At 35.1% G+C, this 72,089-nt stretch overlaps 1 protein-coding gene and 2 long non-coding RNA genes across 4 annotated transcripts in view; 2 read left to right on the forward strand and 1 right to left on the reverse strand.

Moving 5' to 3' along the window:
- Positions 1–1,819: 1,819 nt before the first annotated feature.
- LOC127968817 (paired box protein Pax-2a-like) lies at positions 1,820–32,883 on the forward strand. 2 transcript variants are annotated; one of them, XM_052570177.1, is made up of 10 exons: positions 1,820–2,427; positions 3,712–3,877; positions 4,913–5,110; positions 7,973–8,052; positions 9,364–9,483; positions 17,655–17,830; positions 21,618–21,732; positions 25,664–25,765; positions 30,170–30,256; positions 31,001–32,883. In XM_052570177.1, the coding sequence occupies exons 1-10, from the start codon at positions 2,385–2,387 to the stop codon at positions 31,117–31,119; spliced, it is 1,206 nt and encodes a 401-aa protein (XP_052426137.1). In that variant the 5' UTR covers positions 1,820–2,384; the 3' UTR covers positions 31,120–32,883. The 2 variants fall into 2 exon arrangements, with proteins under 2 accessions (XP_052426137.1, XP_052426138.1); XM_052570178.1 differs by having other exon boundaries at positions 1,821–2,427; positions 30,982–32,883.
- Positions 32,884–63,581: 30,698 nt separating this feature from the next.
- LOC127968837 (uncharacterized) overlaps positions 63,582–72,089 on the reverse strand; it is an 8,707-nt gene continuing 199 nt past the window's right edge. Inside the window, exons 1-2 of the long non-coding RNA XR_008156146.1 lie at positions 72,016–72,089; positions 63,582–64,071 (exon numbers count right to left, since the gene is read on the reverse strand). The exon at positions 72,016–72,089 is cut by the window's right edge and continues 199 nt beyond it. This is a non-coding gene — a long non-coding RNA (uncharacterized LOC127968837). The remainder of the gene's footprint in view (positions 64,072–72,015) is intronic.
- Positions 68,428–72,089, forward strand: part of LOC127968836 (uncharacterized) — a 4,997-nt gene continuing 1,335 nt past the window's right edge. Inside the window, exons 1-2 of the long non-coding RNA XR_008156145.1 lie at positions 68,428–68,644; positions 71,556–72,089. The exon at positions 71,556–72,089 is cut by the window's right edge and continues 1,335 nt beyond it. This is a non-coding gene — a long non-coding RNA (uncharacterized LOC127968836). The remainder of the gene's footprint in view (positions 68,645–71,555) is intronic.

Here is a 72,089-nt window from a genome sequence, read left to right on the forward strand (position 1 = left end):
TAATGTGTGCATTAATTGGCTTTGTTTTGTTATGCTTTATTTCATTTATAGTAGATCCATTAATGATTATGTGTGATTCATTTTACTGCTGTTTGAATGTTTTTTTTTTTAAATAAATTTGCCGTACTGTATCTGAAACCCTGACGGACTCAAACACATAACGCCAAGTCCTGCTATGATTTAGTGTCTGCTCAAATTCAGTGTGAAATTTCTCCAAGGGTGACGAAAACACTAACACTTAATTTTAGAAGTCTACAAAAAAAAAAGAGCAAAAAACGCACAGAGCACAAGGGCAGGGGGGAAAGGCTGGGAGGGGGTCTCACACAGAGAGAAAAAAACCCTAGCTTTGGGGAAGGTGTGCAACGGAGGGTGAAATTAGAGCCCGCAGTGCTACATATTGTACCAGAAGCTCCTCCAAAAACACCAGGAGAAAGAAAAATCATCCTCTAACCTAACTAGGAGGCAGACTAGCCGACTTGCCCCCTGCGTCCCTCAGAGATCCGTCCAAAACATTTCCACTTTACTGCCGCTTTCTGCGGTCTTTATAGAGCCAGCGAGAAGGCTATTTGATTCTTTGTTTATAAAATATCAACATAAAATGACTAAACATAAAATACATTGTAAAAAAAAAAAAAAAACTGGCACGTTGTTAAATATTGCACGAGGTAATATTGTGTGCATTAATATTTTAAATAAATCATTTCCCATAAATTTCACTAAACCCTTCCAAATCTTTAAATTACATTTTGTAGTTAAATATTTTGAATTATTTATTTTGAATTATTTTTTTATATAATTTCGAATGACTCCCATCAAATCTGCAATTCAGTATTCGTTCATTTTATTTGGTTTCTCATTAAGAAAAGTGGTTTTATTGCAGGCACAACATCAAACACTGAACCAATAGTTTTTTTATTTGTTATTTATTTAAAAAAAAAATACATTTAAAAACATTTCAGGTGTGCCTATTCAGATTATATTCAGATTATTTGATAAAACTGCTAGGCATTTATTATAGGAATAATATAGCTACTGCAAAATATTTACAAATATATAATATTTACTTTTACCTAACACCTAAAAAAGACTGTAAATTAAGTAATAGTGTTAGAATTAGAACTAATACAGTAACAATACAGTGTTGCCTTGCAATGAAGATAATACAATAATATAGAACATCGTTTCAAAGCTGTTATGTTTTGTGTGTGTGTGCGTGCGTGCGTGTGCGCGCGTGCATGCGTGCGTGCGCGTGTATGTGCGTGTGCGTGGCTGTGTGTGTGTGTTTATTTTTTAGTTTCCGGAAGATTTTGGAGACGATATAGCGCCACCTACAGTCAGTATCTCTCAGTCTGACCGGATCCAGAACTGCTCACCGCAGAGAGGAGCGCAGCAAATCAGAACAAGATGGTGTTTAAATCAAACCATAATCACACCATCGACCTCTCCAGTAATGACATAAGAGCTGCGCTTTTCCAGCAAGGTATTTCGGAGGCCACAGCTGTGCGCTTTTATTCTGAGTGTTAATGTGAGATGGTTACTGAAGGTGAAGGTTAATTTAATACAAATGCTTATTTTACGCATTAAATTACATGCACGCTCGTTTGTTGAATTGATATGATTCATTAGAGACGCAAAAGAAAATAGCATTTCTGATTTGACAGAATGCATCGTAAGTCGTAAACTATTATATCACAAAGAAAATCAAATGATTTGCTCTCATCCTCACTCAGTTTCCACTAAACTGTCATTCACTCAGAGGCGTCCAGTTTCTCCCTCCCCTTTTGGAGTGACAGGCGGATGGAGCTTCATCTGAGCGAATCACAAGGTGCTGGAATCTACTGCCTTTGTCTGATGCATTCATCTGTAGTGGCGAAAGAGGGTCTGCGTAAAGGAGGGGGCTGAGGCTTCTACAAACCAACACGAGCGACCCAAGTCCTTCAGTCCCGGGCCGTGCGCGCGTGCGAACGCATCGTGTTGTTATTGAGGGAAAGCTGGGCACAGGAAAACCGCAGTCTCCGATGGTTCTGCTGTCTGTCATCCACGCGCAGAACCTAAACCCAGAAACCCCGCACCTGCTAACCAACACCACCGGGATATAAGAGATACTAACACACGGATGGATGGGACAAAAGCTGGAAAACTAGTTCTGGGGAAAGCATGCGTGCTGAAAACATTTAAGCATTTATTGCTTTGAGAGCACTTTGTTCTGACCTCGAACGCACGGTCATGTCTGACACCTGACAAATCCTGCGTCCATTTGCAACTTTCCGAAGTTCCCCTCTCCTCGGCTGGATTCACCGTGCATCGTTTCTTTCAGTTGCTCTGTGTGTAAGAAAGACGAGACGGCGACTTCAGTTGATTACCTGTCTTTTCTCTGTTATCCGATGGATATTCACTGTAAGGCAGACCCCTTCTCCGCCATGCACCGTGAGTTACACTGGAGTTTATCTGGAGAATGTCTTTCACGTTTGAGCCAATTAAGATCCTCTTTGAGACAGGAATTTATTAGGCTTCCGGATAGAAAGATCAAAATTAAACTGATCTTATAGAGCATTTAGGGGAAATAAGATAATAAATAAATAAATAAAACAGAAAACACTAAAGAACTAGGTTAATAATCGAGATAAATGTGCCTGCATGTGGTAGGTGGAGAAAATTAAAACGTGTTTTGTTTTTGCACTTTTTTTTTTTTTTTTTTTTTTTTTTGCATTTCTACTTATAAATAAAGAAAGTGAATGTAATTAATTAAAAACAATAATATTGATAATATTGGGAAATCCCACTTCAATTTTAAAGCATTAAATATTCGTGATTTTTCAAAGCAAGAACTGTTAAAATGAAAATATAACATAAGATTGCTGTATGGTTCTGAATCAGGCTTTGGATTTTTGATTGAATTAAAACAGAATATTCTAAGAAAAACAATAAGTTGAATAACAATATGTAACGTGATCAAACAATAATGTTTAGCAATTTGTATCTAGGGAATGAAAACATTAAATTAACGTGTAATTTAATTGCTCACCCTACGAGCACTGTATCGTTTAACGTACATCACTAGAAAACATATAGAGGAAAATATATATATATCATGTGCCATATAGATCATTTGTGAAACGCTTTAAAAATGGTATAGTCATTATATTTACGCAACTGTGTTACATCTACAATGGATTCAGCGATAATATATATATATATATATATATATATATATATATATATATATATATATATATATATATACGAATAAATATCCTATTAGTATATGCATTTCTTTTTGTATGATAAATATAAATGCATATGCATACAATAATATTGCAAATTTTTAAGATAGTATTTAAAATAAAATGTAGTAATAATAATAGTATTATAAATGAACTAATATAATATAATTTAATTGCATGTCTTCTCTGTGTATATGTGTAGCTGTATCTATAAACGTAAATAATGCAGATCGGTTTTGCAGAATTATTTATCATTAGGCTACATTTTTTTTTTGCTTCTATTTATTCAGTGACTTGATGTGAGTAGAGTCGGGGATTCATTAGCACAAAGTGCGTTGGTTTGCTATTAACCTTTCTTGCGTTCTCTAACTCGCGCGTGGCCGTACAGAACGCGTCTTGTGTTAATTGGGCGAACGTGAAGGACGTCACTGACGGCCTGTATGTAATGTTATGTTGTGGGTGTTTGTTGCTGTTGTCTCCTGTATAGGGCACGGGGGAGTGAACCAGCTGGGCGGGATGTTCGTGAACGGAAGGCCTTTACCTGACGTCGTGCGCCAGAGGATCGTGGAGCTCGCGCATCAAGGGGTCCGACCCTGTGACATCTCCAGACAGCTGAGGGTCAGCCACGGCTGCGTCAGCAAGATCCTGGGCAGGTGAGACCCTAACATCAAATTTACTTAAAGAAAAGCGCAGGGGCTTTGTTTGTGTCGTTTTTCACATTTTTTTTTAAACCTTCACTAACTTGCATTCGATTTTTTTTTTAATTAATATTAACGTAGTCTCCCGATGAGATCACAACACACTGGATGGATGTTAATTTTAATATAATTAGCAACTTAATGCAATAATTTAAATTTTGAGCACATGACGAACCATCCAACAGTCAAAGAAAATAAAATGATTTTTTTCTTCACTTTTTAACAGCGCAGAATTGAGAATCATGCAAGTTTGCGTTTTCCCCTTTGAAATCAACTAAACCAAATTAATAACTTGATAAAGATCCATGATTTTAATTTTATAAACGGGTTTCCATCTCAGATTATAACATTCCAAAAGTGCATTAAATGCCTTTTATTTTAGATATAAGGCAGATAAAAAGGACAATTGAATTAGTTTGGTCTGGGCTTATACGTGCTTAAAAATTAATTATTTGACGAATGATTTGAATGCTTAAAAATGACGAATTATTAAAATAAAACTAATATAGTAGGCTAGCTCAGGCTATTTCAACAAGGTCAAAGACTAGAAGTAGAAATGCTAATAAGCTTTTTCATTAATTGCCTGTCTATTTTATTAAATAGGCTATAATAAATAATGGATTTAATAATAAATCGATTAATTAATCCAAATATGTTTCGTTCGTAAATTGATTTTTTTTTTTTTTTTTTGCTTATTGTAGTTTGGTCATTCCAGTATAGAATTCCGTTTGAAATATATTTTTTTCCTCTCTCTCTCTTCATTTTAGATGAATAAGTGAGTAACTCAAACAGATGGGCTGTTTAATGTCCGGCTGCGCACAATTTTAAATTAGTATTCTAATCATATGATAATTTCCTACTAGTGCTGCAATGGGCTGTGTTAAGTAGCTTAGATAAAATATTTCCATGGCTTTGTTAGCACGCATCTGTTGTTTATTGTCGTTAGGTTTGGTCAAGTTATGAAAATCAGATTTGCACGTGCTTCTGCAGATATTATGAGACTGGGAGCATAAAGCCTGGAGTCATCGGAGGATCCAAACCTAAAGTGGCCACGCCGAAGGTGGTGGATAAAATAGCGGACTATAAACGGCAGAATCCCACCATGTTCGCCTGGGAGATCCGGGACAGGCTTCTGGCGGAGGGCATCTGTGATAACGACACGGTCCCCAGCGTCTCCTCCATTAACAGGTGAGGAAACCCAGTCACTCATCAATAACTGATGTGCCAGTGATTCAGTCTTCTGTTTGTGTCAGTAGCCTATAATTTTCGAGAGAGAACATCTTGGCGTTTCTAGCTTCCCTCAATAAATTTTTGTCAATCTTAGCCTCTATAAATCTGCAATATAGTTATTTGATAATAGTCTAGTTGTGTCACCTTGACTAATTTCTAATAGTGGCTTTTAACATTTTAGTTTGAATTAAACCGCAACTATTTGGAACGTAGCTATATATTTAAATGCTACATTTATTCATTTGACGCCCATCGATTTATTAGAAAATTGCAAATCTTTATAAAAAAACAAAACAAAAAACATAACACTGTAAACTTCAATCGAACTGTTCTTTTTTTTTTTTTTTAACCAGTCTGAACTTTGAAGGACACAAATGGAAATTATTTCCAAAACATTCATTTAAAATCACTTCTGAGTGATTTTTTTTCATTATAGTATTTATCATGCATTTTGGTGAATATTAGGCTGCCCTTTGTTGTGGAATAAAGCTCTGTTCTGTGGCTTTGTCGTTGGTCTTGCGGGTGAAATTCAATCCCCTGCTTCAAACTATCGCAACAATGACAGACTGAAGCTAAAGTCTCATCTGACCGAGTGAAAACCGATCAATGAACGGCGATCAGACCCGGTAAAAGAGACACAGAGCTGCTAGATTAGACTTTAAACCGCAATTCATCTGTTCCGTCTATTTGCTCATATAATCTATATTAAAAAAGAAGATTGGAGTTTTCATATTTCATCATTTTCAGTTTCCCTAAATTAACAAAATCAAATCTGGAGACTAACAGTATTGCTTATTTGTGTAGAAATGACTAGCTAGTCTAGAATCTCAATGCAAATAATTCACAAGGTTGTATTTTTAACATTTTCATTTTTGTTCCAACTGGAATGATGATCGATAATATACCACCAATTTTACAAATATGGGAAATCTGCAGTATGCATAATCCATAATCCAATATAATCCTATTTATATCATTAAAATGGTGGTTTAGGGTGGTGTGGTAGACTTGTGTGGGAAATCAAACCTGTAAAAAGAAGCAGTGAGGCGCTGAACTTTGGTTAAGATTCACTCTTCCATAAAACCAGACTCTGCATTACATTTTAATGAGTCGATGGTGAAGAATAGAGCGCCTCACACAACAGAAGAGAAGGCTGGGGAAAAAAATCATTTCATGCCTCATGGTCACCTAAAAAGAGCCATTTGAACGTCTTTTGACATGAACTTGTGTGATAAATGCAAAATGTACGTTAATGTAATTACCCAAACACTTAAACATCTCTAAAATCTAACTGAATTCAGTCTGGCTATTTTGAAACAGGAAGCAGGTCTTTGTTAATGAGGGGAATTAAAATATGAATGCAGGCAAAAGTGACTCCTTTTAAAGACTGTATTAGCAATAGCTTCTGATTTATTCCAGCTTCACATCTGTTAATAGTTAACAGTATACTTATGCATGAAGCAGTGTATACTTGCAGAGAAGAGTTTGCGGATGCATTTAGTTTTAAGAGAATCATGTGCACCTGCAACATCTTGTGCTTTATTCATTAAAGCAGTTGCATGAAAAAAAAAGCTCTAGTTGTGTGTGCAAACTGAGACTGGGCCTGTTGACAGTGAGAGGATGTTCAGACCCACAACACTTTTCTTGAACATACATTATTAAGTGTTACAGAGTTTCCATTGTACTAAAGTGTCTCCACAGCCAACAAGTGGCAGCACCGAAACCACCAGACTTATAAAAACCTCCTCAACGCCGCTCAATATTATTGACTCACGTGTAAAGCAATTTTAATATTTCTTCTGAGGATTTTCAGACACAACCCAGACATTAACTCACTCTTCCAAATGACTTATTCAATAACAGAAACATAGATTGTGGATAAAGTCTGCAGATTTATTCTCCCCGGGCCATGCGAGGGGGTCAAACTATGGTTTTAAAGAGAGAAATGAAATATAATATTGATATGTTGTCACTGCACGTCCTTTCCATTCTCTGTTTCTATGCCCCGAGGATACCTCCCTAAAGCTGATGTTTATATCCGCAGATATCAATATTAGCAGCACACTCATTTTAAAGGAAATAAATTCGCTCTTTGAAGAGTATCCGCAGTCTATTCTAAATATTTTTACAATCAATAATCTCCATGGGGCATGAAATGAAAAATACGGCACGTACAAAAAAGCATGGCTTTGCATGCCGCACAAACTCTTCGCATCCAGTGCATTTGTTTGCATGTGTCTGCTGAAACAGAAGCAATGCCGCTGGTGATGAACAGATCTAAAGTTTACAAATGAACGTGACAACGGACCTTTTTCCCAAAGTGCCGTTCAGATTAACAGAATCAAACGCTGGCGTAAGCTTGTACACCGCACTGAGCAACTATTGCTTTCCTGTCACATATAATTTATAGCTTGCCATTTGCATCCCGGTACCCATGTGGCTAATTCTGAACTTTTTATCCTAGAGTCTAGATCAATAGAACCTCATCCACGCTAGAACCCAGCCTGAGGCTCTCTTTAGGACCGACACACACACACACACACACACACACACGGAAGACGATTATCGAAGTGAATCGTTGTGATTTCATGCTTTGTTTGCAAGATCACTCAAAACAAAAGAGCTAGAGCTTTTTGCTATATCATACTTTAAAGGTACAGCGAGTTCTTCCTCGGCTAAACGGGAACTGAACGCTTGCGGTTATCCGTTTTGTCTGCTTGGAGATATATGAAGTAAATCTGAGATTACCAGAGAGAGACAGACGGACAAAGCGAGGCTCTGGAGCTCCATGCGAGTGAATGTACTGTATTTACTGTGCAGGATCATTCGGACGAAGGTTCAGCAACCGTTTCACCCCTCACCAGATGGGACGTCTCTTTCCACCCCAGGACACACTATAGGTAAGATCACATCATTAACTGCAGGGGCCATCGTTGGACCTTTGTGGAAAAGGTCATTCCTCCAAATCAAATTAAGGGCCAGAGCTTTCTGCTCGGAGCTGGATATTACCTGAATCTGGAGCAGATGACAGAAGATAAACCACAATCAGATGCTTTCCTACTGGGTCACAGTGGTTTAGTTCAAAAGTACAGATGCATTCTAACGTTTAATTCGTTTCACGGCCCTGCCTCATATTTGTTGAATGAAATACAATACTTTTTTCTTACTAATTTTGAGGAGCCGAGTATGTTTTGCTTGAGCACACTGACACTTTTCAAAATATGATGCATTTCTTAGCGTTTTTGCTTTGTACGGTGCCGAAGTCAGTTGTATAATCCTATAAACATCAGTAAATGTACTTCCTCTGAGCCAGATTACAACTATTTGTTTCATTCTTGGCCCATTTTCATACGTATTCTCAAAAGCATTTTGTGCCTAATCCATTTTTTCCACTTCTTTACCGATTGTAAATTAAATTTTTAATTTTGTATACTTTTTTTTTTTTTGAAATTCTTTTGTTATTGTAGTGCATTAATTTATATAACTTGAAACATTTTCATTGTTATTTTATGAAAAAAAAAAAAAAAAAACTATATGAGATGAAAGTTTTATTAACATTTTTGAAGTCTAAGCATCTTCAAGCTGGGTTTTATTAGAATTTTTGGTCACACTTTATTTTAGGGTCCAATTCTCACTATTAACTAACCATTAACTATGACTTTTGCTTCAATTAACCCTTTATTTGCTGCTTATTAATAGTTTATAAGGTAGTATTGGGTAGGATTATGGATGTCATGCATTATATGCACTTTATAAGCATTAATAAACAGCCAATATGTTAATAGTAGACATGCTAATAAGCAACTAGTTATTAGTGTGAATTGGACCCTATACTAAAGTGTTTTTTTATACAAGATTTTTAGATTTATACAAGATTATGCACATTTTAGGGTACTAATCAAATACAGGTACTTGATTATGTGACTTAAGATATTCTCAAATCTTTCTGGAGAATATATGATCATCTGCTTTTAGTCATGTAGCTCCAGTCCTGCTGTTATTATGCAAAAGAAAGTTTGTGTTAATTTGTGCTGATAGCGTAATTCGTAATAATGAGAATTAAAAATCCAAAACACTAGTGGTCTCAGACTTTTAAACCCTAAAGTATCTTTGTAAACCAGATCAAATGCAAGAGATAAGGGATTCTTCAGTGATGTTATGGGAAGAGTGTCCATCATCTGTTCTCTCTCGCTCTCTCTCGCTCTTTATAGTCCCCAGTACAGCATCTCCTCCAGTCTCCAGTTCCTCCAATGACCCTGTGGGCTCCTACTCAATCAACGGCATTCTGGGAATCCCTCGCTCCAATGGAGAAAAGAGGAAAAGAGATGCTGGTAAGTCCGCGGTTTCTCTCTCATTCACATTCTTTTGGAGGACACACAGAAAAATACTCCTGAAGCCATGCAGGGCTACAAACAAACCCATTCTTTAGTGCACAACAACAACTTTCATTGTTATTATTATTAAATGTTTGACCTCATAATTATTTACATTTGTAATTGAATTAATATTGTAAAGTTGTAGTATTTCTATTTTTATTTATCTGAGGACTCGCACTGTCCACTGTGCTTGTGTATTATGCATTCACAGTCAGTTTTCTGTTTAAATCTACTTCGTTTATTTTTGGCATATCATATTCGGAGCAGATTGCCCTTGAATGTGTAATGATTGGGTGCAGTATTTATCAAGTGTGTGACTCAGAGGGAGGCAAAGAGGGGTTTGATGTGGTGATGTGACCCCCACAGGAGCCCCCCGTTATTAATCTGCACTACAGTGATTAAGAGAGCTTCAGTAATTACATGTCAAGATGATGTAGCCAACTAACAAACTCAGTCAAACAAGAGCGACAGTCTTAAGAGGACATTTAGCTCAAGGACCTCTCTCTCTCTCTCTCTCTCTCTTTCTCTCTTCTTTTTTCAAAGAAAGGGATACTTTTTTTCAGCAAGGATGCATTAAATTCAATCAGAAATTCAATCAGAAGTGACAGTAAAGATGTTCATCATGTTAAAAAGGTCTCCATTTCAAATAAATGCTCTTATTTTGAATTATCTATTCATTAATGCATCATAAGCAGCACAACTATTCTCAACCGATAATAATAATAATGATTCTTGAGCAGCAAATAAGCATTTTTCAGTGTTTTAAGCATCAAATGATGCTGTAAATTCAGCTTTGCATCAAAGGAATAAATTACATTAAAAATAGAAAACAGTTATTTAAAAATATTTCACAATATTACTATTGTTACCGTATTTTTAATCAAATAAATGCAGCCTTGTTGAGCATAAAAGTCTTCTTTCAAAAAATATGTAAAAACCTGACAGACTCTCACCTTTTAAAATACTTTGTATATTAAGTCGCGATATAACTTAGTATTAATTCATATTTAGTATTAATCTAACTAATAATAACTAACATTAATAATACATTATATAAATGATTTAAAATATAGTAATATATACAGTTTTATACAACATTCGTTTACATATCTTAGACAAAAACTTTTAAATCCAAAAACTTGCAAATCCAGTGCAATATAGTTGCAATATAGTACCAGAAGGAGTGAAAGAAACAGTTACATGTTTTCCTGACTGATGATGTCACAGCTCAATATCTTTGCTGGCGAAGGGTTTTGTGAACATTGTACATTCAAATGACGTCATCAGTAGGGTTGTCATGATGATGTCATCTTTTTGTTGCTCTAGAGAGATTATGTATGGCATGATGCATGGCAACAGGTGATTAACTTAACAGCAAAGCAAAGATAGCAGCATGCATGTCGTGAGCCAACCATGCAACTGACATTTAAATACACAGAAAGAGTCATTCTTGTGATTAGAGCGTTGTGTTCGCAGTCGTTCGTGTTGCATTGGGTTCATAGGTTTTCTTGCTGTCAGACGCTGCAAGGGCACAGGGGTGACATCAGCGGCGGCAGGAATGATGGGAGACTTCAGACCTGCTTGTGTCTGTGTGCGTCTTTAAGATGATTGACTGTTTTGAGGGTTGTTCTCGGGACCAAATGATCCTCTTGATGCGTGGCCATTTTCTTGATTTAAGCGATGGGGATGAAGAGGTGGAGGAGAGAGAGAGGGGAGGAGGAGGACAGTGTATGTTATGTTTAACTTCACAAACGGTCATGTGATGCATGTGTGCAAACACACACACACAAACACACTCACACACACACACACTGCAGACACCTGAAATCAGAATAGGTGTACTTTATCATTACCAGATGAATCTGGAGCCACACACACACACACACACACACACACACACACACACACACACACACACACACACACACACACACACACACACACACACACACACACACAGAAACTCAGCTAAAGATGCTTTTAAAACAATGTCTTCCTTGCAGAAAAATATAGTAAATATACAATGTAAAATCCCATAATGCTGCATACTTAAAGTCAACATGCATTGTTGACAAAAAAAAACAAAAAAACATTTTAAATAAAATGCACAGTAAAAAAATAAGTGAATGATATTTTCAGTGAATACTTACACAGAAACAGCCAGTATCAGATTGCAAATAAATAAATAAATAAATATATATATATATATATATATATATATATATATATATATATATATATATATATATATATATATATATATATATATATATATATATATATATATATATATATATAATACCCTTTTCCTACATATTACATTATGGAAGTTGAATGTACAGTATTATTTTTTTTTTATATAATTTTCACTTAAAAATTGCTAGTAGTTTTCAATAATAATTACAAAGAAATAAACTTGAATTAAGTAACTCATTGAATTAAACATGACATTTTGAAGTAATAAAATCTTAAATAGTATTGTCGAGTAAACTCCAAAAATGTTTTATTTGCAACTTACTTTCATAATGTCATGAATTTTCCCGCTAGTTTTTATACTATGGAAGTAGAATATACAGTAATTTCCCCTCAGAAATAACTAGTGCATTGCTAGTATGCTACAAATAATAAGAAAGAAATGGGAAGTAACACTGAATTAAACGTGAAACTCTGAAGTAGAAAAACTGAACTAGTAAAACGTACACCAACAGTCTTTGTATTTGTTCACAACTTTGAAAAATGACAAAGAAATGCCACGTAACTCCTTAAATGTGAAAATTTTAAGTCGAAAGGCTGAAATAGTAAACATAGTCCTAACAGTCTTTTTCTAAATTATACTTATTTTTCTTCAGTGCATTTTACTACCATAATGTGATGTATATTATCAAATTAATCAGGAAAACTGGGAAGAAAGTCAATTTTGATTTCACTTTGCTTTGGACAGTGTCTTAAACCACCACACACACAAGATGCACTGAAAACAGCTATTTTCTGAGAAAACCACAGCGAGTTTTTAAACGCAGCGCTGTCAGATGCAATATAACAGATCATAGTGGTATTAGAAGTGTTTTTTGGTTCCCGGTTGTGGCGGCATGCCAAGAAAGGCCAAGAGCTCCCGCGGTTCTTACAGTAGGTTTGGAGTCAGCAGAGGCCTCAGACACAGGGCCATTACGAGCTGAGCAGAGAGATAATGTGCTGTGACACGCGTTATGTACACGGCGGAGCTGAGAGAGCAGTCCGCAGGGACACAGGTGTCACACCAGCCATTAATCTGACAGCACTACTGTATTACTGCAAATTAAAAGTAGCACGATACAGAAAGAGAGAGAGGGAGAGACAGCTCTGCTATCCGCACGGACCCTGGCTGTCTCAGCCGCGATGCTGCAAGTGACATTTAAGAGAATTTGCAATTCCGCCGAGAAAAGCTATTACGGCACAAATTAACATCTAACATCCACACATCCCAGCACCCCCCTCTACAGCTGTCTCATAAGAGCAGACCATTAAAAAGATGAGAGCAGTTTTACACCGGCCAACCCAAGACACAACGGAGGAGAGAGCGAGCTAGAGCTGCACATATTTAGCTCAGATTGTGTTTTTATTTTCCTTTCCATTAAACTGATTCTCTTGTGTTTATGCTGGGAAATGCATTTAATCTTTAGTTGTAAAATTCCACTTTGGAATGGTTTTTGTCACATTATGACTAGGATGTGTACTAAAAGATAACCATAGAAACGTAGAAACATGAAATGCAATCTTATAATTTATCTGCATATTGCTATTTTTTAGATATATCTACAGTTTAGTATAATTCACATGCTATCCATGCTAAATATGCAAGATTAGACTTATACTATGATTATGGAACATGCACTACAGTTTTCAACTATTTAATTCACAATATTATTGTTTAAATCCACTTTTATTTTAAGTGTATATTAGTTGTTGTTGGGTTTTATTTTTTTTACACTGGATATTTGTTTCCCTCAGAGATCAGATTTTTTTTCTATATATATATTTAATGAAGAAATGTATATACACATTATAACAGGATGGCTGCAGTTCACATACTATCCATCCTAAATAGTATAACAGATTACAATTAACATGCCTCATTTATAGTACATTGAAAACAGCACGACATATACATGTATAGTTAACTTTTGCATTGATACTTGCTTTTTTTTTAGGATACTAGAAGTGGAAAAGTTAGTCCTTTACGGGTTTTTCAGCTAATAGTAAGGAGAAAACATTCAATTAAGGTAATGAGTTGCTCTAGACGCTTAGATGCAAATACAAATGTTACATGAAAGTGTCTATATACCTCTTACTACACACTCAGAATTTGGGAAGTATGTACTTTAAGTCTTTAGTATACAAATTGATACTTGTCCTAATTTACTTTTATGCAATAAACAGTTTAGGTACTGTTTTGGTTTGCCACTTGGTCTCTCTCTTTCTCATGGGGTCAGGCCCTGTGGGTGTGAATCCTGCGGCGTTTTGAAGTTGCTTATCTGCTTTGAGAAAGCACGCTCCCTCGTTACCTCAGTCTTAATACTGACTCATGTCAAAAGGAATCCTCTCCACTCAGTCGCAGATCAATACCACAGCAGCATGGCAGCACACATTGCGACTGTGTACCAGCGCCTCAAAGACGGTGCCATTGAGGCTCCAGGTGAAAGCCATTACATAAGCACCAATGGGCATTGTGGGGGAAAGTTACTTTGAAAAATAATGCATTGCAATATTACATTACTCCCTAAAATAGTATCTAACGTCAATATATGGGAAAACAAAGTAATAGGCATAAGTGTGTGTGAGAGAGTAAAATGCAAGTGTTAATAAAAAAAAAATTATGTAAGAATTAATAATAATTCTGTCATTTTGTCGCAAACCTGTATGAGACACAAAAACAAAAGCATTGTCATAATGGAGACTGAGCTCCATTAAAGTATAATAAAAGTAGTTTAAATGACTTGGACACTATATAAAGTCTTCTGAAGTCATACGAAATCTCATTTGCACTTCTGCATATGCAAACTACATGGACAAAATGTTATTTAATTTGAGAGCTGCTGTAGAATGCAAGATTTCCAGCCAGTATTTTTTGTGTCTTATTATTTTCACAAAGTGTGATATAACATTGATTGGGACAGCCTTTCAAAAGGTACAAATGTGTAACTTATTTACCTCTAAAGTAAAGCATAAGTCTAAGTGGACGTCTATGACATGTGGCGTCCCACAAGGCTCAATTCTTGCACCGCTCTTGTTTAGCCTGTATATGCTTCCACTTCATTTTATTTCATGTAAATGTTTTAATCATTTTAAAAGTTTAAAAATTTCTTGTTTTATTTTTGTTTTTATTTTTCTTACTTTCTTTTATGTAAAGCACTTTGAATTACCATTGTGTACGAAATGTGCAATATAAATAAACTTGCCTTGCCTTGCCTAAAGTGAGCATTTTAGGACAATAAATGTACACATTTGTAACTAAATTGTGCGTATTAGTTCCTTTATAAAAGGGTAACTCCACAATGACAGCTTTTGCATCTTCTTTTCTCAGAGCGTTGCAATATAATAAACAATATCTATATCTACATCTAATATTCCTTGTAATATTGTTTAGATTTTTTATTCAAAGCAGATTTTGCTGTAATATAATGATGTTGGTTCCTGGTCACAGTTGGAGTCGCATGTGGATTCAGTAGTTAATTTTCTCTAAGCAGCTGAAGCGTTAGGTCCATCGCTCCTGCCAGAACAGTAATGGGCGCACATGTGCACGTTGATCATCCAGTGAGTGGGAAGCTGTTGTCACTGGTGTGAATGACAAATGCAGTTGTATTGATCAGGTTTGTGGCCCAGGCTCCCTAATGGCACCTAATTAATGACTTAATTTGCCCCTGCGCTTGATACAGCAAATACCCACTCCACCTCAAGGACCCCCATGGGAGCTGTCCAAACAGAGCGCCTGCTCGGAAACATGCAGCTTGGGGGAAACACATGACTAAGTCAAGCATCACTATTACTATTGCTCAGAGATTTGAGGATGCAGATCCGGCTAGTGAGCAACTGCAAACCACATATCAGACTAAAAAATGCTTAAAAATTTTATCAACTACCTTGAAAAACATAGAAACAAAAGGCAATACTATCAATGCACACAACAAGCAATACAACACAGCATATGTGTTCTAGGGATTTATGCTTAGAGCTTAACAGCTTAAAAACACATAGAACACCCTAGAATTGCAAGCTTCAGAAAACGTAAAAATCTACTTGTGTAGACATACACACACACATGCACACGCACAGAAAGAACAGTGTCCAGTGTGTGTGTGTGTGTGTGGTGTGAAAGAGCACGCTGTGCAGAAAGAAAAGGTCACCGTGACAAGCGCAGTGGTAATAACCAGCTGAAATGGTGCCATCAGACAGACATGATTGATCAATTGAATTCAGCGGCAGTGAAAAATGTGCGATCAAGAAGAGTATTATAGACACGATGAGCTGGGACAGGATACTCATCAACACTTCATTCCATCCTGAGCCTCCATCACTCCAGCAATCCCGCTCTCTTTATCTTTCTCTTTCTATCCCCTCGTCTCTCTTCTCACTGATACTTGAGTACTGGAACAAAATAGAACAAAAAAAAAAAAAAAAGTCCATCCAATGATTTTTTTATTTTTATTATATTTTCTTTTAATGTTCACTGATAATCACTCGTTTGGGTGCAACCTTATGAGTCCCTTATGCTCAGCAAGGCTGCATCTTTTTAATTAAAAATAAAGTAAAAACAGTTAATATTATTACATTTTAAAATAACTGTTTTCAATGTGAATACATAGTAAAATGTATTTTATTCCTGTGATCAAAGCTGTATTTTCAGCATCATTCCTCCAGTCTTCAGTGTCACATGATCTTCATGTGACACTGCTGCTCACGAAACATTTCTGATAATTATCAATATTCAAAACAGATAAGCTGCTTAATATTTTTACATTTTTAAAGAATCCCCCCACAGGATTATTTGATAAAAAATAGAAAAAAAGAAAAAAAAAAGAAAACAGCATTTATTTGATAATGCATTTACATAATTTTGCTTAATGCCTAAAGAATAGGAGTTTTTCTTAGGCTTCTCTCTCTCTCTCTCTCTCTTGGGTCAATCATTAGAGGCAGAGCATCATACATCACAGCACCTGCGGGCCACACAGAGAACATAATATGCCACGAATGTAGAGTGACAGATTTGTAAGGGAGACGCGACTTTCCAGAGAAGGCGGATGTGAAGATATTTAAAGGAGCTCTAAAGTGTTTTGGCAGGGTGAAAAGGAGAAGAGAGAGAGAGAAAGAGAGAGAGGAAGGTGTGAAGCAGTCTATTACTCAGCACAAGGGTAATCAGGTCAGAGGAAAACCAAGAGAAAGTGCTGTTTGTGGAGCGTTGTTTAACCGGTAAAGAGATTGAACAATAACAGCAGAGGTTTTCTTCAAGTGTGTGTGTGTGTCAGGTTCAGAGTAAAGAGGTTTTGGAGAATCAAATCAGTGTTGCACACGCCTGGAGAAAACAAGATGAGCATGCAATGCATTGTGCACATGTAAACACAGACAGCTAATATAGGCCTAGGATGTGTGACGTGACCAAATATTTCAGATAACATTAACATATACATAATATACTCTATTACAGTGATTCCCAACCTTTTTCAACTTGCGGCCCACATAACCAAACACATATGTTTGCGCGGCCAACTGCATTAAAAATTAACTATTGTGATAACTTAGTACTCAGAAGCTAAATTGTTAACTGTCTTAATTGAATGAACCGGCAATGAACAGAAAATAATACATTTTTACATATATTAACAATATTATTACATTTTTTAATAGTAATTGGCGGCCCACCTGCAATACCATCGCGACCCACTAGGGGGCCGCGGACAACAGGTTGAAAACCACTGCTCTATTATAAGACTTGCGTCGTGAAGAGAGTCTTGATATAGTTATTTATGTCCTAATGCTAATTGATCTGAAACGTGACCTTCACTTATTTGGCTCCTCACTCAGATCCTCACTCAGGTTCTAGAATATTCTCACAGCGTGTAGATGTTGTTGAAGGCGGTTTTCTGTGTCTGCAGACGGTTCTGTGGGTTCAGTGCAGAGCAGTGATTCTCAGGGCAGCGTGGAGAGCCTGAGGAAACACCTGCGAGCCGATGCCTTCACCCAGCAGCAGTTAGACGCTCTGGACCGAGTGTTCGAGAGGCCGGCATTCCCAGACGTCTTTCCCACTCCTGAACACATCAAACCGGAGCAGGTGAGTGACGTCACCCTCTGTAGCTGGGAAATATCATTATCCTTACAAACAATACAGTGGCAGATAAAATGGTAAAAATAGATATATATGTTTTAATGTTTATGCTCAGCAAGCAAAAATATAGTAATAACAGTAATTTTGTCAATTATATTATTAACATTCTAAATAAATGTTTTCTATGTGAATATATTATATAATGTAATTTATTCCTGTGATCAAAGCTGTATTTTCAGCATCTTTAGTCTTCAGTTTCCTTCAGAAATCATTCTAATAAGCTGATTTGGGGCTAGGTTGTTGTCAATTATATTGATGCTCAATTGTTAATATGTTTTATTATTATCAATACAAAAAAAAAATGCTGCTTAATATTTTTGTGCAAACTGTGCTAAATTTTTTTCAGGATACTTTTGATAAATAGAAAGTTCAAAACATTTAATTAACATAACATAAATGAAAATAATATATATGTACACACACACACACACACACACACACACACACACACATATACATACTATGTCTAAGGTGTTCACTCTGTCTAAAAATAGTTCAGCATGATTTCTTAGAAAACTACAATATTTATGGTGTGCTTCCAAAGCTTTTTCTTTTAAGTCTGTGTGTGTGTGTGTGTGTGTGTGTGTGTGTGTGTGTGTGTGTGTGTGTGTGTATAAACAAACGTGTTGTTTATCAGTAAATGCTGGTGTTCCGGTGATGCATTGAGGATCACAGAGCAAAACTCCCTCCATTTATTGATTTTCTGATGGAAATAAAAATACATTCTCAGGAAAAAACAACATGAGATGAGCTACCGCCCACTCGGCTGCACATGAGAAATGATGTCATTTCCTGTGCAGCTCCTTCGTAGCGTTTACAAAATCTAAATGTGGCCAAACACTCACAAAGCAACAACGTTTGCAATTAATAACACATGCACGCACAAACAGCAGCATATGAAAGCCTTTATGTACAATTTTGTATTAAAAGTGTTGGATTTATTATAATGGATAACCTTTATTTACTTTCATTAGACTACTAAACAACAAGTGACGATTAATTTCTCTCCCCGAAAGAGCGAGCCCGAGCCATAAAGCAAAGGGAATGGCCTAATTGAGTTCATTTTAATTTGGGTGCGATCGGGAGACATTACTCCAGCGATTAATCAGGCCGACAGCACTCACCTCCAGAAGAAGGCCTAATTTGCAGCTAATTACAAAACTGATTTTCACTGCAAGATCAATACCGAAATGAATTGGAAATGACTCGCAATCACAAAGGCCGTCAAAGAGGGTATTAAAAAGGAGGGGGCAAAAATGAAGGAAACACGGAAAGCCTTTGAAGGAAAAAATGAACGAATGGTACGTTCTAGAAAAATCAGTTTTAATTTACAGCAATATTAATCAGACTATTTTCTCCCTTTATAGACCATTTTTCTTTTTTTTCTCGCTATCCCTAAACCAGACCACCTTTCTATCTCTCTCTATGTTGAGCTATTATTTAAGGGCTCTGTTTCAAACCTAGTGAGCTTCCTTGCTGTCTGCCTGCTTAGGGAGCTGCCTACTTTTAAGGAATCATGATTACAGCAATGCAATCAGATTATTTGAAAAGTGACTAGAATGCTCTACATGTCTACAGCTAATTCTGCTACTAATAAAGACATAGTACAATTTATGTGAAATGCATGTTTTATTTTAGGATCATTGAGATTTTTATAGATTTTTATTGAATTGATGTTAAATAATATAGTTATAGTTTTATTAGTATATATTTTAGTTAAACTAAATGAAAATGAGAAATTATGCTTTAGTATAATTAAAAATAATAATAATTTCACATTGTTTTATACTGTTATATTTGTAAACATATAACTTCACAAAAGTAAATTTAGTTTTATTTTTAATTATGTTTATATTTTCTTTAATTTATATTTTATACCACACAAGAAGCGCTCCTCATGTATAGTACTACATTTTAATAATTGCATTTATAACAAAATTTGTTTTTATACCTTTTTAATAAATATTTTTTTTTGTTCTGAATAAATGGTTTATGTATGTGGGCTCAGTGAGATAAAAATAAATAAATATATATATATAATTTATTATAATATTATATTTTCTAGGTTTTCACTGCATTGGTATTGCTTGTCTTCAAATTTGGCCAAAAGAGCACAACTTACCTTTCGGAGCAACTTTTGATTTCCAGAGCGTGCCTGTGATGCCTAAGACACTCCCTACATAGGCAGCTGACTAGCTATCAGAGCAGAGCCAGTGGTTTGGTTGTGTTTAGAGGCATTAAAAAAGCCATTCTGGAGATGCTGAATGAGATAGGCTCTCCTCCCACACTTCTGCCAGCCATGTGCTCATCCTTTTCACTCTCCCCTTTATCTGCATGAGAAAAGCCTGTTCTGCTCCACGGCCTCCACCGAAAAGAGTGGAACATCAGGCAGGGCTGCCGAAAACAGTAGTTGCCCACAATTAGAGTTTATCTGGGATAGAGACAGACATGGCTGGGGTCAGGGGCCTTCCTCGTGACACACACACACACACACACACACACACACACACACACTTTGGATAGCATTCTCAACATGCAGACGCCGGAAGTCTCATCTCATTAAATAACAAAAGAGCTAAAAAAAAAAGAAAGAAAACAGTTCCCCATCTGCTGACACGGTCTGAGGAGCATATCTGTAATGGAAGGGGGTTGTGAAAATCATAAATCTTATCAATGTCATTTCAGAAGCAGGGTCTTGCAACTATACGTGATTCAGCAAAGGCTAAAACAGCACTTCAGAAATGATCTCATAGAATGAGGTGAACTAACCAAAGCCTCAATTTAAATTCATTATAACAACACTAATGTGTCATCATTTTTTCTTTCTATAAAAACTAGAAAGGGTTTTGCCAATGGGAAACACAATGATGGCATGTTGTGGCGAAGAGATTTTGTTTTATAAGACAAAGAGGATGTCGAAATATTTCAGGGTGTTGTGGAGGGTTGCAAGGATTATCATTAACAAGAACTATTAAAAACATTTACCATACAACTTTAGCTGGAATAAATCAAATATAAATATTAGATAAAAATTAATTATTAAATTAATAAAACTGATGTTTGAAATTAGTCTGTGGAAAAGCACTAAAATTAATAACTGAAAATAATAATAAAAAATACAAATACGAAATAAAAATAAAAAATCTAATTAAAATTATAAAAACATAACAAAAAATGTAAAACTAAAAGTTAAGTGAAACTAATACTTAAAACAAATAAATATTACAATTAAATACAATTTATAATACAATTAATAAATGAAAAATTACTAAAAAATTAAGTGAAAATGTAAACTTAACATATAAAAATACATTTGAATGAAAATTTAAAATTTAAAATAAAGTCTAATTCTAAATATATATATATAGTATATAAATAATACTAAAGTACCAAGTACTCAGACCAACCTCTGATATTATTGTCTGTATATAGTTCGAGTATCTCTCTCAATGTAAATCTTTGGGATTTTAATATATATTTGTATAGGGTCAGGAAATTAATAATTTACTTAAAGGAAGAGAAAATAGTAATATCAATAGCATGTAGATAAAAAAATGAAAATTAAAAAAATGCAAGAAAGAAGAACATAGTAAGGGGGAAAGACATGAAGCATAACAGAAGTGAGTGTTAGTTTGATTTGAAAGAGGAAAGGACAATAAAGACAGAGGAACTGAAGTCTGTCTGGTACAGTGTTGAGATGCTGATGTGCTCTTGATGTTGCTCTGGTCTGCAGGCGAGTGAATACAGCCTCCCTGCTTTAAACGCAGGCCTGGATGAAGCCAAACCCAGTTTATCCTCCGGCACGACCTCTGACCTGGGCGTCAGCGTGTCACAGAGCTACTCTGTAGGTAAGGTCACATGATCAGTCCCATTCATGACCATTCACCCCCTCGCATTCAGCTCTAATAGCTAATTATTCTCACACTGTGGCCTTGTGCAGTAAAGTATAATAGTATCAGATCTGGCAGATCACATTAGTCAATCTCGCATCAGCTGATCCATGTCTAACTAAATCTATAGGACACATATCACAGCACCATATATATATATATATATATATATATATATATATATATCCATCAGTATTATTAGCTTTTGCGTTGCTCAGAAGTTAATTACCCTCCTCCATCCCCAGCTCCTCCTCTCGTCAGTCAGGATTCAGTCATCTGAATCAGATTGATTTATAAAATGTTACATTAATTTATTGAACTTTTATTAAATCTGCAATACATTTATGTTGGTTCTGATTACCCTGGGTTCTCTGTTCTCCCTGCTCTTATCCATGCAAGGCTTTAAAATTTTAAATGTATGCATTTAGCAGATGCTTTTATCCAAAGCGACTTACAGTGCATTCAGGCTATCAATTTTTACCTATAATGTGTTCCCGGGGAATCAAACCCCCAACCTTACGCTAGCTTGTTTGCTAACGCAACGCTATACCTGTTGAGCTACAGAAACACTAATGCATTGAAATGCAATGAATAACTCTTGAAATGTAAAGTCAGTCATGTTTTATCTACATGCATGATTTACATATGCAGTTGTAAAACTCTTTTGTGTAGTGATATTGGTCTTATAACTAACTTAATGAAACAGAGGACGTTGGTTCCTTAACTGCACCATCACAGCGCTGTGCTTCAAAATGATATCAAATATTAACATTTACATAAACATATTCATCATGTGTTCATGGCAGACAGGGAACGTGGGGTATTTGTTTCTCTGTCTCTCTCTCTCTCTCTCTCTCTCTCTCTCGCTCGCTCTTGTTAATAATAAATGATGGGACGGTTAATTAAAACGTAGTGTGCTTGTTGTGCCAGTTATTAATGTGAAATGTGTGAAGTTTACTGACAGTTTTACGATCGTCTTCAGGTCAAAGATAAATATACACAGCTTTTATTAAAATTCACATAATTATGCGAAAGCCATTACAGCCATCGTTGTGTGTGTTTGGCTGATGACAGAGAGACAGAGAGAGAGAGAGAGAGAGAGAGAGAGACAGAGAGAGAGAGAGAGACTGTAGTTGACGAACTGATTATCTGTTGATGGTAGTTTCAGGTCACAACAGATTCATGTGCTGTTTATATTAATCAGGGATGAATGTAATCATCAGGTTAATCTATCATTTACTCACCTTCATGAACACAAAAGGAGATGTAATGAAGAATATATATGAAAATGAATGTTGTCGAGTCAAATAAAACAAAACCTTTAAAACAGTCTATATGATATACAGTGCATAAAGTTTAGATTTTGTATTTAGAACGACTTCAGGATGAGTACAACATTTTTTCGTAGTACTACATGTGAATGTAAATGTGCATTTAAACATGCATGATAAACTTACCAAATTCAGAATCAAAACAAAGATATTTAAATGATTTCCGTTGGTTTGGCTGAGATCCAGTGTTTAGATGAATGGTTTCCTTAACAGAAAAGAAACGCAGATCACAGTCACCCTCCACGTTTTTCAACCCCAATTAAAATGCCCACAGTTATTGATCTTGTTGATTTTATGCAAGGGAATTTACATAATCTATTAAAAATGAACGCTTCATGAAGCAGCCGGTGCCAGAGGAGATGAGGGTTCTTGGTGAACTGTGAATACCTCACAGATACACATCTTTTATTTTCTCAGCTTGTCCTAAAATAAAATCCCTACTTCCTGCAAAATAAATAAATAAATATATATATATATATATATATATATATATATATATATATATATATATATATATATATATATATATATATATATATATATATATATATATATATATATATATATATATATATATATATATATATATAATAACCTGTTACAAAATATAATTATCTTCATATAAAATCCTTTCTGCCTGAATATATATAATTTATAAAAATATAATATATTATATAGAAATAATTATATATTTATAGGATTTAGAATTAATAGATTTATTGTAACATTTGCATTGTAAAATATTTAGTAAAAATATATCATTATTGTCTACTTAAAAATCTTTAACACTAGATCTGGTTTACTGCTCATGCTGAACTTTGTCCAGTTATATGGAAAATGCATCTGGAAATTGCAATGAATTTGTCAACTTAAAAGAATCAGTAGTTTCTCTCTCTTTCTCTTTCTCTTTCTCTCTCTCCTGACAAACTGGCTATCCGTGTCCGCACCTGAGGGCACCACGCTCTTAGTCACACAAATTAATGCTTATCCCATCTTCACAAAAAGCAAACTAACCTTTGAGCACACATTTGATAACAAATGACTTTCACCGTACATCCAGGGAATTAGGGCAATTTGGCTCTCCAAACATCCCTTTGCTTAGTTGTAATTAATTAGGGTGCCGTGTTTTTTGGCTGGTGATAAATTGCTGCATCCTGAATATAGAAAATAGAGGTCAAATGTTTCCCATAGCCTCGTTGTTGGAACATTAGGGTGTCCCTGTCATAGCAAATTGAACAAAGCGATGTTATAGCAAGTGTTCGCACTCAACCCTTTCAACTTTTTCAGATAATGCTAAGGTCATCCTGATTTTTAGCGAAGAGGTATAGAAAATTAAATAGGTGTTATGCATTTGTTGAGTCTAGCCATGTAATTTCTCAGTTTTTGTATGTCAGAAACACACTCAAGTATTCAAACAAGTGCACCTGAAAGAGAAAATGTACTGTAGGAATTTGCTCGGATTTAATACTACATCTCTTTCTCAGCAATGGATGCTCTGTAGTGAATGGGTGCCGTCAGAACGAGAGTCCAAACAGCTGTTAAAAACATGACAATAATCCACACCACTCCAGTCCATCAGTTAACATCTGGAGAAGACAAAAGGTGACGGCACCCATTCACTGACAGAGCATCCATTGATGAAACACTGATGTAATGCTTGTACACTTGTATTGCTTGAGGGTGAGGACAATCTCTGAAAATGTCCTTTTTTCTTTGGCAAACTTCCTTTAATGATTTGCAATATCTATTTTTTTATTATAAATAAATAAAAAAGTATGATCAGATTTTTGTCTTGTTCAAGTGCATTTTTAGCTGCTGTTTAGCCTTTGCACTGTGCTGCATGTGTTTTTCTACTCATTGGCAAACCGGTCCACACAGGATTACGTTCGTTGAGTTTGATGGACACTGTCCTGCTCATTAGAATTGAACCGGTGGCCAAGTTTCCCCCAGCGTCCCCAGTAAACCCTCCACATCTCCCTCATCCCCGCTTTCCTGAACAAAAACATTAGTCTGTAAGGGGTGTTAGGCTCCAGTGCTCGGCTGGGTCGAGGCTTCACGGCGTTGGGGAGGACAGCCAAGCGTCAGCCCCAATTACTGCTCTGAATGTGGAGCGTCTTAGTGCTAAGAAGAGACATTGACTGTTTAGCGGAGGCCAGTATGGGCCGGTCGGTTTGACCCTGCTTACATCTGTTCTCTGCTCTGACCCCAAAAGGAAAAGAATAAATCCTTTGATTCACAGTGTCTCTGCAAATGTACTGAAGCTGCTGTGTCTCTGTCTCAGAACCAAAAACAGATTATGTATTATTTAAATCATTAAAATCATTCAATAACACTCTTAAAAATAACGGAACCAGAATGAGTTTGTTTTGCATTGATGGCATGGAAAAACTTATTTGTTTCTTACATTTTAATACCTTTTTTGTATTATAAAGGACCATTCAATAGATGTTCTTTATTTGTAAGGGTGATGTTCAAAATGAATTTGCAGACTATTTAGAATTAGTTATAGTTTATGGATGGAACAGAAAGTGAGTGTTGGTGTGATTTATTGTGTGCAGGTCGGGATATGGCCAACACAACCTTACCTGGATATCCCCCTCACGTCCCTCCCACCGGACAGGGCAGCTACCCGACGTCCACACTGGCTGGAATGGTTCCTGGTGAGCATCTCCAGATATTTCAATGATTTTTTAAGTATAAGAATTATTTTATTTTAAAGGCAGAGTATAAAAACAATGCACTGGAATTTTTACTTATCATCAAAAAAAAAAAAAAAAAAAAAAAAAAAAAAAAAAAAAATATATATATATATATATATATATATATAATATTTATTTATAAATATATATATTTATTTATAAAAACTGATACTATTTTATTCATTCTCTTAGTAAGACAATGCAAATATATATATATATATATATATATATATATATATATATATATATATATATATTACATTTACTACATTTATTCATTTAGCTGACGCTTTTATCCAAAGCGACTTAAAATTGCTATATATGTCAGAGATCGCACACCTTTACGAGCGGGAATCTTTCATGATTCGTGATCCCGCCCCGAACTCCCGAACTGATTCAAATGATTTGCGATCCCCAAACTGACTCAAATGATTCGCGAACCCGCTTTGAACTCCCAAACTGACTCAAATGATTCGAGAACCCGCTACTAACTCCCGAACTGATTCAAATGGTTTGCGATCCCCAAACCATAGACAGTAAAAGAAATGGACACAGCGACCCCATTGGAACTCAATTGAGACAAATGAAGCCCAGTTTTAGCGTTTTTTAGCACTTCCGTTTCTGACGCGCAGACTCAAACGAAGCTTGACGACGTCAGCAACCTGTCTGACAGATGTAAATCTTCTAGTAGCTGTGCGTGCAAACTGCCATCGTTAATCTTGCAGAGACAGCGAGCTTGAGCGGGGAGTTCTTTGGCGTGAGTGAGCAGGAGTAAGTATTCTGATTCATTATTTTGTATAGTATTTTAAAATGTAACGCCAGTACGCCATATTAAGTTAATTGCCTGCGAGCTTCTCCTCCTGTCTGTACGGTAATGCGACAGAGAGCCGAGTGGTTATGACGCAATCGTTAGCCTATTTTTTACAAAAACTGTTTATACGGGGCCATAATGTAACATAGAAGGTAATGGAGCCCTTTATACATTGTCGTGTATCTTTAGAAATAAATAATGGACAAACAGAGTCTTTAAACGCCTCAGATGTAAAGTTATTCGCTGTCAAAGTGACGCCAAAATGAATGGGAGTCAATGGGAATGCTAACGCAAGTGAAGTTCTGCTAAAAGATGGCAGCCCCCACCCGACTTCAACTTCCGGTCGAGTTCCTTGCCCCTTGCCCCAAACTGACTCAAACGATTCGCGAACCCGCTTTGAACTCCCGAAATGACTCAAATGATTTGCGATCCCGCTCCGAACTCCCAAACTGACTCAAATGATTCGCGATCCCCATAACTGACTCAAATGATTCGCGATCCCGCTACGAACTCCCGAACTGATTCAAATGATTTGCGATCCCCAAACTCTAATAATTTACAAAGTATTAATATACTGTAATATTTTGTTGTTGTTGTTGTTGTTGCTATAAAAACAGACCTAAGCCATCAATAGCCTTTAAAATGGCTTAAAATGCATTATGTAAAAAAAATAATGAGGCAATAATGATTGGTTATTAATAACACTGTTAAAATACATAATGTAGGCAAATACAAAACATAACATAAACATAAAAATAAACAATTTATGTACATGTTATTACAAATGCCATGTGATTGCTGCTGTTACACTTACAGGACAATCAAATCCTTGTTTAGGCTACTGACCAAACATTTCATTCAAATATTCACTCAATCTTTCATTTTTGGCCACATTTTTGCTATAGATGACACAGGCTTTATAATTTATTCAACAAAAAACGTGCATATCACAACCCTTACAAAAATAAACCATGGTTTTATCATAGTATAACTGCTTAGTTTCCTTTTGCATGATTTCTGAATGCTTGAGACTATAAATTAAATTAGAGTTATAATAAAGTTATAGCCACAGGTAAATGTCAAGAGCTACAATTGTGATTTGTAAATAATAAAAATACATTTTTATTTGATAAGTTATTTTTTCACCCCTATAGTTTTTTTCCATCATCATATTTGAGGAAAGGGGGTACAACAATAAATCCTGCTTATGGGGCCCTTAAGGTGTTGTTATACACGTCTCTGGGAATGTGTGCTCTACTACACACACACACACACAAACACACACACACACACACACACTGAAGCATGCGTGGTGTTTTCAGCTCTTCACTATATTGATGCATGATGTATGCTACACATGTGCATCATTTCACCATTTCATTTGATAAAACTATCGTCATTCATTCGACATCGTATACACAGACTGACAGAAACGACAATGTCTTTACGACAACCTGTCAAAATAAAATTTCGGTATAACTTGAAGAAATTCACACAGAAATATAGTACTATTGCACAGTAGAGTATGCTATACTTCAAGTATTAGCATATTTGATATGCTATACTTCCTATTAGCTAATAATAATAGTTAATTAAAAAACACAGAAACTCTGTTTACAACTCACCAAAATAAAAGTTTGGTCTAACTCATAGAAATTATTTAAGAAATTGCTTAGTAAAATATACTTAAAAAAAGATCTACTAAAACATTATTTTAAAGGAATATCACACAAGTTTTCATAGAAGTTTTAATTTAAGCTTGCCAAAACAATAACACCATATTTTTCAAAAACATTTTCTAAAAGAACATTTGTATTTGTGCCTATAAAGTTTATTTATTTATTATTATTGTCAGCTAATAAAAGCTATGCTTCAGGACCATATTCATATAACATCTAAGGCTAAATGTAGCTCTTGACTGGTTGAGTTAGATGATGATTAACACCAAACAGCAGAAAATCAGTTGAGTCTCCACAGCTGGAAATGTCATTGGCTGTTAAAATCTTGTGTTTCTTATAATAAATTGACATATTGGTAACACTGAATCTTTTATAATGCTCTTAATTACATGTCGATGCATACTGTATGCATTAGTGAGTGTGTGGTGCTTTGGGGTTATGGTCACTTATTCCTTATATGAACTGTTTCAAATGCAAGACATTGATTGCATGAGATTAAGTTTGTAAATGGCAGCCTGTGTCCTTTTGTAGTGTGCACATATATTTATCATCAAACTGTGATAACTGTGACTAAATTCAGTATATATACGTCTGCACTATGTTGCCACCCCTCAAAAATTCCTGCCTCCTTCGCGCCACCCTATCAATATTTTTCTAGATCCGCCCCTGTATATATATATAAAAAAAAATATATATTTATAAATTTTTTATATATATACATATATATATAAGCATGTTTCTTTGTGTTTCCTGAGCACTTTCTGAAGGATCATGTGTCACTGAAAAATTCAGCTTCGGTGAATTACATTTTAACAGATGTTCAAATAGAAAACACTTTTTTTTATTGTAATTATGTTTCACAATATTACTGTTTTTGCTGTATTTTGATTAAACAAATGCAGCCTTGGTGGGCAGAAGAGGCTCCTTTCAAAAGTTTTTTTTTAACTTACAAATGCCAAAACTTTTGTATAGTGTTGCTGTCTGAGCACATTAAACTGGAATACAATACAAATTATTTTAATATACTAAATTACACATTTCACCCCCTCCCCCCCAAAAGCAAACAAACAAACAAACAAAACAACAACATTATTGAATCATTTACTCGCCTTCCACTTTTTTTTAGATCTGTATGAGTTTCTTTCTTCGTCCAAACTCAAAGGAAGATATTCTTAAGTATGTTAGTAATCAAACAGTTGCTGGTAGCCATTGACTTCCATACTTCTCTAAACTAATGAAAGCCTAAATAATAAAATATTAGATTTTATGAAGTGACCAGACACTGATACCAATCTGACTCAATAAAAGAAGTCCCCTGGGCTTTTGTAGTGTTTACCGCAGGCTGCAGATATTCAAAGAAGCAACATTTCACCGGTGTGTGAATGCAGGAAGCCTTTAACTATAGACCATCAAACCACAATTGACTAAAGAATTAACTGGTCCAACAGATTTCCAGATGAAAGGCATTTTGTGATCACTGACACTGACTAATTCGTAAAATGTGGTTCGATCTTGTATTATTTTTAGCCGCTCCAGGTAATAAGCTCTCTACAGTCGTGCTGCTTCACAGAGAGATTTACTGACAGCATATAAAAAACACCTCTTTATTATCCCATAAAAGAGAAACAGCGTTGGACCAGCATTGTTCAGCACGATGCTCTGACTTCCTTCCTGCACAATCAAATCACACAACAGAGAGAGAAACTTTGGAGAAGGAAGCAGCACAGTAGTGCAGTCATTCAGCAGGACACATGGGTTTAAGAAATCAGACAATGCAAATCTATACGTTCAAAAAAGTTTATTCAATTTTCAAGCAGCTGTTATGTAAAATGGATGGTGCATTATTTTAACATGCATGTCATTGTCCCATTTCAGGGAGCGAATTTTCAGGGAATCCCTACAGCCATCCACAGTACACCACCTACAATGAAGCCTGGAGATTCAGCAACCCAGCAATACTGAGTGAGTGTCTCTTACAGAAATGGACCATAGTTCTAGTATTATAGGAGTGGCATTTGTTACAAACAAACAATAAATAAAGCAGATTTTAAAATCGAAATGTAAACAAAGAAACAAACAAATACTAGAAAGCTGTGAAGTGTAGAAGCTGTAACTGGTTAACTCTCTGTTAAGAGCCAGAATTTAGATTTGAAAGAAATTAATGCTAGAAAATAATTAATTAACAGTCCCATTTACAGATTTTTCTGATTTTAAGCGATCTAAAACAATAGAATCTTCTACATCTTTTCTAATTTGTGACTTTTTTTGTAGTGTTATGAATTACCATAATCATGACGTAATTAATGTAAACGCTGTAACGATTAGCTGCGAATGTTTTAGTGCACAAGCTAAATGTTTCAAGCATCCAAATATAAACTGAAATGGCATGACATATGTTTTCTGTAAAAATATTCTCCCAGTCATTTGCATAATCGGTTCAACTTAAATGGTTTGTAATTAATCTTGGGTGAAGTTTATTACATGTAAAACATTTCAAAAATTGGTATTATTGTAATCGGTGGAATTTGCATTAGTTATTGTGAAAGCAACATCATGGAAGAACTGCCGTTCAATAACAACGTTATATAATAATATGACACTTAAAACAAATATGCATTTAAAATATTAATATGCAGCCATTGTCCTGGTATATTGAAATGGTACATTCCTTTCTTATTAACTTTCAGGTTCCCCCTATTATTATAGTGCATCCCGAGGCTCCGCCCCCCCAACTGCTGCCACTGCCTATGACCGCCACTAGTTACCACATTAACCAAATTAGGCGGCACGCCCATGGACTCGGACTTCATATTCTGCCAGTGTGAGCAGAGCAGCTGATTGGACATCATTCGGTCACATGATGAAGAACAGACCAATCAGGAACAAAAACATCTCAACGACAATTCAGCCATTCTCACGAGTCCCAAAAGACTCGACGAGAAAAAAAAAAAAAAGATAAACGAACAATAAATGTATATCTCAAAGACTGAGGGTAAATATGATTTTTAAAATGGAATTAACATCGGCTTTTTAAATAGTTTTATATTTTGTCCTCTCATTGATATTATTCATCGGCATACTTCAACGGTTGGATTTTATTATTTTTATTTTTACATGAAAAATGCATTTTCATTTCAGATTGTTCTTTGCATCGTCTATCCAAATGTACAAAAATGTCTAGATTTTATTTATGAATACCTATTATATAAACGAACACATCTGAATGAGGAAAACCGCTTCAATGCATGGTTGTAGATTCTCTGGACTTTAAAACTCAAAACTTGATGCTCCACTCATTACACAGTAAACTATTACTCGATACAGTATGTACTCAAACTCAGCATGGAAATACAAAGCAAACATGCCTTTTTTCATGCTCTCAACGCCAGCAGAAGATCTCTAACACACTCCTGTGAGAAACAATCAGATACCAACAAGAAAGAGATGAAACAGGACTAGAAACAGAGATACTGTCAACCCTGGTCCTACCAAGAACAGATGTGATTATAAGTGAAAGATACATTTTTTTATGTTATTTATTTGGTTAGTTTTTTACAATGACAAAAGTATCATGAAGAACTCTACAGTATGCATGGATTATTTTCATCCATTATGCATTTCTATGTGTTTATCATAGATCAAATTATGTCAAATTCTCAGGGGGGAATTCACTAATAATGCATGATATATTTAGCACTTGCTTTTTTGTGCAAAACACTGCAAACACTATTTCAGCCAGATGCATAAGCATAAGTCATTATGTCAGGAATTCCAATTCAAATATTTGTATGTAATTGACTTAAATAAAAGTTCTGACCAGTGTTGCAGAAAAAATAAATAAAATGCACTAACTTTTAAGACTAGTCTGGTTTAGAGCTGGTAAACAAATAAATGCAGAATAGTGAATTCACCCCTCAGTGTTATTGTTTGCACTATGGGTTGTGCTCTTTATGAGGTGTCTTGAGTGAATAAACAGTGAACAATGTTTTGCATTTGAGGAAACAAACATGTACTGCTGACCAGACGAAGCACTTAAACCTCTAAATGTGTTTACAGAATAGTTAGCAGCTGTTCAATTAATAAACAGATGGGTTGGTCACTGGTTATCGGCTTTATGATTTACTTTTCAGAACTCTGCTTTGGGATTGTCAAGCTGTTTCAGTAATGCAAAAAAAAAAGACCTTTTGTTCGATGCTTTACAACAAGTGCAATTCTGCAAATCATTTTTCATTATCATGTACTGTACGATCCTGTTTGAGTTCATGTTCTGACAAACAACTTTAGTTTTCATCGTATACGTTACAGTTGAGAGAATGTACTTGTATCACATTTGCCAAAGACTTTTTGTTGATGTATATTTTTATTTACAGTCTGCCGTTGCATTGTACAAACAGTATTATAGTGAAAGCATTTTCAATGTATGTACAAATCCTATGCAGAGCTAAGAAATCTGTTGTATGCATAAACTATAAAACTACTGACATGTTTGTTTTGTTCATTATTTATTTTATTTTGTGAAATAACAACTTTTAAAATAATTTTGTGTGAAATTTCATTTCTGTACTGTAAATACATTCTGATCAAATCTGCTTTGTCTCTGGTTTCATCTGTAGAAATGACTTACAGACACACAGGCTGAATACAAACATGAATATTCTAATATATACAGAATGCATTTAACATGCAGCTTCTAAATAAAATCTATCTGTATATATATGATAATATTTTTCAGAAATGGGGATGAATTCAATTAGCAGAGACTTCATAAAAAAATAGGAAGGTATTCTCACAAAAGGATGCAATGAATTTCTTTGGGAGTGAGTTCTTCCCATCTCTTAATCCTGTAGGCTTACGGAGAATTGTTTGGCGCTTCATTATTGATTATTAATAAAGGAGAAAAGACTAAATTGACTGAGGTGAGCTCATTCTGCTCGAAACAAAATCACTAGCCCTAGGAGAGATTTTTTTATTGTCTATGAACAAAATCTGACCATTAAACTACTTTACTTTTTTTTTTTCCTATGGTGAAAGCTCCTCAAAGAAAATATGAGGCTTTTGTTGTGCAATGTTGATTTTAATGCAGGTCTGTCTTATATATACATACTTTAAGAATAAATTAACTATATACTTTCATCACGTTATAACATAAATTGTTTGCCATGCTTACTATAGTTTCAGCCAAAAAAACACATTACAGTAATTGTACTGATATTTTAAAATGGTAATAAATAGTATAAATTCTATTTACATTTACATTTTAAAATGTACACTTTTAGCCAGTGACTTACAAAAGAGGAATAATAGAAGCAATAAATCAAAATCAACAAAATAGCAATTATATGCAAGTGCTATAACAAGTCTTAGTTAGCTTATAGTACAAGTAGCAAATTATTTTATTATTATATAAAACATAAAAACAAAACAGACAGAATAAAAAAAGGAATAGAGCAAGCTAGTGTTAGAGGTCTTTTTTGCTTTTGTCAATTGTCATATTTTATATTTTATATGTAAAATAAATTATTTAATATATCTAAATGATATACTATATATCATAATTCAAATCATTTTCAATTTATATATATATATATATATATATATATACACATTACACAACGGTATCTTTTTTTTATTTAATTTTGTACATTATCAATATTTGATTGCAATATCAATAACTACTTTAACTGTGATATTTGGTGGAAACTGTTTACCCTGGTAAATGTGTTAGCTGAAGTTCTCTGTGTATTTCATCTCGTTCTCATCCCTCGTGTAGCATCTCACGTCAGCCTCTAACTGTGGTATATGTTTGTCATTCAGGCCTTGTTAGGAGAAGAAAAACCCCACTGTTGACTCGTTCCCTCCCCGAGCAGAGAATTCCCTGTGGTAAAATTATTCCATTTAGATGGAAACTTTTTGTCACTCCTGTCTAAATTGGCATTTCTGGCTCTATCACTGAAAGCAGTAAACTGTGAACCTGGATGCAGCTGTCAATCAAACGGAGCGTTACTTCTGCGTACCAGATGATGAGATTCGGGGAAGGGAGAGAGAGAGAGAACAGACAAAGAGAGAGAGAGCTGCCAGCTGATTGGCTCTCATCAGGACGGCAAAAAAAGCACCTGCCACTGTCAGAGCTTTTTTAAAAACCACACTCACACACACACACACACACACACATAACATCATATAGATGTTATGACTAGTTTGTTTTACAGTTAAAGTGTGTCATCGTTAACTTACAGGGTTTATAAACCACTGTTAAGACATGATTGCAGATTTCATTATCATTTAGTTCTCTCAATGAATCTCATGCACAGTTTTCATTACGAGACAGAAACAAAGAAAATCCGACTGAGGATCTAATTGGATTTGGAAATAAATGATGGGACTCCTACGGAGCATCATGGCCAGTTGTGGCCCCGCGTGAAGATGAGGAGAACTATTGGGTGAACATTCAGTAATCAGACCTTCTGAAGCAATGCAAAAATGCAATACATAAAAAATAAGAGCAAAACTGTTCACGTGAAAGCTGTTCACACTCAACAGCAAATGAGAAGGAGAGGGTGAGAGAGAGTGAATTAAATAACTCCAGCATTGCCAGCGTGCTGCCCGGTCCATCCAGCGCCAAACGTTTCTCCCTCACCACTCAATAATTAGCCCTAATGGCTATTGTGTGATACATGATGCAATTAAAAGCTAATGTTATGCACGTATGTGATTACTGCGGGCAGAATGACAGGCAGTCAGGGGTCCTGAGTGTCAAAACACGCACTGCTTTAATCGTCCAAACACGTGCACACTCGGGTGATCAGTCAGGTCTGTCACACTAAAGACTTCTGAATGTGTGGAGCATGACACCAAAATTAAAGATGTGAAAATCATGTAATTTACACACACCCGTGTAGTCCAGAGCCATGTAGTTTTCTAGTATTGCAGTATTGTAAATGTGTTTAATTTGGCAGAATTTCTACATTTTGGTTGTTACTCAAATAATACTGGGAACTTTGTTTATTTGTTTATTAAATAATAAAAATAGAAAAAAAAAAAAAATTAAAAATTAAAAAATACATAATACAAAAAAAAGGTAAACACACACACACACACACACAGTATATGCATACATACATGTTATAAATTAATTCATTACTATTATTATTATTTTTTTAATCAAACACAAATCTCCCACCATTATTGAGATAATTTTAATTTGGGATATTTTCACTCTCTTGCATGACCTACAAACATATGTAAACAAAACCCATTACTTCACCGTATAGCTCTCAAATCTCGTTCTCCATGTCGCATATTTATTCTGGCAAATTGTGTTTGCTTAAAACATCTGCTGTCAATGATGTGAAACCTGCCATAATGCATCAAGGCATTGTTTTTCAATTTGTCCGTGATTGCAAATGAGATTTTTTCAGAGGGAATGAACTACTTCTACTTTTTGCACTTTTCAGGAGCTCGACAGTGTCTGTCATCATTCGTTTTATCTGTATGCATAGTGTCAACAGCTTGCCTGAAGAAGAAAAAACAGCTATATAGATTACAACATTATGAGGTAAATAATGAAAGAATATTTTATTTCTTTTTTTGTGTGAATTATTCCTTTAACAGCAGGAGAAAGTCACATAATCAACCTCCATCCTCTCAGTTCCCACTCTTTCTCTCCTCTCCTCCCCCTCTCTGTCAGAGTAAACTCATGATGAATTACCCTGTCAACCGAATTCATTCAGGGACCAATTAATCCAGCTGAAATAAACTAGAGCCATCAGACACTGAAAAACCCAGAGCAGAGAACCAGGAGCCGCGCTCTTTAAGAAAGAAGAAGGGTGAAAAGGAATAAAGAAACAAAACTAGCAAGAGCTCCTCTTTCAGGAGAGAAACTAAAGAAAATAAAAAGCAAGAAGTGAGTGGCCTCCAGGGACGGCGATGGAAGTTAGCCTGACAGGGGTTGGTCATTTAATGCTTTAGTGCACCGGAGACACGTCCTGTCATAGCGGACAGTATCACAGGAGTCCCCTGGCACTGCCTTTATTAATTAAACTGAACAGAGCAGGGGCATCCCGCAGCCAAACGCCACCTCTGTCACTTTCAGACCCATAAACACTTCCTGCTAGAAACACCACTTTATGTTTCATGCATTATATAGACATTCATTATTTGCAACGTAATGCATTTGATATTTACACAAATAACTTAAGCCAAAGTTAAAATGCATTATATTTAGCAGATTCATTGTTACATTTGAAATAGTTTGTTATGTGATTCCATGTTTCATCTAAAGATGTAACAATGAATAGGTACATATTATAATGTATTATATATGTAGTTATAATTATTCATGATATTATGCAATGCTTTCAAGGTCAAAAAATGCTGAAAATGTCATCGCCCCTCAGGTCAACCAAGATGTAGATGAGTTTGTTTCTTCATCAGGTTTGGAGAAATGTAGCATTGCATCAGTGTCTCATCAATGGCTGGTCTGCAGTGAATGGGTGCCGTCAGAATGAGAGTCTAAACAGCTGATAAAAACATCACATTAATCCACAGCACTCCAGTCCATTAATTTAATCTTCTTGTAAAGTGAAAAGCTTTGTGTTTGTAAGAAACAAATCCTTCATTACGATATTTTTAACTAATGCTTCTGACCATACAAGTCCATGATCCATAATAACGCTTTCTTCATTAAAAAAGTCCATCTTTTAGCCAGAAGGAACAGATTTAAATTAAAATGTCTTAATGATATATTTATTTATTTTTACAAACATGCAGCTTTTTGCTTTACAAGACAGTGACTGATGGACTGGAGTGCTGTGGATTATTGTGATGTTTTTATCAATAGTTTGGACTCTCATTCTGACGGCACCCATTCACTGAAGAGGATCCATTGCTGAACAAGCATCTCACTGAGATGAGATGAGCTCAGATGGGGTGTGATAACCCGGACCATGTAGCACGAGCTTCCATCCTCCATATGGCTGATGCCAGAGAGCAGGAAACTCAATATAGTTTTGTCCAACACTGCAGCCTGAAGTCAGTTCTCCTCTATTGTGCTGAGGCTGATCAGGCGGTGAATATTTCATGGCTCTTTTTTCAGTTCGAGGGGGAACGGACAGCTGGTAGGCAGTGTGACAGGTGTCCTTTACCTGGAGACGGCACACCTGATTACAGACGCCTCCACCTCTTTATGGGTTCTATCGCTGAAAGGAAGAACATTTTACACTGAACAATGTCATCTGGGAGGATATTAGAGTAAGGAATATTCTGTTTGTTAAATAACTTAATGTTTAATGTCTGGCATAAAAAGTATGCATGTGATTTGCATTTACAGTAAATATACCAAGCTGTATAAATGCACAGAGGATGTTAAATATGCATCTAATACATTTTGAAAGTATATCCATACCACATAAATTTAACATAAAATAAAAACTGACCCCATTTAATTTATTAACATGCATTCCTGGTCTCGGATTCTTCAGTGCACAACATCACTTGGAAAGAAAAACATGTTTGAGTTCAAAATATTTCATGATAAATATGATAACCTAATTTCCCTCTGAAATGACTACTTCAGAATGGAATTATTTAAATTAATCGCCAAATAACTACTTGAATATTATTGTAGCATCCTCTAATAGCAGCAAATCAGCATAATAGAATGATTTCTGAAGAATCACGTGAAGCTGAAGCCTGGAGCAATGATGCAAAAAATTCAAGTTTGATTAGAGAAATAAATTAGATTTTACAATAGTAAACAGTTATTTTAAATTGTCATAATATTTATTAATATTGCTGATTTTATAGTCATTTTTAAATAATAAATACCACCTTGGTGAGCATAAAAATAAAAAAAAAAATCGTTAAAAATCGTATTTACCCTACACAAAGCTGATTTAAATTAGTATCAGTCCGGTGTGAAAGAATTGCTTAACAACTTTCTTTTCAAAGTTTTTCTAATTAACTCAAAGGAGTAAAAAGACAATGACAATGCTGAAAATACAATTTCACTTCATATAACCAGGAAGCCTATTATAATGCATTAATTCATTTGGCATCCAAAATGATTTACAGTGCATTCAGAATATATGTTTTGCCAGACCCTAGGAATCAAACCCACAACCTTGATGTTGCTAACTTTATGCTCTAGCATGGAAAGCTCTTCCAGACAACTTGAAAACGAATATCCCCTACACAGTACTTTAACTGTTACAAACCGCAAAGCCTCAGAGCAGAGGAAGACAACGAGAGAGCGCTTTCAGGTTGCTCTGTTGCTGAATATAATTAATTAAACAAGTCTAATTAGGAATGTGAGAGCAGGTGCAGACTGTGGGTTGACAGCGCAGACAGCAACTGACAATGAAAAAAAAAAAAAATTCAGCGTATAAAGGTACAGTGTGACAAAACAACTTTCTGCAGTTTGTCATGTGAAACCACAGAGGAATCGAGCATGACAGAGAAAAAGGACCTCGGCAGCACACGGGTCACACGCAGACGCTTCTTCAACGCCTCAAACACACGCTCGCACTAGTGAGGTGCTCCTCAAATCATTACACACACATATGCTGAACATCACGACGGCTGCTAGAGCTCGACTGATAACATGATGCAACACTTTCTCAAGAGGTTTGTGTTCCAACATCCAACCTGCTGCGAGAAACGGTGATGCTTTGTCAAAATAACGTTCACGTTTCTGATGCAGATGAAGGATGTTGTGAAACTGACTTTAAATGCATTTGTAAAGTTATTGCATTTTGGTCACAATTTTAAACCATTTTTAGAATGGTTTTGATGGTCATTCTTAATAATAATAAAAAAATAAAAAAAACTTGTTTGAGAAGTTTAATTTAACTTTGTAACTAAATGCAATACTTTACATAAGAGATATGATAAAAATCTACCTTAAAATGCATTTGCAAAGTAAGATGATTACGACAAAAGTTTACAACTTGATGGATCAAGGAAATAATATAATGTTTTTCAGAAGTTTTTACTTTTCTGACAGTGGAGAATATGAATTAACCTTGTAATGTCATAAAACGCCAATTTCTCTGAGATTTTAAATATAGGAGACAAAAACAAAACAAGGATGTTAAAAATCGAACTTAAAATGTTTTGGTCAAACAATTTTCAACTAAGAAGGAACATGAATTAACCAAGTCATGTCATTAAATGTTAATTTAATGAACCAACACAGTCATACGCTGATCTTCTTTCTGATATCACAATCTGTTTTAATGAATTTTTTTTTTCTCAAAAAATGACAACAAATATGAAATAACGACAACATAAAGATTCCTTCACATCACTGACCAAACTCAAATCACAAACTCTCAGTGAAAGAGATCTTGTCATTAAAAATACAATCAAAACTCACTTTCTCAGTAAACATTGCTAAAATGGGCTCAATTCATTAGTGCACATTAATCTAAAGAGAAAATATATGAAGTTACCAAACAGAATAATATTACCATATAAACATGTTGCTGTTTCGTGTTGATTGTAAGAAGTTTGTTTCTCTAACAGAACGAGTCTCTTTGCTGCAGCAGAGCAGTAAAAACAAGATCTGCAGACAGTGTGTGTGTGTGTGTGTGTGGTGTGTGTTCAGAGACAGTCCAGTTTATTTAAGTGCACCTAAGAGAGAGGCCACGCTCCATTTTATCACCATTTGCTCACTAACAGAGGACAAATGTGGCATGGGATGACAATAATGAGGCCTGATATCTGAGAATGAGAGTGGTTTGCGCAGAATAGCAAAGCAGAATGTGTGTGTGTGTGTGTGTGTGTGTGTGAGAGAGAGAGAGAGGTAGATCAGCAGAGGGAACAGAGTGTTTTGAGTAAGAAAGCAGAAGATTTTGTCTACATCTTATTATATATATATATATAGATAGACCTATATATGACTTAGCGACTAGCAACTAACCCAGTACAACCTATAAACTACATAGAAACACTACACAAATCATGCAAACCCTGCAAAACAAATGCGATTAGACTGAAGTCACACTGATAAAGCACTCAATATCTTCTGAATGTGTTAGTCTGTCAGCCGTGGTTGGTATATCACACTTTTTCTTCTTCTTTTAATGATTAAGGAGCGTTTGACAGTGTGAATCATCATTAGCCCGTGTACACGGCCGCAGTCAGAGGCTTTCACCGAGGTAAACGGCACAATTAGCAGCACGCCGAGAGAGAGGAGGATTCAATTTAACATCCATCTGTCTTGATCCATCTCTTCTGATCATGCGAAATGCTGAACCAGGGGCTTTTACATTCAATTACGCTCCTCAGGTTAATCCAGAGTACAGTGTCAATGTTTTAATCACGAATTAGCAGACTATGGTGAAAACAGCTGCTTCCAGATGCTATATAACTGACTGATTTTATGATTTATCAATGAATCAGGATAGATTATTATCACAATATATTTTCATTGCAAACACAGATAATAGAAAGTGAAATAATAACAACAACATTCCAATAAATAAATAAAATTATACCTAATCATTAAACAATAATTCTTAAAGCAATATACAGTAACTGTTGCAATTATATAAGCTCTTTCAGTTAAATAGAAAATCTACATTTTCTCAGAGGAAGGCTTTTTAAAACTTATATTTCAAAAAGGCTACAGAACACAAATAGGCTAAATAATGAAAAAAAAAAAAAACTAGATATCAGCATTTACTTTCTAACACTTAATTAACACCGATGAATTTAGCTTTTAAACGGCTTTTAAGCAAAATTTTAACTCTAAACCAATTATGAAGCACTACATTCAGGAAACACAAAGATATTAAACCATTGTTTTGGACATCAAAATATTCATTAATGACAAAATACAATATCAAGTATACTTTTATCATATAGTCGACTTGTTCATCCAAAAATATCATGATTTGATTGTACTGGAATTTTACTTTGAAGGACAGAATACACAAAAAAATAACTACTAGATGTTTGAGAGTCAGAAACACAGCTGGTGGGATTCAGATTTAAACACACTCCTCACACAACCTTTCTAACCTCCAAAACTGAGCAAAACACCCCTCAACACACACACACACACACACACACACACACACACCAGCCAGACTGTCATTAGCCTGTGGGGACAATATCAATGTGCTCTAATGCTTTACAGCTCAGACCTGATCCACTACCGAATTAAAATGCCAGTTATTGTTACAGTGACATTTTCTGCTCTTGTTAAACTTGAATAGACTGTATTAAGCCAGAGAGGAACAGAAACATTCAAATATCCCTTTCACTTTATTTTGACAAGTCTTGGTTATCGTAAGGTATTATCACGTTTACGTGGAAATTATTTATCAGTTTTATGCATGGGTCATATCTTATAAAAACTTTATTTTAGCACACTAAAATAATATTTTGTCTTATTGCATTTTTTTTTATCACTAATAATGTTAAAAATAAAGATGCCGAAATGTTTTTTTTTTTTATAAAATTAATAAAAATGACAAATAACATAAAATTACTAAAAGCTAAATTCAAATAAAAAATAAATAAATAAAAGGAATATTATATAATAAAATATTAATAAACACTATAATAAAATAACAGTGATCTTGTGTTACTTACCAAATACAAATGAAGATATTTAGATATTTATACCGGGAAACAAACCCAACAAAGTAGAAACTCATTAAACCATAAAAAAAAAAAAAATAAATAAATAAATAAATAAAAAAAATAGCTGTTTCTCACACAAACAGCATTATTACAAAATAAATCAAATAATAATTCTAATTTCAGTAACGCATCAAAAAAGTGTGCAGAACTGTTGTCACATGACCTCAGTGAAATGCACAGCATTGTGGGATAGCGTATATCTCTGGTGCAGACAAATATGTAATCAGTATTCTGCTATTCTATAAGCATGGAGAGAATTGTGTCAAATATATGAACGCTCTGAATGAATCTTTTGGGTAATTTCCCGAATCATTTGCATTCCTCAGAACGCCATGGGACTATGATTTACACTCATTGTCAGGAGTTTTCTGCACAGCGCTGCATTTTCTCCGTATTGATGATCAGCGTGTGTGACTCTGCCTGATGCTGCTCCTGATTATGCAGGACTCTCGCCGATGTTAATCAGCACGGACAGAGGTTACAACAGCTCAATACGAGAGATGCTCCAGCTTTGATCCGAACAGCCATGCAGAACTTTCCGGCCAAAGCGTCAGAAAGTGTGCTGTCAGGCCTTTTGGATTTAAATTAAACCCTGTTAACCCAGAGAGGAAGGAGAAGGAAGACGGAGAGCAGAAGTCAGGGATGTGCCATTTTCTCTGACGTTCAGAGTGGACGACCGTTAACAATTTGTGTGCACAGCAGAAAGAAATAAGTGCCTGCTGACAGACGGATCAATCCTGCGTTTCAGGTGGAGAATTCTTAACTACAGAAGTTCTTCAGCTCAGCTACGAGTCATATTAGGAGCATAAACTACCAGAACTTTAGCTGAGATCACTAGAAGAGCAGAAGTTCACCCAAAGACATTGTATACTCGCCCTCATGTTGCTTCAAACGTAGATTTTCTTTCATCCGTGAAAGACTCAAACGGTGCTTTTAGCATCATTGATCTTATTTCTAATACATCTTTGTGTTATACACGTCAGAAAAAAGAAGACAGGATTATCATTTTTGGGTGAAATATTTTTGGCTTGTCTTCAGACATATGTGAGGGAAAAACACAAATAGGAACTCATTTTAAACAGTTTTGATATTCTGGTTTCTACACTGCAAAAAAAAAAATATATATATATATTTATATATATATATATATATATATATATATATATATATGTGTGTGTGTGTGTGTGTGTGTGTGTGTGTGTGTGTGTGTGTGTGTGTGTGTGTGTGTGTGTGTGAATAAAAATAAACATAAAAAAAATGTGAGTAAAAATATCTGAACATTCATTAAATCAAGATATCTTTACTTCAGAAGAAAAATGATAGAAAAAACTAAAACTAAAAACTATATTAACAATAAAACAAATGAAAATGATAAAAGAGAGAAATAAGAAAAATACAAAAACACAAGAGAACTAAAACTTTAACTATTATTATTACAATTTTAGAAGAAAATAAAAATAAAAACAAATAAAAAATGCATAGTATATCAACAATCTTACAGCACTAGAATGTAGATATGGTTTTAATTCAATTGTATGGAAATTTACTTTCATTTTAGTCAAAATTCTTGAATCATGTAACTCAGAAAAGTAACAAACACGATTTGAAACTATCATTCATTTCCGTAGCAGAAATTGTGCAGGACGAGTTACACCAAAAGGTTTAAGACTCAAGTTTAGGAATGTGTCCAACAACCTAAACTTCAACAGAGATCCTGCTAAATATGTCAAAACAACTGTTTGTTAAATTATCTCATAATACACCGTAGACACGTATATTGTGCTATATTCTTTAAGGAAGAAAAACACACACACATTATTATGTATCTAAAGACTTAACCGTCTCAGACTGGGCGGCCTCATTCCAAAATTTCCCAATGGATTTCAGAAAGTGAAACAAATCTACAATCACAACCCGCTGTATCTAAAGCCTAAATGAAGAAACACGCCTTTAATTAACAAACCTCTTACAATCCTGATTAGGTTCAGTTAGGCTTCATCCTCTTAAGTCCAGAAAACACTAATTGGTAAGAAATGAAAGCTGTTGTGAGGGTCACAGGAGGCGGATGATGTTCTGTCTATTACACCTCAGGACACAATGACTTCCTGATCAATCAAAACACTCTCGGCTCATTAATCTACATGCCCCATGTTTGCCAATCTAGAAGAGCTTTCCAGGCCTGTATCTCTGCTTTGAATGTGAGATGAAGTTGGAGATACGTTTTGGAAAATACTATGTTGACTGTGTTCCTTTAAAGAGAGAGATGAGACTGTGATCCTGCAATTAAAGACATGCAAGAGCTTCTCTGAGAAAGATTCGGCTGAGGCCCACGGGACAATTAACTGAGATTTAATGAAGTCCCTTTTGTTTTCCATCACATCTTCTTGCTTTTTTTAGTTGACTTGCACTTCTACTTTGAGCTGAAAGCGGTTAATAGGCCCTGTGCGATCAGATTGGTCTATTAGGGGAATAATTTGAAAAAGGACTGAGAGAAAGAGAAAATAGAGTCGGTCTACTGCTATTTAGGCTCAAATTTGAGCTTCGTGTGACCACCAGTTTAGGTCTTTAGCTTGATAATCATTTCTGATTACATATCATGCAGAATTATTGGCTTTATATAAAAGAGAAAGAGAGAGAGATGAGTGTGATACTCCTGAAAGATTAGCTAATGACACTGAATTTTAAATACTAAACTTTAAACCTTTTTCTTGACAATCCACATTTTTAGCAGCCTTGATACTGGAATATTTTTCCTAAATCTTTGAATAAAATCAACCTGCTCCAAAAGGTTTTGAAGGTAAAACGTATGTTGTATTTTAGTACAAAATAAAAATAATAATAAAACATTTATAGGAAAGCAAAGACTCTGCTACTGTCTTTTATGATAAAATTAACTTTTGATTCCATGAAGTACGATGCAACTGACAAAAATGAGCCATAAGTGAGCATACTATCTATAGGCCTAATATATTTTAATATTTTGCACTAAAAATATTAAATTTTATTTTATATATATATATATAGCAAATCAGAATATATAATTGATTTCTGAAGGATCATGTGAAGCTGAAGACTGGCTTAATGAATGTTTGCATCACAGGAATAAATTACACTTTAAAATATATCAAAATAGAAAACAGCTATTTTAAATTTTAATACTTTTTCACAATTTTTACTGTATTTTTGATCAAATAAATGCAGCGTTAAAAATAATACAATGATCTAAATGACCTCTACCTTGTATATGGTAGTTTAAACTATTTATTTGTTAATTGATGAGTGAAAGTCTCATTTAAATAAAAACAGTTTTCTTACATTTTCCTAAATCAAGATAAAGTTCTAAGTGGGAAGATATTGTGGATATTTTGTTCTGTAGGCTATATAGTCAATAAACTACCATTCAATGTGCACCATTTGTGAGGAAATCTAATACAGCGCTTTATAATAGTTTGTTTTGCGATCTCACATAGTGGCAGAGCTGCAGAATAGATGATCGAGGTTCCCACAGTTGGCAAACAGCAGAGATTTGCTCCACTCCGTTCAGCCGCACACAGGGAAGCACCATTACCCGCCATAGACGCCCTCCCTGCGCGAGAAATGAGCAATTGACCCCGGCTGCTACTCTCAAACTGGCACCATACCAGAACCTGGGGGAATGTGTTGTCATCTGAATGAGATAAGTTTATTTTCTTCCGCCCGGCATTTGTTCTGATATGCGGGGAGTCTGAACGGGGAGAGGAGGAGCAGCGGGGAACCCGTCACCGACACACGCTGTGAAAAACAAGAAACGGCCATGAAATGTTTGGCCATCACCCAAATCTCTGCCTCCACCTTCTGTGCGGGCTCCCAGCCTCGGAGAGGAACAGGAGGTGCCAATATTGTGGAACAAATTTCCGCTAATGTGAACCTGCTGGTGAGGACTCAAGGGAGCAAGGTGGACTCACATGACTGTTTGAATCTACTTCACTGCTTTTATCGCTGACTGTGTGACGGTGTGTTGTTTTTGAGGCCTCAGACGGACAGAGTTTCTGGCCAATCAGAGCAGTCAAACCCCTGCTGTCCGTGCCGCATGTCTGATGCACCTGGCCAAGAAAAGTGTCACTCTGCCCTTCTTCTGAGCATTGGTTTGCCCTTGAGGTTTGATAACAAATCCCCACAAGTGTCTGTCCGTAAACACTGATATTAAAACATTTATCTTGAAACTGGGGAATGAAGATGAGCTTAAAGGGATATTTAACCCAATAACTTAATTCGGTCATTGTTGAGGTCTACTCAATCTCATGTCATCCAAACCCGCATGACTTTCTGTCTTCAGTGGAGCACAAAAGGAGATGCTAGGCATGCCGTTCAACTCCAAAAAGCATCATGCAAGTGTCATAAAAGTAGTTCATGCAACTTCTGCTGTATTTTATAAATCAATACAGGAAAATTCTTTCAACTTCCAAGTTAACAAAGAAAGTTTAAAGAACGTTTTTCACATTGCATGAATTTTAAGTGTGATTATTTGTTTCAGAATTTCCAAATTCAAAAATAGCATTCCCATAATGTGTGCATGTTCCCTTAACGTTCTTATAACCAAGAAAAAAAAATACTTCGGGAGGATAATGGTTAAGAAAATAATTATAAAAATGTCAAATTCTTCATACTGAAATTAGGCATTGTGCAAATATAGATAACTAATATAAAACAAGCCCTGGTCACCATTTTTTGGGGGGAAAAAATGGGGAAAAAATGGCCAATGGGGGAAGTCGTGGCCTAATGGTTAGAGGGTTGGACTCCCAATCGAAGGGTTGTGAGTTCTAGTCTTGGGCCGGACGGAATTGTGGGTGGGGGGAGTGCATGAACAGCTCTCTCTCCACCTTCAATACCACGACTTAGGTGCCCTTGAGCAAGGCATTGAACCCCCAACTGCTCCCCGGGCGCCGCAGCATAAATGGCTGCCCACTGCTCCGGGTGTGTGCTCACAGTGTGTGTGTGTGTTCACTGCTCTGTGTGTGTGCATTTCGGATGGGTTAAATGCAGAGCACAAATTCTGAGTATGGGTCACCATACTTGGCTGAATGTCACTTCACTCACTCACTTCACTCACTTTTTTTTTTTTTGTGAATTGTGACCAGGCCTTGTTTTTCTGAAACTAACCCTTTCAGTTTATTATGAAGAGCTGTCAGGCAAAGAAAGACTTTTCTTAGTCTACAGTGGCATAGCAGCGCTGAAGATTCCAATCACTCTCCTTTTAGCAGTAAAACCCTTATGAAACACTCCAGACCCACAGTAAAAAGCAGACCTGTTAGCAGTAAAAGAGCCCGTGGACCCTTGTGCGCTACTGTTACATGAGCAGGAAGGCACATTATCAGTCTGAAGTGTGTGTGTGTGTTGTATGTGTTTGTTTTGGGAGGAATGGAGTTGGCGAATGTCAGTGATCCCCATAGCAACAGTGGGGTCCCCAGCTGTCATGTCTGGGCAGAAACAAGTGTCATTAGCCTGGGGACCACTTAACCTAAACGAGAGTTTAACTCCGGGAGTTCAGGGTCTGTCTGCGCAGATTTATGCTTAAAATGCAAAGATGGGGACCCAAGGGGCCCCGTAGCGCCAGGGCCCTTGTCATCTATGAAACACGTCGATGCACACTTGCGCTTTAGATATAATTTAGCCTCAATGGCAGAGAAGTGAACTGAAGAGGAGAGGAGAGGGAAAACACAGAATAAGAAGAGCCACCAGAATATGAAGGAACAACATCAAATCACAAGTCTCAAATGGGATTTATTCTAAACCTGATAAAACTGAAGAAATGTAGGAGAAAAAGTCTGAGAGGAAGTAGATCCATAAATAAAACTTAAGATTTATTAGTTTTTAAAAAGCAACTTCTGCTATAAATTAGCTTGTTTGCTGCTACAAACAAAAATTAAATTATAATCACTTAAGTTTTGCTCATTCAGTGCTCATGAGACTTTCATTTAAGCATTAACTTAATATCAGTAAATAATAATCAAAAAATCTAAATACTATTCGATTATAAAGTAAAAAAAAAATATTCTGTCACAAAACCTTTTAAGATGAAAAAATCGAAGAAAACAAAAGTAATATTTCACTCTCAGAACACAGAATAATTTTAGCCCAGTTTTAAAATATTTGTAAATATTTATTATTTATTATTATTATTATTAGTAGTAGTAGTAGTAGTATACAATATAAAGCTATCAAGTTAATTGTAAATATTTCCATATTCAGATTGAGATCAGGGATTTCTTAATTGCATGAATCTGAGCACATTTTAGACAATTAAAACTTTTTGCATTGACATTGTTGTCTCAATTGAGCTAAAAAAAATAAATACTAAATTTAATTATATATTAAATTCACATGTGAGATTACAGATTATTATTATATATATATTTTTTAAGAGAACAATCTCAATTTATACAAATTTTCTAAAGATAACTTTTCCTTTTGCTCTCTATGTAAGATCACTGCTGTCTAGGAGAAACTATCGAGATATTAAAGAGACCTCATTCACGTCTTTTTTTTTCCCGACGCTTACTAATTCTGATTGATGCTCATATCAATAGCCTCTTTGTTCCTCGTCTCTGCTGCTCTTAAGATGGATCATTATAAACTTGTGAAAGTGATGTTCAGCTATGCATTATTAATCTGCCTTCATTCTAATAACCAGATCAATAATATCTAGGCTAAGTAGAGCATTTGGTCGGGTCAGCCGAGGCCTAGTCTCAGCCTCAGATGTCACACCCATGGACCGTTGTGGAAACACTTCAGGAGTGTCGAAGTCATCATCGATTGGTTGAATTATACAGGATTTCCAGGAAACGTGTGTGTTGCATTCTTTAATTTTAAATTTGGAAACAAAGAAGACGTGCCACCAAACCCCCTCATGAAAGAAAAAAGCCATAGTGTTTACAACTGTGATGACGAGTGCTTATCAGGATCAACGAAACGCTGGGTTTTCGAAAGTATGTGAAATATTTAAAGTCCACAGCATAGAACCTTTAAAATACGTCAGAGAGTTTTACACACTGGTCTGTTATTGTGGCGACATTTGCACTCCCCGAAACGTGACGCTGAACGAAACAAACTGTGATTGGTTGTTTGACGTATCTTATGGGCAGGCCTTGGCCAAAGAAAGCTACCATAGATTCCAGACCTTTAAGGCCCGTTCACACCAAGCACGATAACTATAAAGATAACGATAAAGATAACGATAAAGATATCGATAAAGATATAGTTCTAAAAATCGTTCTCAATATTAAAGAATAGCGGAGTCCACACTGCAACTATAACGATAAAGTCACAGAGAAACGATATCATTGGAATCACTTTCAGAACGATTTTTTATTTTTTTTGATGAACGATAAAAACATTGCCAACCAATCAGAATCAATCCTGCTGTAATAAGCTCGAGAATTTAAAGTAGCAGACGCGCGTCCGCTTAGAATACACAGACAATATCGTTAGCTGGTGTGGACGCTAATATCGTTATCTTTAAAGTTATCGTTCTTGGTGTGAACGGGCCTTTAGCCGTCAGTCTGAAGGTCTGGCTGCGCGAGACTAGCGGAGGCCCGACTCTTTGAATGAACAGAGTGTATTTTTCCTTGACACATTGCCAGCGACAGCTCTGACATAAAGACCCTGTTGTGTCTGAAAGGGAAAACGCCACATTGTCTTGGATGGTCCCCTTCTGGACGGGAAGGGTTGGCTAATCAAATGCCTGTTTTCCTCTGCAGATGGTTTTCAGGAGGTAAAAAGGCGCTGACCTCCACCTCCCCTCCATCCGTATGCTCCACCCCCCCCCACCCCCCAGGGACCCTTCAGCCAGCTTTAGCGGCAAAATCGGGTGTAAGTCTATTAAAAGGGTGTTTGTGTCCCAGTCAATGTCCCAGCGGGAGTGCCTGCTTTCACATTCAGGTGCAACTAATTTCCCTTATTCTGCTCATGGCCTGACATACGTCTGCCATGCAGAGACAAGGCATTAATAAACGATTATAGAGATTAGACAGCCAAAGGATGAAGGCCTAGGTCACACGTTGAAAGACGATCAGATGGGGTGCTAAAATGCAGCTCACTGTTAAACACCCCACCAAACACATGAAACAACCTAGCAACTGCATAGTAGTTTCCTAAAACATCCAAGATATCCCCAACACCATAGCATCCAAGCAACAACATTATGCGATATAAACACTCAGACATTGCAGCATCCATTTAACAAAATATCATAGCAACACATTAAAACACCAAAACACCAACAACAAAGAACACACAAGCAACATGGCAACACATTAAAACAACTTAGCAAACATTTTTTCTGAGCTGTGAATAAATAGCAAATGTTTTGGGCTTAATTAATATCTATAACATTTAAGATACATCCTTTGCTAGCCATGATTCATCGTAATTATTCTTAACTTGTTGCAACAGGCAACATGAGAGGACTCTCTTTTTTAATAAATCATTTGTAACAGTAAAGGGTCTACTTTTTTGTGTGCACTCACAACATCAACAAAACGTTGTGCTTTTATAAAATAAAGAAAGCAACGTGATGCGTTTTCTACCTTCTCGTCTTGAACAGGAGCGCTTCACAAAAGTGAACCCAAAACTCAGCAAATACATGCCTCACAGACAAGATAAATATAGAAAGCTTTAAATTGCTACTTAACAAAATGATACAAATCAAAAACAAAAACTCTGTCCATAAAGATGCACTTCTCTCAGCAACTCCAGACTTGCGACAAAAATTAGAAAACTCTATTTATTAGTAAATAATTCAAATATCAAAAAAATTCTAATATGTTTTCCCCTGACACATTTGGGGTAATTACTTTTTTTGATGCTTTGCAACAAGCTTAAGCCTATTGCGTGAATTTGTACGCAGAACTGTTCAGCAGAAATATGACGTGAAAATTGGTCCAAAGCCAATTAAAAAGTCAGGGACCATCAGGGACATGACAACACATTAACACAATCAAAATACCATTGTAAGAATAATGCCCTGGCAACCATCTAGAATACCCAAGCAAGTTATGGTAATCTTGAACGTGCTTTCCACTTATGCAGTTTACTGTGATACACAGCTAAATCATAATTTTAAAATACAAACTGAATGAAAACTTCAACGATTTCTACCACATGCTCTTTAGAAATTCAGAGATCCAATTCTGTGTGTTCATGCTTAGTTTTAAATTTGGTTCTTTGCAAACCCTCAAAATCCACTTTATTCATTCCTATCATTTAATCTGTGATGCCACTAGTGTGCAAGCAGTCAAAATGGAGCCAAAAGCATGGTCAAATTAACCAAAATATTCAATAAAAACTTTCTAAATGACAGTCTACTTGCTTAATAGAAAGACCTAAAGCAACCAAAGTCTAAAAGCAACTAAAGTGTCTTTGCTCAAGAACAAAACAAAACATAATGACCGGATAACTTTAAGTATGACTTTAAAAGTTATTCACGCTCTCTCTCTCTCTCTCTCACGAACATGAATGTTACGAAGAAGGGCAAACCCACAATTCAGCAGAGCGCATGAAACGTGAGGCTTCAAACACATCGATAATATCATTCCATCACTGGTGAAAGGAATCGTTCCATTCATCAAGGCGAAAAAGTGTAAATGAAGGCGGTCCTCATTCAGTCTCACCCTGAAATGGGATCCTGCTTTATCAAAATGAAACGGCTGCCAAGATTGGGAAAGTAACAATTGCATTCACGGACTCTCTTCTTCACGAAAAGAGCTAATTAAGGGCTGGCAATTTTAGCGTAGCACATTCAGACTCTTTAATTGAAAAGAAAATAAATACGACCAGGAAGGAGAACGTAAGTGACTGTAGAAGGAAGGGTGAATTCAGTTACGGAGGCAGATGGCAACAAATAGCTGAGAATTGTAAAGTCAATGGCCGCTCCCAGCATCGTGCGCACTGATGACTTAAGGGCCGACTCCGTATGGTATCAAACTCAAATCAAATTTAACCTTTTTGAATTTGAGCTCCAGTCTGGCAGAAGTTCAACTTTAATCGAAAAGTTTGCTGTAATTCTGGGTTTCAAAGACTTGTGAAGAAAGAATTGCGTAGCTGGTTATGGGCCTCCTTTCTAATGAACGGCAGAATGTTTTCGCTCCATCTTATTTGGCTCAGTTTTGACTGTGTAATTGTTTGATAATTCATCTCAGAGGTCTAATTTACCCCCTGTTGGGTGGGCTGTATGTTGCTCTGTGTTTTCCGCTGACTCTGATATGAACTAGTAAAGAGATGGCTGGGCTCTGTAGGTGGGCGTCTATTTAAACACGTAACAGTTTGCATTTCATCCTTGTTAACCCTTTAGGCAATTGCCATTTATATGCTAAACTAACACAGTGTCTGAGGCAGCACTTTGACAAAGTTTGGAAAACATGTCTTGTCTTTGCACAACGGCTCATTTTAAAAAGGAAATTGTCACTTTTTACATATGTTCATGTTGATGCAACCCTGTGTATGCTTTTAATCCAATAAAATACAAAACAGAAAATCTGAGCGTATATATTTCTCTACAAGATAGACAAAGAACTGGGGGGGGGGGGGGGTCTTAATAATAAATAATAAATTTGTACAACACAATGCAAACAAATTAATGCAACACAATAAATTAGTCCTATGCAAAACATTCCAGATCAGAAATAATTATCTGAAAAAATTCCAGGTCAGAACAAAATGTTTTTTTTTTTTTTTGTTAGTTAGTTTTTTTAAGAATTATTCCCATAAAACAAAATGAAAAGCACATGAGATGATTATTTCCTTCCATAAAATTTCATCAGATGACAATTTTATTTATGGTTTTAGGATTCAGTGTTGTCTTTCACATTCTAAATGGTCTCTTTTGACTGGACAACCCTGCTGTTCTTTTGCTTTTACCTGTCAATCAAACTATCAGAAATAGGCCACACCCACTTTTACCTTTTTGTCAGAACCACAGGAGGCCTATTAAAGTGAACTGGAGACTAGATCATTCACTCAAATTACATTCAGCTCTGCTGTTAACACAATTTACTACAACTGCCTCTGTTGTTATGTCTGTCTTTCTCGGGTTTAATGGATACATTTGGTGTCCACTCACACAAGCGCACAGATTAAGGGCATTTCTTTAGCTGGTTCAGTTTGTTAATGATTTCACAGTCAAACCCTAGAATGAACACTTCATGCTGGCATTTCTAAGCAAAGATAAGTATAACTAGTTTATTTATTTATTCTCTTTATTTTATTTCATGCATGTCATCTACAAACAAAAATTAAACATTTTGATGAAAACACTAAGTATCTGTGCACAAATGTAAAAAGCGAGCAACTAACACGTAGGAATCAAAGCAGCCATTTCCTCCTGTAGCCGTTGGCAGATGGGTAAAATCACTCAGCCAAAGTAACAGCTGCCATTTCCTGTAAAGTACTGAGTGCTTCAGTAGTTGAGTTTTCAGCAGTCTGAGATAATGAGAGCATCTCACCAGCTATATGATCACATACTTGTCAAAATAACACTGTGCTATCAGGATTTTACATTATAGAGAGCATTTCAACAGCTTGTGTCTGAATGAAAATGTGTAATATAATTTCAACAACTCCTAAAACAGGACATGCTCTTGATTTGAGAGAATTTAGTAAATAAATGAAAAACGTGAAGACAAGAATCCATACGGGTCAGATTACATGCAAGCTCTTTACTAGAAAGAGTAAAATTCTTAGAAATACAAAAAATGCACAAAAATAAATTACACCTTTATAGTAAAAGACACTACAGACATAGGCAATGTTAAATTGTTGGCCCTTTTTGGGCTATTTGCTATCAGCTTTTAATTATATATATACACATAAGCATTTTAACCTGTGGTGTCTTGCATGAATTTTTTTTTTCAGCCCTAGGTCTGTGATCTCAGAGAAAATGAGATTCAAACTCTATCAGAGTGTTTGTGTGGCAGGATGTTGAGCTGAAATGTCCTCTCAAGAGGCTTTTCTGTGAGCATCAGGCTGCGTCTGTGATGTGACGCTTGCTGTATTCACTAGATTTGCTCTCAGACAGACATTATGCAGCGCGTGTGGAGGAACCGGGCAGATTTTCCCATGAGTCTCTTTCACACAGCTCTTCCCATTACAGCCGAGAGGATGAATTCTGAACTCAGTGGAATTGTAACAGGAAGATTCAGTTAATGGAAGTACCATGCTGGGAAAAGGCTCAAATTCACACACAGAAATGCGTTTAGCTTTACTATGAACCTGAGGATGTGTTAAGTCAGTTTTGAGTGAAAAGCCTTATACGTCATGGAAAACAGGACAATGTCAAGCAATGTCACAATTTAAGAGTGGATCGTAAACACATCATAGGCTTTATTAACTTGGACCAATAATGCTACACAGTGTACTGTGTGAATAAATGCAGTGATTTTAACAAGGTAAAAAGGTCATAGCATTATGTGGCATAGGAAACACACTGCCCTGAGCACCTTGATTAAATAAAACAATGCCAAGTGCGGTATGATAAAAGACACTTGTGTTAAAAACAAAAACAAAAAACAAAACAAAAAAACACTTAAAAATATTAAAGTAAAAAAAACAATTTTCCAGCAAGTGATAAAGATTTGGGGTCAGAAAGATTTTAAATGTTATTAAAATTAGGTCTCCTTTGTTAATCAAGGATGCATTTAATTGTTCAAAAACCCATAAAAAAATAAAAAATAAAAATAAAAAAACATGAGATATTATTACTATTTAAAATAGTTTTCAGTGTGAATATCTGGTAAAATGTAATTTATTTTTGTGAGCAAAGCTGAATTTTCAGCACCACATGTGTCACATGATCTTCAGAAATCAATGTTGAAAACAGTTGCACTGCTTCATAGTTTTGTGGAAACCGATACATTTATTTCTTCAGGATTGTTTGATGAAAATAAAGTTCACAAGAACAGCATTTATTTGCAATAGAAATTGTTTTGTAACATTATTAATGTATTTACAGGAACTTTCGATCAATTTAATGCATGGTTGCTGAATAAAATTTTGAATGTATATATATATATATATATATATATATATATATATATATATATATATATATATATATATATAAACCTAACTTTTGAATTGTAATTCATTACCTGTAAGCAACGTATAATTCCAAGTAAGCTCAATCATTAAGAATTTATAAATGAACTATCTGTTGTATATTTGACTTTAAAATTGTAAAAATATATGGCTCAACTAGTTAAATGTATTTAGCAATACCGTGCAATCAAGAAAATACACTGTCAGTGAGAAAAAAAAGAACAGACATCAATCTATTTGGAAAGAGATACAATTCTAACGCCCCCTTGACGAGCATGAAATGGCTCCACCTGAAGATGAACTGTGGCTGGAACAAAAGTGTGTGAGTCCCAGAAGGGCGTCCCGTTCAGGCAGCTGTGTGACAGTAAACCTGATGTGTTGCTGATCAGCTGCCGCTATCAGCATATGGGCGCCATTTCTACAGAGTGAAAGGGTCTGGGGCTCAACCCGAGGTTATTGATCCTTCACCAGTTCATTTCAACTTAATTGTGCTTGAAATGAGGTGACACACACACACAAACACACACACACACACACACACACACACACACACACACACACACACACACACACACACACACACAGACACACACACACACACACACACACACACATAAACACACATGCATGCACACACACATCTCTACCTGAATAAGAAAGGATATTTGGATTGATTTATCTGGAATTTTCAAGTGTTTTTTATTATTTTTATTTTTATTTATTTTTTTTTTACAAATGTGTTGAGCAATTACAGATACTGTATACTCACATGGGAATTAATGCAATTATGCAAAAAAAAAAAAAAAAAAAAAAATCAACAACCATTCACAGAAGCCTGGGTTGAAGGAACAGTTCACACAAAAGGGAACATATTACTAACCCCATTCCAGGCATTGCCTTGCATTTTATTTCCTTATTAGATAGTTTGTCACTATGTCTGAGCTTCAGCTTTCCATGTGAACAAAGTGGACTCTCCAAAAATCACCATCAAAGTGAAAATTGTGGAACTGTTACAGTGTTACAATTATTCTATGTGTAAACTGTATATTTTGTGCTTTTCCTCAAAGCTTTGTATACGGAATATATAATTTACAAGTAATAAATACAATGGTGCAAATCATTATTTACATTTATATGAAGCTTGGACATTCTGTCAAACATATAATTCCATGTTTATCAGACGAAATACAGGGATGGAATAACAAGATGGTAAGCTAATGATTATTACTACATTTTAAAAATCAATTAGTTCACAATAGTTAAATGTAACTATAAGATACTACAAATAAAATACTACAAATACAATGAAATGAAACTGAAACTGAAATACAGCTGAAATAAAAGAAAATCACAAAAATCTTAAATGAGACCGGTTTAATTAGACAGTAAACTATAAATAAAATAAGAAAAATATTACAACTAAAAAAATAATCAGCTTTTCATGTTCACTTTCATAATACCCAGCCTTTCTTAGAAATATCAATTATATCAATCAAGATGAAATAGTAAGTGTGAAACTGACCAACTAAAAACATAGAATGCATGACATTAATAACAATAACTGAGTTTGTGCTGTTTGCATGTTCCCTCCAAAATGATGTCACTTCCTGGTTTATGATGTCACTGAGAAAATGTAAAAAATAAAAGACAAAAGTCAAATTGAATTTTTTTTTCTCCACTTTTTGTATTTTAAAGTAGAATGAAAGTAATATGGATTTGGAACAAACTTCAGAATAATTTTTTCAAAGATCTAATAGCAGATTAGTGTTGATTTGAATAGATATAGTTTCTTTTGATCAGAAAAAAACAATTATTTAAGATGATGTTCTATGAATATGATGTATGACTCTTCAAAGCAAACATACCAATTTTACATGCCAGGGGCCACGTGTACTGCAACAACATACATAAATAAGTCAAATTGTGTAATAAGGAAATGTTAACACACACTTACACACAGGAGGGGAAGATTTAATTTGCATGGAAGATTAGGAGCCTTGTGGTGAGTCAGTGCTGCAGGCCGTCCTCTGAACTAATGGGATCTAGTCTCCTAAATCCATTAAAACAACTGAGTACAACCATATACAATCTCACACCGTTTGACTGGAACCAACTGTGTCTCCGGAGAGAGAAACACACACACACACATCATAATACCTGAGGCACACACACACACACACACACACACACACACACACACACACACACACACTACTAGACGAATGTGAGAAAAGAGGATAGAAAGACTGATTCAATAAAGACAAAGGTCACATTTCAATATTTTTGAACATTTGTCACATATCTGATCCAGTTTGGCAGGTCAAAGTAAAACTCGTGCATATTTATTTATTTATTATTGGTTTAATTTAGAGATCGAATGCTTAAAATATCCTATTAATAATCTATGTCAAATAAAACATATTTTGGCCCCAGAATGTATTTAGACACTTACTGTAAGAAGTTATAAATTTGTCATTGCATTGGGCTTGTGAAGTTTTCTGTAAGGTTCACATAACCATTAAGCAAAAGCATTTTTAAATTATAACAAAATGGGAAAATTAAAATAATGAATTTTACAAACAGGTTTCCAAAGCCAGCCCCTCCCCCATCGTCATTGGTCAGATAAACAGATAGCCCCGCCCCAAACATGCCTCATTGGTTGATCCTAACAATATTTAAACACATTCTCAGTTGTTTTTGCACATTAAAAAAAGAATAATAGAAAAAAAAATATTAAGTGAAGGATATTATTTATTATTTAAATATAAACATACATAATATCATATGAATTGTTTTTCCTAATTTTTAATCTTTGCAGTGACCAGTAAATTGAACACACACACACACACACACACCTATCACACATCTCTCTGGCTCTTGCAGTAGATGACTGGTATTTAATTTGTAAAAACACCTTCCTCTGACTCTCCACAGCGGGACGTAATTAGCGAGTTTTCTTTAGCTAGCCGCTAATGCTGCAGGATCTCTGTGGGGCCTCCCTTTCAAAAGCAACCCAAAAATCCCTTTCAGAGGATTTAGCCATTTATGTAACTCTCCAATTATCAAGGTTTTCTGACCAACTTGTGTTTATATGACTCATAAAGATCTGGCATGAGAAAAGAATAACCCCAGCCTCCCCTCTGACACACACACACACACACACACAAACACAACTGCTTTATGCACCACTGCATTGCTTTTGTGGTAGCAGAAAAACTCAAAAACACAAAAACAGAGCAGAGACAGAGCGAAAAGGAGAGGATCGTAGAAAATATTAAAACTGAATTTTAAGTATATTTACATGAATCTTGAATTTCTTCCCTCCATTGGATAACTATAGAGTAACAGTCAATTACTGTTGAAAACAGTTGAGCTGACCCCATACTTTTCAATGGTGTGTGTATATACAGTATATGGACTGCTACATTTTTAGTTTTGTGTTTCACAGAAAAAGAACACGTGGAATGACAAGAGGTGGTTAATTTCTATTTTTGAGTGAACAGTTTCTGTTGTGATAATGGGCCTGTTTTTGTGTAAAAAGCTTGTGTAAATAGTAAAAAGTGTGTGTGTGTGTGTGTGTGTGTGTGTGTGTGTGCTCTTGTTTTTGTATCATATCAGGACACAACTCTGTATAATGACATGGGTATGACACAGGTATTACAAGGAGAGGGTGACTTATGAGGACATAACCCATGTCCCCATTTTTCAAAACACTTATAAATCATACAGAATGAGTTTTTTTGAGAAAGTAAAAATGCACAAAGTTTCCTGTGAGGGTTAGGGTTAGGTGTAGGGTTGGTGTAGGGTCATAGAATATACAGTTTCTACAGTATAAAAACCATTACAAGCAGGGGACATGTGAAATGTCCAGGTTTGTGTTTTGTTGTGTGATCTTCCTGAGGAAAGCATGTCCTCAGCTGGCCACTGTGTGAACTGCATCCTCCTCAGATGTGGATCACATTCACGTGCTTTCTTCTGTATATATGTGCACACAAAACAGATAAAAAGTCATAAAGGAAGCTTGTAGTAACTGTTGTTTTACACAGTAACCCAAAGGCCTCAGCTGGAGCCGATTGAAGCCATATGGCAGAGTCCTGGGACAGATCAAATCAGCTGGTGTCACTCTGTGTGTGTGTGTGTGTGTGCGTGTGTGTGTGTGTGTGTGTGTGTGTGTGTGTTCAGACCCTCCTCCAGCCCAAGTCTTTCAAACAGAGGATGAATAGGCCCTCTTTTCTGAAGGGCCGCTTCCTGAGAGCCGTTTAGTGTTTTTAATGACCCCTCTGAGTGACACAAACAGGGCGAGTGTTAAATCTGCTCTCGCTCGCTGTTTGAGAGTAAACCTGCTTGAATCCTCTCAGCTTGTCTCTGGGATTTTCATCAGGAAGTTTCACTGCTAATCCGCTGACGTGAGTGGATTCCCTTTGTGTGCTCAAGACAACAAAATATTTAAAGCTGGAGTCACAAAACCCATTCAGAATGACAAAAAAAAAAAAAAAAAAAACTAAACTGACAACAGAAGCAAAAAGACCACAGCGAGAGAGAAATGTGTGCTTTTAAACAGCCTCATAGCTGGGATTCCTCACACAGCGTGACGTCTTCTGTTTTCACCAGCACAATGATCCCTGTCAACCTCGTTTAAGAGCCAGGTACATCTTTAATCAGACCCCTGTCCGCCTGCACACACACACACACACACACACACACACACACACACACTTAAACAAGACACGCATTATAAAGGACTTGCATTTGTCCTTTGAAACATGCATCTGAGGAGCAAATCATGACATAATGACTTTTATGATATATTTTCATAAAATGAAATTGCATATATTGAAAATATGTCTTTCAAGTTCAATTCCACCTTACTATTTGGGAGGCATGCTGTATTTGTGCCAGTTGAAAACTGCTTTAATTGTAAATAATAATAATGATAATATTAATAATAATTAAAGTAAAATACTAAAATAAAATAGTCAATATTTTAAATCCCTGCATATACTGCATATATATTTTTATATAGCAATACTGTCATTTCTTTGTCTACAGACTATAGTTTGACTTTTAAATAAATAAATAATACGTGACAGTATTGTCTTTTGTATTCTGAAGAGAAGCATTCAAGTTAGATTCATACTGTTCGTTGTGCACAGTACTTGTACTGTACATATAACAAAAATAAAATATGAAATTTAAATAAAAACATAAATGCATACATAAAAATTTTAAATATTCTCAAACAGAATTTCTTTACTATGTTTCCCAACCATAAATGAATACAGAAATAGAATTCCGGAAATAACATCAACTAAAGGTACAAGTAAGATTCAGTGAACCCTAAATAACAAGAAATGTACGGTATCACTGTATTACTGTGAGAACACACACTGTGAGTGTTTGACTCAATCACACACACACACACACACACACTGCTGAGGACAGATGCTTTGGCAGTTGTTGACAGAATTCAGTCGTGTCTGTGTGTTTACTGGACTATCACGCTGTACACGCATCACTGTGTATGAATTAATGAGAGAAACTGCCGCCACAGAAACAGTGTGTGTGTGTGTGTGTCTGAGAGAGAGAGAGAGAGAGAGAGAGAGAGAGTCACATCAGTACACAGTTATTCATATTAAACCACACAGCTCAGATTATTGTGGGGATATTTTGTTTCAGACGAGGTGAACTGGGCAGAGTGTGAAGTCTTGTAGGTGTGTTGGTTAAACTGCTGGCCCTAATTACACCAGCATTAATCTGTCATTAACCTGAAGATCACAATCATTAGCCTTCATAGTTCACATGAACACAAACACACAAGCAAAATCACAATAGCCCAGTGCTATTTTACCATCACTGAGAGATACACTCTTAGTTTTTACTTTTATATCTACTTTTATTGTTATTTGTTGTCTATTTTTGTCAGTTTAAAAATTTTCTACATAGTTATTATTATTATTATTATTATTATTATTATTATTATTATTATTATTATTATTATTATTATTATTTCAGGTTTATTTTCAGTATTTTTTTGTATATTTTTCTAAATATAAAAAATGGGCAAAAAAAAAAAAAAAAACTAGATTATATTTATTTCAATATATTTTCTACGAATATAATTTTGGTCTTTCTTCAGATCTTACTCATGAAATAGATTTTCAAATTCATTTTGGTATATGAAACTTTAAACGAAATATTTTTTCTTCAATCATTGAGCTTCACTGCTTACAACATACATATAGCATGCATTTAAACTATATTTTGACCAGATGAGTAGTCATATGGGTAGTTTTAATAACCCTGAATAGCCTGAATATATTGAGAAAACTTTTAAGTATTAGCATATTGCATTAAAATGCAATAATAAAACCTATAAAGTCCTAAAGTTTTCTATAGGTTCTTCATGAGCAGTTTCTCACAGTAATTATTTATTCCTTATCATGAGACAATATTCCTCGCTATAAATCTGTTTTTAAGAAACTGTCAATAAATATGGAAATTATCAGTATTTTTTGCTTTGAAGCATGTCTACTCTATATAGAAGCCCAAACAGATAATATTTTACTTGCATTTTACTGGAGTAGAAAGTGTGACAAGTCTCCTGTATTCTTTTACTTAAAAAAAAAAAAAAAAAAAAAAGATGATAAATCCCAGTGGAGCCTGCTGCTGACCTTTGACCTTTGCCTATTGCAGGACACAAGTTCACATCAGAGCAGAATGAGACTAAAAGATAAAAGTTGAGTGTGCTCGGATCACCCAAAAAAATGAACAAATAAAAAATACCATCTGTTGGTAGAAACTGAGATACTGGACACTGAAGTGCACCTATATTTGACTTTTTACTGTGCAAGACAAACATTATTAAATATAGATATTACAGGATATTACAGGGATCTCAGCTGTTATGTTTCCTGTGAGTGTTTGCATCCTCGTATTTACTTCTCTTTATTTTTCATTGACTGATTTATTTAGCAGTCATACTTCATGTTCCCTGAATGTGATTTTTCAGAGTCTGTGTCCAAATCACATGTGCTCTGGCCGCTCTCATTGATCCCCACACGGAAAACACTCTGTTTTTAGCGTGTCTGATGCCTGAGGGCTCTTGTTCACACACTTCTAAATGTCAAAATGTTTTGTGTTACTGAACTGCTCTCAAGTGCCATTTACCCAGCAGCCCTCAAAGAGAGAGAGAGAGAGAGAGAGAAAGAGAGAGAGATAGGGAGAGAGATTTAATGTGACCAACACACTAATCTGCAACAATTTCTCTTTTACTGTTTGAACATTTCTTAGTGTGGTTTAATTTTTATGAGCCTGGTGAAAAATAATTAACTAGCCTACCTTAGAGAAAATAGCTTAATCAGGAATCTTAATCTAAAACAGAAATAATTTCCCTCTTAAATAAGTATGCATTGTCATTACTCTGTATTGCGGTTTTTTTGGTCAAGTTACCCTGATTGCATTCATATTTAAATAAATTATAAAGTCTTGTAAGATTTAGGTCAGATGTGTTTTTGCAAAATAAGATATTGATTTTGATTAAACTAACATACCATGAACACAAAGGTCAGAAATGCATCTTGCATTCTAAATGTTCGCATCAAAAAAAGAACGAGAAATCATTTTGCAAATTAAACTGTGTATTTGTTTTGTGACATTTTCGTGAAAGTTAATTATTTTTACCCTCATTTCTCATTTGCATCATGCAAAAAAATAAAAATAGTAAATAAAAATAAATAAAATACAAATCATGTTATGTGCTAATAATTATATTTGTATGATTAATATATATATATATATATATATATATATATATATATACATATATATATATATATATATATATATATATATATATATATATATATATATATATATATATATATATATATATATATATATATATATATATATATATATGATAAAAATATCATTTTCTTTACATCATTACATATAGCATTACATATTATTAAAATCTGCATGCATTACTGTATATAATTTGATATATTTAATATTATTTTAATGAAAAAGAACACTGTAATACATAAGATAAACAAAATAAAGAAATTAAACCAAATTTTATAAAATGAATTACAGTAACAACAAAAAAATGGTAACACATTATTTTAAGGTGTCCTTGTTTCACGTTAAATATACTTACTATTATAATAACAATAAATTGTGCATAATTACATGCACTTAACCCTAACACAAACCCAAATCCCAACCCTAATATGGTAAGTACATGTAGGTAATTAATATTACACAGTATGTATTATTACACGGTAACAAGGACACCTTAAAATAAAGTGTAACCAAAAAAATGTATTGTCATTAATTGCAAAAACTGATTTTTTTTCTCTCTCTCTCTCTCTCTCCTAAATAGGCTTTAGTTTCTTTGTGCAACATAAAATTTTTATAAATTTTTTGTGAGACTCAGTTTTAATAAAAGGTGGTTTAGGAAAGTTTCTTTTGTGTGTTTTAAAGCCTGTTAAAGTCTGTAAACTGACCCCAGACCTGCATGAATCTCTGCTTAAACAGACCTGCACTGAACACATCATTAGACACTTCAGACAGACAAACGAATGTCACTTTAATTAGACAGTGTTTGTGTTCCAGCGTCAAACACACGCTCAAAACCTCTTTATACCACAAAGACAAAGAGACACAGAGAAAGAGAGAGAGAGAGAGAGAGAGAGAGAGAGAGAGAAGGTCACATAAGGCAAAGCGGACTGCTGTGAATGCTGTAGATTTAACAAGCCACTGATTTAATGAGAAGGACACTTGCTTGAGTTCCTCTTCATCTTCAGAGCCACAAAGAGCAGGATTGTGTCCAAAGAGAGAAAAGAAAACACATTTTGTGGTGAAAACTAAACATTTAAAAAGTCCATGTGCTCATTCATGCATACTGTAGAATCCTAGATTATTTCTCGCCTGGTTAATCCATATCCGGTGGCCTCGTACACAAAGACGGACTAATGTGGTCATCAGTTCTGCTTCTCTGGTGCGGCCAAAAGCTGAATCTGAGCGGCGTCATCTCCTCCCCCCGGACCACAGCGGCTCTGAAGATAAAAACACATCATATGAGCTGAAGACACTTACAGGAAAGTAATTAGAAATATGAAGATGGAACAAGCAGCTGTGACACTGGTCAGTGTGACGGGAGATTTGCTCCTGCTCAGATTGGATGGGAAACATTTGACACAGACAGAAGCAAAGCTGGGATTCTGTTTGACAAGCTCTTTGATGATTTGGATTAAAACAGGTGAATCTGTGAGTTGTTCATAGGGAAAAAAGCTACAAAGCAAATTATGAAAGTAGTTACACTTCTAAAACTAGAAAAGCAAGTGCAGTGCATACTTTCTTGTCTTATAAATTGTCGTTTCATGTTTACGCTGTCTGTCTAATCTGATCTGATACTTTTTAGTGAATCAGAAACCTGCAGCACAATCTGAATAATCAAGTTCACAAATAAATGACTCCCTTTGAACTGATTCTTTAAAGAATCATAAATCAAAAGACTCACAAACTCAGTTACCAGTTAAATCCTTCCACCTACCGTATTTTCCGGACTATAAGTCACACTTTTTTCATAGTTTGGCTGGTCCTGCGACTTATAGTCAGGTGCGACTTATTTATCAAAATTAATTTGACATGAACCAAGAGAAAACATTACCGTCTCCAGCCGCGAGAGGGCGCTGTAGTCTACACTGAGCAGCATAGAGCGCCCTCTCGCGGCTGGAGACGGTAATGTTTTCTCTTGGTTTTTGTTTCTAAATAAATGCGACTTATAGTCCAGTGCGACTTATATATGTTTTTTTCCTCATCATGACCCATTTTTGGACTGATGCGACTTATACTCAGGTGCGACTTATAGTCCGAAAAATACGTATATTCATCCATTCATCTTTCCATCATCCATCCATCCATTTGTCCTTTTTTATTCATTCATTCAATCATCCATCCATCCTTCCATCCACATATCCATCTACATATCCATCCATTCATATATCCATCCTTCCATCCAAACTTCCATCTATATATCCATCTATTCATCCATCCATCCATCCATCTGTCCGTCTGTCTATCTCCATCCAGTTGAGGTCTTTCTATTTCAGACTGTAATGCTGTATGCAGATGGAAAATCACAGAAATGTGAACTGACAGAAGACAAATGAGCAAATGACCTGGACATGACAGAGAGAGAGAGAGAGAGAAAGAGAGAGAGAGAGACGATGGTGAGGGAAGATACTCTGGACTCCCTAAAATCATTTATTTAATTATATTAAATCATTTACAATGTGGATGAATTAGATTTCCATCTTGAGTTCCTATGCTGAGATCTCTGAGTCAGATGCTGACTTTGGTTATCTTGGCCAATCTGAGTAAGTTTTGAGACTTTATTAACCTTGTGAAGCTTGACATATGAAAAAAATAAATCTAATTTCGTATATGCGACAGTTTATTCAACTTTTAGACAAACTATATTAAAAGAAAAAAATATTTCAAAAGATACATATGGATTTTATGGCTCAGTTATTGTTAGTATGAGAATATGGAGGAAAAAACACCTTATTTTTATTCAGAGGCCTATATTTAATAGCTCTATATAACAGTATAGCAGCAAATTATATAAATATCAGTCGTCACTTTATATCTCCAATAATATGTCTCAGTAAGATGTTGTTTAAATAATTCAAACATATAATGCAATCCAATTTAATGATGACTGAGAGATAAACAAATAAACATTCCTTAAATTATCTAAGGATCATATTTGATTAAGACTTTAATTGAAAATCAAGTAAAAATAATCAAGTAAAACTAAGCTGCTAAAGTCCAGAGTCTAAAATCAGTAAATATTTCACAGAAAATAGGCATGTTTTTCTTCTGAGAAAAAATTAGCAAACTAAAATAAACTGTTGTGATATGACAGTTAGATAGATTTTCTTCCATGTGGGTATTTATGCATTTCAGAAATCATTTTGCACTCTTAATAAGTATGAAATTCAACTGATTTTGTCAAAATTTATTTAACAAAGAATGTAAAAAAACAAGGCTCACAGAAATGAAAAAAATATATATATTAACAATACTACAGTATGTAAGCTGTGCTTAACAGACTAAATGAACATTGCACGCCAGATGTTTCTTCTTATCTGACAGGAATTGCACTGTGCTTTCCTTCCCAACAGTCACACACTTGAGGGAAAGTAAAAAAAATCCACGAAATTAAACCATTAAATATGACATGTTGTAACAAGGAGTCAGAGGCGTTCAGATCCATGTGCAGAATTTTATTAAGAGAATGGTCATACAGGCAGAAATCAGGAACAGCGTCAGGTGTGTTAGGGATATCCAGAATCAGTAATGGTAACAAGCGGAGATCGGGGCAGGCAGCAGAGAATCAGAGTCGATTACACAATCCAAGATCAGACACGGGTAAAACAAACACAAGGGAAACCACTCGGAAATGCTAGACAGGCTAAACAAGACTTTGCAGTGAGTGAGAGTGATTGTGCTGTTTTTATGTGTGTGTAAATGAGGTGCAGGTGTGGCAAGGAAATTGTCTGATGAATGAGGTGCAGGTGTGGCAAGGAAATTGTCTGATGAATGAGGTGCAGGTGTGGCAAGGTGATTGTGATGCAGTGACTCATGGGGAATGTAGTTCGGGTGTGGTGCAACAGTATGAGAGGTGCTAGTGTCCAAGTGACATCTGGTGCATGATGGGTGGAATGGTCCTGAGTGGAGTGCCCTCTACTGAAGTTCATGGGCACTCCATCTAATGATCGCGACACATGCAATAATCACATATATGGGCATTTCTCTGGAGCCATGTGCATCTTTAAAAAAAAATGAAAAATGTCATTGCTAGCACACATTAAATTATGCGTTAGGTTTGATGGCATTCTGTGATGAATAATTTATTTTTTATTTTTTTTATTTTTTTGCTAATAAAATAGATTTTTGGAGCATGTTTCACAATAAATTGTTTAATTTTTCTACTTGAAAATGTCATGCTTATTTCAAAGTATTGCTTGGCATTACCTTATTATTTACGAAATTACTAGCAATTTGTGAGTGAATTTTTTTCTTTTTTTTCCTGTGTAAATATTATTTTGCTAAGAACAGTTTTGTAAGTACACTGTATAAATGAGTCAGGGCAAAAGTTTCTTTTGATCCGTGATTTGCACAAGTGTCATGTTATTGACAGGAAGACGGACTGCAGCAGCGCAGACGGAGCCTGTACTCCATCACCCCAAGAAATTGCTTGCAGGGATATAACAATAACAGCATGTTATTTTTATCCTGAGTGTAGATCAATGGTAATGTAAGGAGGAGTGCGGATGATGGATGAGCTTCACTGGGTTTTTAGCTCTGCCAGAGATTTGCCTTTACAGGACCCTTCAGTTTCTGCTAAAACACTCTTTTAATATGTGAAACATCTTACATGCACATCTACAAATGAGCCTGCAGAGCAAACCAGTGCAAAATACAGCGTTTAGATGCGGAAGTCACATTTGAAAATGTCTCAATGTCATTATATCAAAGTGCCTTGTGCAGAGAAAATATATTTCTTAACCTATATATTAAATGATATAGATTATAATTTAACAATTTAAAAAGATATATTTACTTATGAAGTGATGGATGCGGTTTTATTTGGAATAATATCCATTAAAAAAAACAGATGTACATGTAATAAAATATGGTACTTTGTGTGTGTAAATATTTTTGAGCATTTATGTACCGTCTATATATTCATATTTATATGGGAACATGCATGAGTAATAAATGCACTAAATTATATATATTCTCATAATTTAGATATATAGATGGTTTTGTATTTATAGCACATAAAGCACTTAAGGTTTAAAGGTCAAATCTCATTTTCCATACTTTAACAAGACATCCAGTTGTCTAAAAAAAATAAAGAATTATAGTATTAAAACATATTTATACATTATATGTATATTAATTATTACTATAATTATAATATTGTATATAATTTTTTTTTTCAGTAACCATCGCTGAACCCATTAACTCTTAATGGGGAAAAAGGTGTTTCAATAAAACTATTGCATTGAATATATTGCATGTTTTTTAAATATGTTTCAATATATAGTTATACATTTTCCCTGAATATATAGCAGCATATATTTTCAGAAGCATGATTTGCGTGGAATTGTAATATTTTATGTATCACATTATTTTGCATTATATTTTACTATATTTTTAGTTTCATGAGGGGTGGTGTTTATGTTGTATGCTTAACACTTAACATATTAGGTGAAATCTTTTTCTGGTAAAACACATATATATTACTCACGTAGCATTGGCAGATGTGGATTCATAAATCACATAAGTCAGACATGAGGATTGATCATTGGCTCTGGTGTGTGTGTGTGTGTGTGTGTGTGTGCGTGCATGTGTGTGTGTGTGTGTGTGTGTTGATGATACAGTGAGGAGCAGAGCTGATGTCCAGGATATAAATCTGTCTCCCATCGCTGGAACGCAGCAGATAAATGCAGCCTGCTGTTGTGGTCACTACGTCTGCTCTGATGACTTGATAACAGTCTTCCTGACTTCCTGAGTTATATTCACTACCCGAGATGACAAAAAGTGTACAAACTGGTAAAAAATTTCTAGCAATTTCAGTTTATCCCTCAATTTGTCAAAATTTTGCTAAAGCTATACACTTAATAAGTAGTCAAATACATACTTTTTTAATGAAATAACATGAGATGAGCATGATTTGCAATAATATAAATTTAAATTGTAAATTAGTAATGTAAATTTCACTTTTTGATAAATGCAAACACTTTCATTTTTCATTTGCATTTATATGATAAACTAATTAAAATTAAAATCTGTGGTACATCATCATGTTTCAGATGTTTTTGTTTTAAATAACTAAACTTTTGTTTATGAGAATAATTATGGAATATGAAATTATAGCCTAAGGTCATTTGATTTCCATACCAGTTAATAGTTGTAATTTTACCACTTTTACTGTTATTTTTAAAATCATCTATATGGTTTTTGTCAATATTTTGCATTAGATTTTAGTTTTATATTTTATGTTTTCAATTTAATTTTAGTTAAAGATTTAGTAAATTTGTTCGGTTTTTTTTGGGGGGGGGGGTATTTTATATGTCTAGATTTTATTTAATTTTATTATTTATTAGTCTTAGTTTAATATTGAGTTATTTTAATATTGCAAATTAAACTAAATGAAAATTAGAAATCTTACCTTGGTACCTAGCTATATATATATATATATATATATATATATATATATATATATATATATATATATATATATATATATATATATATATATATATATATATATATATATATACATACAATCAATTAACAAAAATATTTTTAGGGATTAGGTTTTTCAGTTTATTTGCACTTAATTAAAATTGAAAATAAGAAATTCGGCTTTGTTGATTAGCTGAAATAAAACAATGTTTTTATATTTTATTTAATTTCATTTAACATTTATTGTATTTCACATAAATACTTTTTTTACTTTAAGTTTATTTTAGTACTTCAAGTTAAATCAAAGTTAGGAATGCTGTCTTGGCAACTAGCTATAATAAAATTATGTGTGTGTGTGTGTGTGTGTGGTTTTATTTTTAGTTAAGTATAATTTTATTGCACATCTATAATCTATAATCTTCCATATTGTCACTAAACACACAATTTAGCCCTAATGAACCACTGGCTTCATTAAAAAGGCAGGAATTATGACAGAGCACAAGGTTAAGCCTAATATTCAGAGCCATGTCTGACCTTCATGATGGCATATGAAGCAATTACAGCCGTTTCAGTTCAATTGAGACATTTCAGCAAAGAGAACAGTTACATTTAATGCAGTTCCACACATTTCCCTGCCAGAAACATGCAAATGCTCCTGTAGTGACAGCAGAAACATCTAAAACATGTGCTTTAGTGAGCGGCTCATTATAAGCTGCTCAAACCGACAGTCAGATGCGATTAAGAAAGCAGGAAATCAGGCGTCTGTCTCTGATGAGAGCAGCGGTCCGAGCAAAGGCCACAAAGCAGATTTCATGCTTCACATGTAGTATGAATTCTCCAGTCTGTAATCACACGTGTAACTGTATTTTACAGTCTATAATTAAGAGAATACATGTATTCTACACACCCTCTGCAGCAGCTACACAATTTATAAAAATACTCTTCTTACTATTATAAATGCTATTAGATGTTCTGTTCTGTTTTGAGAAGCACATCTCTATTGTTTGCTGACTGTTTAAATAGCACTACATTACAACACTGACATCTACTGGAGAATACATGCCATGACCTCAAAACTCAGAATGGGATTTCATCTAAAAATTTGATTTATTTAATACACCTTTTATTATGTATTCAGAGTTCATCAGAGCCGTTCACCTCAGTCCTGCTGGAAACTTTAGGAGGAAATATTGTCCTGGTCTCAATACTGCACAACATTCAGGGTTTCCTGGTTCTCCTCTGGGAAAAGTAGAGCGAATTTATGACAATCATCAAATTTTAAAGCAATTTTTAAAGTATCTTCTACTTTTCCACTCTTCTGCTGTTTGATCAAAAATACAGTAAAGGAGTAATATTGTGAAATATTATTGCAATTTCAAATAACATTTATTTATTTATTAAGGATTCTTTGATGAACAGAAGTTTAAAAGAACCACATTTATTTGAAATATAAATATTTTGTGTTTATTGAAGTGTAATGCATCCTTACTGAATGAAAGTATATAATAAAAAACAGGTTTTTGAACTAGTTTTTGAAACAATCATACAGATGTGTCAGCTTCCCATGTGACAACTAGCCCCAGTCTCCCTTATTTAATAAACATATGCAACCCTAGATTCTAGATTCTAATATCTCATCTATGAACAATAAAGAGGTGAAAGATTTCACATAGGTGACCAAACTGACTGCAGGAGAAGCCGAGCACAGTGAAGCTCAGGCCATGAGTGCATTCATCCTGGGATACTGTCAGATTATTTACATATTACATATCACTTTTGTTGACAGTTGACAGTTTACTCCATGTTAAATAAAATGGTTTGTTGAAAAAGTTCAAACTTCAGTCACAGTTACCTCTTCAATGGTGGACCCTCAGAAGGTTGCCACATTCACAATGAGAAGAGCTTTTCCTATGAACATCCTTGGGTGTCCATGGTGAAATAATAAACTGAATGTATAGCCATGTTTACTGTAAATTCTCAGTTTTTGTGTTCTTGTGTGTTAGAGTGACTGTATGCAGAAACCTGTGCTTCTTGGCTGTGTTTCATTCTGTAGAGGTTCTGCATGGTTGACTCTATTTTTTTGTGGCCAGTCATTTTTTGTTGTTGTTGTTGTTGTTGTTTCACGTTTGCAAAAGTGTGCTGCTGACCTGATGGTCACGTGAGTCTCATTTCAATGGTCTGCTAATTGTGAGATTGGTCAATTGGTTTTATTTGGCTCTGTCTGTTATTGTTTTGATCTTTTCTGCCTGTCTAACAGCGTCACTTCTCCTTCCAGGTTGGTAGATGGCAGCAGTGAGTCACTGACGTATAGCAGCAGAACCCGGATGAGCCGGTCAGCTGTTTATCTATCATGATAAATAATGTGCACGGATCAGAGAACAGTATCAGAATGGATCAAAAACCTGAAGAACGCACGTAAAGCCAAAGCCACAGCTATATTTCATAAAGCGAGATGCAGGAGTTTGTGCACGCATTCAGAAAACACGCGCGTTCCCTGAGTTGCATTTACAAACAGACAGAGATGCATCCTGTAAATGAATGCAAGCAGCAGTGCAATATGAGGTGTTTTATTCTTTTATCAACAAATGCTGATTTTCTGTGAGACAGTGGGTGCATCTGCATGCTGTCATGTTTATACCAGTGTATACGTCAGATACAGTTGCTGTGTTTTCTTGTATGCATGCATGCTAAAGGAATAGTTCTCCCATAAATTAATATTTGATTAATTTACTCACCCTCAAGCCACTTGGGTAAAGTTGGTTTTATATTCGGACTTCCGCGTTCAATAACTTTGTTAATATGCACTTGA

This window comes from Carassius gibelio, chromosome B12, assembly GCF_023724105.1.
Source record: "Carassius gibelio isolate Cgi1373 ecotype wild population from Czech Republic chromosome B12, carGib1.2-hapl.c, whole genome shotgun sequence".
Classification (NCBI taxonomy): domain Eukaryota; kingdom Metazoa; phylum Chordata; class Actinopteri; order Cypriniformes; family Cyprinidae; genus Carassius; species Carassius gibelio.

Excerpts from the sequence above, each read along its gene's own strand:
- LOC127968817 (XM_052570177.1), top strand. The coding sequence starts at position 2,385 with ATGGATATTCACTGTAAGGCAGACCCCTTCTCCGCCATGCACC. Across the intron at positions 3,878-4,912 it reads GTCAGCAAGATCCTGGGCAG|ATATTATGAGACTGGGAGCA; the intron begins GTGAGACCCTAA and ends GTGCTTCTGCAG. Across the intron at positions 5,111-7,972 it reads AGCGTCTCCTCCATTAACAG|GATCATTCGGACGAAGGTTC; the intron begins GTGAGGAAACCC and ends TTTACTGTGCAG.